We start from the raw sequence: 72,089 nt of genomic DNA, 5'->3' as shown, positions 1-72,089 counted from the left end.
GGCCTAAAATAAATTAAATTAAATTCAATTGGATTAAGATAAGAAGTACCTTAATCTTCACTTGTATACACCGATGTACAAGCATATACGAAACAATAAAACTAATTCCTGAGTTTGGTATCGACCTATGGACAGCTTTTAATTTGATATTATTCACACATAATAACAAACAATTTATTATAATTAATCAGGGCGTTATAATCCTTGCACAATTAGTCCATGAACGAAAATATGGATCTTTTTCTTTTAACAATACCTTGGAAGCGACGTCATTCCACCGTGATTAACAACAAAAAGTCTTCATAAACTGAGGTTAGCCTATGTTTTTGATTATCAATAATCACGAAAGTACAACGTAAACAATACCTTGGAAGCATTTAAACTGACGCCATTCCACCGTGAAGTTGCTGTTTCCGGTTTCAAGTAATTGAAGAATGAAATTGTGATTCAACCAAGCATAATCTATCGCTTGCCGCTTGCCACCTTCATACACATGATACAAATAGCACAAAGAAAATAAGTAAAAAGTTTCCACAGTTTACTCAAAGGTAATAGTACTGTATTAGCTGCAATCCTACCACAGCGATAACTCCGGTAAACCTTCTGCAGTGGGAGTGGAAAAATCACATTCCTGGGCATTTTCAGGGACGCCGGAAACGAAATCATGCCAAATTAGATGAATATCTCCCTGCCAACGTGACGTGAATATATCGAGAATAAAACGCTAAAAGATGCCTTTCTCTTCACCGGTCAAGAAGAAAGATTGCAGAGAGTTTGAACTTTGAACTGACCCACGCCTTTGAGTTTTCGGTGCGACTGATAACGAGTCCGGAACAAAAATGGACCAAAAAAAAAAACATTTGGAATCAAAATACCCCAACAAAAATAAAAGTTACAAAAATGTCTTTAGCGCATTAATTTACTGCGCTATAGTGCCTCCTCTTTTTTTTTTCGGCTCTTTTGGTTAACCCTTCTTCCATTAGTCTTTTTAACGTATTTTGACCATAAATTAATCATGCTTCGGGGTCCCGAAACTTCAATATTTTATATAGAATCCTACTTATTTTTGTGCGATTAATAAGGTAGGATCAACACATCAAGGATAAGAAAACCTTCGGATGGCCGTTTTAGTGGTTGAAAAGTGCTCGAACGCCATTTTCGTCTAAAGGTTTGGTGTCATCAGCTTTAAGTTCTTTACGAATATTTAAACTTGTTCATTAATAATTAATTTTTTTTAGTCAAAATGGCAGCATTCATAAAAAATATAAAAAAAATTGCATCATTAATTCATAACCTTGAGTGGATGAAAATACTTAACATACTAATTAATGAGAAAGCCAAACTTTTTAAAATACAAATTTAACTAAAAACTTAAAAGACATTCATCAATTAATGCCCTTGAGTTGATCTTCCGCCACCACCGCTAGATGTGCCACCACCACTAGAGGTACTTCCACCACGAAAGTTTCCTCCACCACGAGAGGTACTTCCACCACGAGATGTAGTTTGACCACCATGTCGTAAGGGACACTTGCGCTTATCATGACCAACATAATTGCAAAATGAGCGTTTTCGAGTGTATCTCCCCGGTGGAACATCCATTTCATTATGAATACGCGAGTATGCACTTTTTCTGAATTTACGGATAAATGCTTTATTTGCAACCATTGAAAATGGATCCGGTGGCCAATAACTCTCACTGCCAAGTGGGTAGAACCTTCCAGTATACGTTCTTGCATAATTTTCAACTGTATATTCCTCAGCCATGTACGAGGAGGCGTTCTTTTCCATTGTGATAAAACACTTGAAGGCATGAGAACATGGCATGTGATATGATTGCCACTTGCCGCATGTGCATGTTCTTGGAATCCCACAAATTGTGTGGACGTTACCTCCTTTACCTTGGTGCACACTTGTTGTGAGTTCAAATATGCGCTCTGCAGGGTTGTACTCCATCCGGTCATGTTTCTGAGCCTTATATTTGTGGTACTCGAACAGTTGTGACGGTTTTGGCATCCACCTTAGACCTTCTGCTGCATATGCTTTGGCCTCTTTTGATCTAGTGAAGAACCGCTCCACAACCTGTTTAAATGTCATTCTCACCATTGCGGTGACCGGTAGTCCGCGTGCAGATTTCAACAAGCCATTGAATGACTCAGAGCTATTTGTTGTCAGCATACCCCATCGCCTACCTTCATCCTGGTGTAATGTCCATTTGTTTTTATCAATTGCATTCAACCAGTGGAAGGCTTCCTCATTCGCTCGCCTAATAATGTCCATCTGCAGGTTAAACTTGTTCTCCTGATGCTCTGTTGCAGCCGCCCACATCCAATTGCAAAGTGTTGGATTCGATATGCCTTTTGGAAGTTTGCCTTCAAATGCCTTTTGAATTAAACAATAACGATGGTAGGCAAACGGTGGCTGCCACCCCTGCAAGTTGAACATATTGTGCAATATGCCAGCATTTCTGTCTGATATCACACAGATTCCCATGCGATCCTTAATAACGTGTTGCCTTAAGTAGTCCAAAAACATACCCCATGTACTAATACTCTCATTAGCAGCAATTGCAAAAGCTAGAGGGAATATAGCTCCATTTGCATCCATTCCAACTGCTATTAGCAGCTTTATGTCATACTTCCCGTACACATGTGTTCCATCAATTGATATTACAGGCCGACAATGAGCAAAACCATCAATGCATGGTTTGAATGCCCAAAACACAAAATCAAAAATATGACCGGGCACACCAGGTTTCGATTTGAGCTTCCATTCAACAACAGTACCATGATTGAAGTGTTGTAGAGCCGCCATGTATCTCGTCAACTTCTTGAAAGAGCCCTCCCAATTGCCGTAGACTATCTCATGTGCACGCCTACGCCCAAGATACGCCTTCCTCCTAGTAACAGTTTTGCTATATACTTTCAGGACGGCTGTAATACAATCTTTAATAGGGTACCTGAAAAAGTTGAAATATCAGCATATAGCCACGAGGAACATTATATTAACACCAAAAATAAAATGAACATAGGCGAAGGGGATACCTTGGGTTTTTTGCAATGTCGGCAACTAACACACGAGCAATCATATTGGTATCTAGATTGCAATGATCATCTGGGAGGTCACCCACATCACAAGTGTGCTTTGTGTAGAACTTTGAAATAGTCCACATCTTTTCAGCAGTTTCCTTACCACGGAGCATCCATTCGCAGCCTTGATATTTTCGCTTGCAGACCAATCGCCAAAGTTTTCGTGTGGAATCGTCAACTTTAAACTCCCTCATCCCCTGGATGCAATAAATCTTAACAGCCCTTTGCAATGATTTTTTCGAGCTGAAAATCATCCATTTTTCAATATGAGCTTTTTGTTTTAAAAGATCAACTGGCTCTTTCCACAATCTTACCCGAATATGATCATCATCCCTAGTAAAGACAAAGGCATCTGGGCGACCTTGAAGATAATCAATATAGGGGATCTCATCGGAATGCCATTGAATCGGCGTCGACTCTTGCTGTTGAAATTGGCTTTGCGGCTGAACCAGAGGCGACTCTTGTTGTTGAAATGGTTGGTGTGAATTCAGTTCCTCCGCGTGTGCCGGACTGTCCATCATGTCTTGCAACAGTTCTACTTGATGTTGAGGATTAGTTCCAACCTCAATCTCATCGTCACTTTGCTCATCGTCATTGTCATCCGCATTAGGTATTTCCTCACTATCGCTAGATGATGTCACTATATAATTCGGATAATCCGGACCATCCATAGCAGACCTTTGCCTATAATTTGGTGCAACCACCACATTATCCCTACATAAGAAATTAGGGTGTTTTAATTACTACACATCAAATAACACTATTGATGTTAAAAAAATAGACATACCGATAGTAATCAACTGCACCGAAATTTGAGGAAGGACCGTCGCTTTGAGTTGTTGGATAGGCTGAGGATGTTCCAACCTGAATCCTCCATCCCGATTGAGGAGACCGTCCGATATGATCCATATTAGGTGTATAACCCCTAAATAATATAATCGACATCATTAGTAGCATTCAAGAGCCATTATAATAATAATAATAATAATAATAATAATAATAATAATAATAATAATAATAATAAGTAGGTTCCGCTTGAGTGACTTCGGCCTGAATTATAGACGGGGCTTCCCGACGAGGTCTATTTCGGGCTTCCTGAGGAGCCCTAGCCATGAATTTAAGTCGATTAATGGGCACCTTCTCTATATACATTTCAAGGACGTTTAAAGTTATGCATTTCCTATAATCATAAAGCGTCTTCAAATAATCAGTCAAAGAATCATCGTCCTGAATGTACCACTGTCCATAACTAGTTACACCTTGCGGCGTAAATGACACTGGATATTTTCCAATTATATTGAGATCAAAATCACTTCTACTAACTTGTAGTCTATTATACAAGGCTTGAAGTAGTTTTGAGAATTTTAAGTCAAGTGGAAACTTAACATGGTATTTTGGGGGAGAATCGTATCGCAAATTATTTTCCTCGAATATAATGAAGAGAACAATCGGATGCAAATACGTTACTATAGGGTAGAACATGGTATACATGGTAGCACAAGATTTAGATCCAAGTGAGATTCGGACTGTGAAATGTCCGATGAAGATTAATATTTTTCTTACAATGAGGTAAGTAGGTAGGGTCATAAAGACCCTCCTCCCCCAGGGTACTTGGGGGTTTGCAACTATATAAGTAGCCCTTTCTTTTGTTATTAGACTACATCATATTCAATGTCGAGTAGTAGAAACTCACCTTGGTCTTTACTCCTTCTAAAAGAATCAAATAGCAGTGATGATGAGAGTTCAAATCATAGCAGTTTTTCGAGCGATACCAGTGATTTCAAACTAGATGAGCTAAATCCACACCTTCTTATAGAGCGTAATGATGATTTCTGCAGTGTGAAATATTCAGATCCGCGGGAATATTATTGCGGTTTACGCCGAGCATGGTCACATCGGCTTGCCGAGTCAGAACGTCTTGTTCGTGACTTGGAAAATCTCAACGCTCCAATCCCAACAAGGTATTCCTTAACCATGTCTCAAGTAGGTCCAGAAAGTTGCGAGCTTGCCGTGCAAAGGATTAAAGAAAACAACAGAATGCTTGCAAGACGATATAGATTTTACATGCTACAGTTGGCCGAAGAACAAGCATCATCAACCGGTAGAGAACTATCAGCTACTGAAAAAAGATGTGTCTTAAGAAACCGCCAATATTTTCTGAGGACGACATTGAGGACTTGTACTCTGATGATGATTAAGAATGTTGTGATTTTAGTTTTTTTAGTTAAATTTGTATTTTAAAAAGTTTGGCTTTCTCATTAATTAGCATGTTAAGTATTTTCATCCACTCAAGGTTATGAATGAATGATGCAATTTGATTAATTTTTTTTTTTTTATGAATGCTGCCATTTTGACTAAAAAAAATTAATTATTAATGAACAAGTTTAAATATTCATAAAGAACTTAAAGCTGATGACACCAAGCCTTCAGACGAAAATGGCGTTCGAGCACTTTTAAACCACTAAAACGGTCATCCGAAGGTTTTCTTATCCTTGATGTGTTGATCCTACCTTATTAATCGCACAAAAATAAGTAGGGTTCTATATAAAATATTGAAATTTCGGGGCCCCGAAGCATGATTAATCTATGGTCAAAATACGTTAAAAAGACTAATGGAAGAAGGGTTAACCAAAATGGCCGAAAAAAAAAGAAAAAAAAAAAAGGAGGCACTATAGTGCAGTAAATTATTACGCTAAAGACATTTTTGTAACTTTTATTTTTATTAGAATATTTTGGTTCAAAATATTTTTTTGGGGGTCATTTTGGTTCCGGACTCATTGATAACCAACCCAAATGGAGCGCTTTGGCATACACGCGGTTTGCAGTAAGAAAAAAGAAGAAAATATACGTGTTAAATAACCAGGCCCACAAAAAGTGAAGAGTTCAATAGCCAATCAAATAGATACACATTTGTAGTACAACTCAGATAAATTTGTGTACATACAATATGTTGATGCTGTGTTCGTACTGCACCTTGTTGGCTTCTAATATATTAATTATACTAGCAACACATGCCTGTGCGATCGGGTCGGACATATCTATTCGCTTTAATTAGTCAGTTTTAAGGTTTGTATTTTAAAAATAACTTTTAAAAATATTCTAATTGTTATTATATATACAAAATGTATTTTATGTACTACCACTTTAGTTGTAATTAAAAGTCTTTGAGATGGAAAGAGTCGGACCTTTTTATCATTATCATGATAATGAAAGTTGTTCATTGATGTAAAAGAAAATTAGTAAGAATATGAGGGTAAATATATATTTTGGTTCTAAATTTTTTCTTTTAAATTCTTCAATATTTTATATGTATACCGACAGGCTGATATCTATTTCAGTTAAGTAATTGTTCAGATCCAAACATAAGAACCATTTTGTTGTATATATTGGATTAAAATATTTTTATTAAATTAATTAAAAAATATATTATAATTTTTTATATCAATTGTTACAAAGAAATCCAAATTAGAAAGATATATGTTATATCATTAATCACCAAATTTTAATTCTGAAATGAAAATATAAAGTAATACATTTTATAAATGTAAAGAAACAATAATCAGAGACTGCAAGGAGAGTAACTAAGTAAAGTATTGACAATGAAGGAAAACGAGGATAAATGTCACTCCCTCCCTTTACTTTTACTTGTCGACGTTAACATATCAAGGAAAAAAATCAAGGAAAAAAAATCTTCTTCTTATTTTACCTCTCACGTTAATTATTTATTTTTAAATCATTTTCTCAGGCTATTGAGACTATATACCAATAAATATGAATATTATGATAAAATATATACTTTATTTATTAATTTTCAAAGAACGTGAAAAGTCAAAAATGAACAAGTTATGTGTAGGAGCATTAAAATAACTTTTTGTATAAATTTGTGTTCCTATTGTTCGTCCTCTCTTCACATTTAAAGTGTTGACAAAGAACAAAAATAAGGATAATAGAAATAGAAAAGAAGATAAATATAGAATAGAAAAATAGACATATATTTTTAGTAATGTGGCCAAGTAATATGGATGAAGGGAGTACTTCATTTTTATTAATTTTTAAAGAACGTGAAAAGTCAAGTGTAATAATGTGGCCAAGTAACATGGGACGGAAGAAGTATTTTATTTATTAATTCTTAAAGAACGTGAAAAGTCAAGCATAGTAATGTGGCTAAGTAATATGAAACGGAAGGAGTATTTCATTTATTAATTCTTAAATAACGTGAAAAGTCAAAATGAACAAGTAAAAGTGCACGGAGGAAATAAATATGTATCGGAGAATTAAAATAGAAGTGCGCACGTGTATACATGAGAAGAGAATAAATATTCAGCACTGTTGCATATATCCACGTGAGATTTATTTCTTCTCAAAGAATGTGAAAAGACAAAAGTGAACAAATTAAAATGCATGGAGGAAATAAATTTGTGTAGGAGGATTAAAATTGAACTGCATATGTCTATACACGAGAAGAGAATAAATATTCAGTTAGAACACGAAAAGTCAAAAGTGAATAAGTAAAAGTGCATGGAGGAAATAAATGTGTCGGAGAATTAAATTTAAAGTGCATATGTCTATACATGAGAAGGGAATAAATATTAAGTATTATGACACATGTCTACATGGGATATAAAAATAGTTGAATAAAGTGTACAAATTATATAGCTCATAAAAATGCATGGAGGAAATAAATTTGTGTAGGAGAATTAAAATTGAATTGCATATGTTTGTACATGAAAAGAGAGTAAATATTCAGTTAGAACATGAAAAGTTAAAAGTGAACAAGTAAAAGTACACAGAAGAAATAAATATGTTAAGAATGTAAAAAGCAAAAAGTGAACAAGTAAAAGTGCCTGGAGGAAATAAATTTGTGTAGGAGAATTAAAATTGAACTGCATATGTCTATACATGAGAAGAGAATAAATATTTAGCTAGAACATGAAAAGTTAAAGTGAATAAGTAAAAGTGCACGGAGGAAATAAATATGTCAGAAAATTAAATTTGAAGTGCATATGTCTATACATGAGAAGAGAAATAATATTAAGTACTATGACACGTGTCTATATGGAATATAAAAATAGTTGGATAAAGTGTATAAATTACATAGCTCATGGTACAAAAATTTAATGCGGGTATAATTTTTACAGCCCATGGTACAACCATGGGCTGCTGTGTTCGTCCCCTTACGGGGCTTATTAATATTAAATACTATGACACGTATCTACATGGAATATAAAAATAGTTGGATAAAGTGTATAAATTATATAGCTCATGGTACAAGAATTTAATGCGGGTATAATTTTTACAGCCCATGGTACCAGTGGCGGATTCAGGATTTTCATTCAGGGTGTTCGGAAAAAAGAAGAACCTAATATAATTTATTCAGGGTGTTCAAAAGTTAATATATAAACATAAATACAGAAAATTTACCCTATATATACACTGTAATTTTTTGCCGAGAACACCCTCGACAACATGTGGATCCGCCCCTGCATGGTACAACCATGGGCTGCTGTGTTCGTCCCCTTACGGGGCTTATTAATAATAAAAATGTGTAGGAGAATTAAAATTGAACTGCATATGTCTATACATGAAAAGAGAATAAATATTCAACTAGAACATGAAAAGTTAAAAGTGAATAAGTAAAAGTGCACGGAGGAAATAAATATGTCAGAGAATTAAATTTGAAGTGCATATGTCTATACATGAGAAGAGAAATAATATTACGTATTATGACACGTGTCTACATGGGATATAAAAATAATTGGATAAAGTGTACAAATTATATAGCTCATGGTACAAGAATTTAATGCGGGTATAATTTTTACAGCCCATGGTTGTTGTGTTCGTCCGTAAGGGCTTATTAATATTAAGTAATATGACACGTGTCTACATGGAATATAAAAATAGGTAGATAAAGTGTACAAATTATATAGCTCACGGTATAAGAATATAATGCGGCTATAATTTTTACAGCCCATGGTTGCTGTGTTCGTCCCCTTACGGGGCTTATTAATAATAGAAATTATTAGAAAAATATCAGAGTACTAAATCCTTAAAATGTCCTTAAGCTTCTAACAGTATTATTTGTCAAAACTTGAATGAAATAAGAACTATTCTTTTATTTTATAAATTTTCTTTTCATTGAAAATGAAACATAACTTGTATCATAAAACGCGACTCCACTTTGTAATTTTCACTTTTTACAAGTAAAACTCAATAAAAATGAAAACAAAATTATCAAAACTAAAGCACCCCAGCGTTAATATCAAAAACTAGACCTAACAAAAATATCTAGACACTAAAACGGTGCAAACTGGGATCAAATCTTTGACACTGCCTAATTATTTTTACGAGACCACTTGTTCTTTGATTGTTCACCTCCAAAACTTCGCACATCTATCCATCTACTAGAACTCCGTTCAGCGGGGCAGTGGCCTTGTTGTGGAGATGAGAAATCTTCACCAAAACTTCGCTCCGTTCTACCATGAGACCTTAAATCTGGAGATCTACTACGCCTTCTGGTGCTAAAGTTTCGCTCTCTCCGTGTATGCCACGGATGGGGAGAAGGCGTTCTGGATCTTGAATGAGATCTCCTCCTGGGCAGTGAAATATGAGTAGCTCTACCTGAAGTGGGAGTACTGGTTCTTCCTCTCCTGTGTAAATACTGAGGCACGCGTACAGAAGATAAATCACCATCACCAGGTATAGGCTCATACCCTTCATCCCTGATTCCTCTTACAACCCTCTGTGAGAAACTTCTACCACCATTGCGGCTCTGATAGCCTCCTCTCGCTGGTACCATCCTATTATGGACATCATAATAGTCATCCCTCTCAACAGATGATCTCCTCCTCACAAGTGGCCTGCGCACACCTTCTGAGGAAAATTTTATAGATTGCTGATGAACTCGAGAGTTTAACCCACCAAACTTTTCAGCAGAACCTGTAAAATTGTGGCGCCTTGAGTAGTTATGACTCTCAGAGCAATGATAAGTAGATGGGTGGCGGTTTCTTGAATTCCAGCTATTCCACTGGCCATCCGTTGCACCCCTATCTTGTGAATTATAACGAGATCGATATCTACCAACAAATTTATCTGGAGTAAATCCTCTTACAGGCCTATGGTAAGAACCAGTAAGGTTATACGGCCTACAAGAATTATCAAGAAAATTATAAGAAAGCAAGACTTTATGCAAGACTTGAAGGAAAGAACCATTATAAGAGGCACCATAGTCACAAAAACAAATACTTAAATTACTTGGTGCTAAAATTATCAGCTAATTTATAAGAAAGCAAGACTTTATGTAAGACTTAAAGGAAAGAACATCGTAAAGGACACTAGTCTCAAAAACAAATACCCACCTGTTTCGGTGCGGTCCTTCAATATGTGACTGTAGCTTCCCTCTATTTGTCTTTGAGCCAATTTCTTCAATGTATGACCCTCTGAATTCATATGTTGCCATGCAATCAGATGTATGTCCTTTTCTAAAATCACTCTCTTTCCCTCCAATCTTATCACTGAACCTTTGAGTCATAGATCTAGATCCTGTAACCAACCCATTCTTTCCACCACTATTGTCAGCCCTATTGAATTGCCTCCTCATAAAGTTTCTTGGAGATCTGCCCTTCACAAAATCTACTTCTGGATATCCGCTGGTTGACGAGATTCTCTTTTCTATACTTTGTGAACCCTCAGAGCCGGCTTCAACAATTTCAGAGGCAGGGAAATCACCGGCATCAGAATCCATGTCATCTCTAACATCTAATTCATAATCAACACATTCATTTTCACCATCCTCAATTTCATTGTCCTCCCAAGAGTACATAATTGATCCCCTTAATTCTCCATCCTCAAATGGAGAATCATAGCCAGCCTCAATTCTAGTCACATGGTCTCGATTAATCATTTGACTATCTTCCTGAGAGATATCAGACTTATGGCTATCTTCAAAAGCCGAAGCACTCTTTGTGAATTGACTAGGATCATCAATCTGCAATCCCTCATTACAGCTCCTTGAAGAGTCCTTCCCAGAAGTCGTGCATTTTTCCACTTGATCACAATTACTGCTGCCACTGGACTTAGAAATTACTCCATTCCCTTCCAACTGCATTCGAGAATCAATAGCTAAAATGTTGCCATGTTGCTCCACGGGTTCGACGGCAACAGACTGACCCTCAGCTATAGAGACCTTTGAGGCAGACAAATCTTCACACTTAGATGAATGATCGCAGAAATCTGTTTCTGTAGGATTACTATCAGAACTTTCAACATCCATGGCATTCAAAATACTAGTCTCAGATACTTCACTGGTCATTATAGGATCACTACGGTCAATGCATTTAGAGGCACTCTCACAGCCAGGCTTTGCTGGGAACGGGACTTCAGATAAAGCAGCTTTACTAAATCCTGCAGCCTTTACAGAAGAATCTGTAATCTCTGTCAAAATTAGGCCGTCAGCAGCAGTGGTAGTTAATCCATTTGAGACAAGCATGCATGAGGCATTATGTGATTTAACAATAGAAGAATCAGCTAATGCATCTCCAGTGACAAGTTCACCTAATGTTTCTCTTTGTGCAGATAAAGAGTCCAAGGCTTTGGTACAATGGCTAACAGGGTTTCCAGAGAACATCTCCTCACCAAAGATTCTTTCATTAACTGAGGCTGATTCGAGCTTACATACTTCTGCTTTTACACTGGCAAACTCAGAAATTGCTCCACTTTTACCAGGAGGTGCACATTCCCCAAGGCTATGTTTATAGTCTTCAAAATTCCTCTTTTTATCAGAAATTTCCATTTTGAGTTTCTCCTTTTGTGCGCCATCATTTAAGCCCTCGGCAAAAGCATTTTCCATAGAAGAATCCTTGGGAGGTTGCTCCCATGTATCCATTAAGGTGTTGAGATCCCAATGCATTCTGTCAACCTTTGGTGAAACTGGTCTATTTACAACTGAAGGTTCTTTGAATTCAGCAAAACCTTTAGGAGCAACCGCAGATTCATTAACAATGGAGGCCTCCGTGATGCTTGCATGCACCATATCTCCTCTACCAGGATCTCTCGATTCCTTCGAAACCAATATCTCCTTAGAATGAGGAGTAGACCCAGCAGACCCCACTGGTACTGCACATGCAATCATAGCATGTGCCTCCTTGGCTTCATCAAGGTCATCATCCATGTCATTAATGCAAGCAGCATCAGCTAGAAGTGCAATTCCCGAGAAGTCTTCCGAAGGCATAGGAGTTGCTAGAGATTGTGGTGATAGTGAATCTTCGCGGTCCATAGAGGGATTTTGAGAGTGTGCTGATGAAGTTTGAAGCAAATGCCTTCTTTTCTTAATTGGAACGTGTTCAACTTTATCAGAAGACCAACAGCCAGCTTCACCAATCTGCTAAATATTTTAACACATGCAACGATTAGACATACTTAAAATTGTATCTGATAAAATCATTACAAAAAAATTACAACGTACCTTGTCAGAATCTGAGCCTGAAAAATCTCCAACCCTCTTGGGACTCCGATTTACCACCTTCACACCCTCATTCAACCGTCTAGCAACTGCCTTCCTAGAGCGCCTTCCCTTTGTCACGGCCTTCCAACTCAACTCAGGATTTATAGATTTTGCAACTTCCAGACCAACAGTACTAAGCATGTTACTCCCTCCGCAGGTCTTGCATAATGACTCAGCTCGCTTATTTCTCTTATTGAACAACTCGGATGTTGATTTTAAACTATCATGGCAACTACACGAGCCAGTCTGCATAATTAAAACATTCCACTTAGCATCGTTGAGTTATTCAGACTTCGCAACTGCAGTACTTTCATGTGTAAACTATACACAAACAATAGGAATACTTTAGACTAGGTTTACCACAATCACATTGCTTCTCACAAACTCAGAATCAGAAGCGTATCTCATCACAACACATTAATTGGGCAATGCGACAAAAAAGAAAAAATAAATATCAATATTTGGGCAGAACCAAAGAAAGAAAGATTAGCACAAATATCGATACTTCTTTTTTGATAAATAAGGTTAAACACAAACATCAGAACTATCATTTAAAAGCATAAATTTGCTTCATATGAAAGTTCATCTCCACTTACGCATAACTCAAAGTACAACAACAACAACATACACAGTTGAATCCCACAAAATGGGGTCTGGGGAGGGTAGAGTACATCGGTAGGTAGAGAGAGGTTGTTTACGCGCAACCCAAAGTAAATTGTAAAAACTTATGAAGGGTACAAGCCATGTTGTCCTTTACATAATTTAACATTCAAATTTCATCAGGACAAATCATCCAGAATATACAAGGTAAAGGCACAAGAAATTTATAATCATTAAAAATGTTAAAACTCACCAGTGGCTTAACCCTTATCATTGGACCGACGTCGGTGAAGGATTCCAGCAAAACGTCTACCTGTAGAGGTAAATAAAATGAATAAGCAACTAAACCATATCTTTAAAGGGATATCTCAGGAAATCCAATATTTTATGCATTAGTGTCTAATTGTTCCTAATCTACTGCTTGTAAACATAAAAGAAGGAAACAGAAAAACAAAAATCTAGAATCACCATATGAACATAGACAGAAACAGAAACAGAGAGAGCCAGCAAAGAGATGGAAGCTTTGAAAATTACTGGATATAAAGGGGGGAGAGAGGTGGAAGCTCCACGTACGGTTTATAATAAAAACGGCTAGGGTTTTGGAGGAGTTGTCTGCAGCGAAGGGATTCTTAGACTGTGAGAAGTAAGGGAGTTCATCCATCGATCCGCTTCGGTGAAGGAGAAACCCTAAAGTCTTCTAAACTAGTATTTACATCATGAAATACTAGATCCGATGGTTGGCATGATAAGGTAACTTAATTGCATTATTTCATGTCTGTAGATTCCTAATTTTTGCATGAATCCTTCATCGAGAGCTTTCCGTGGATAGGTAGGTACATCATAAAATTTGGCCGCTCGGTTGACTTGTCAAGCACAAATCCTATGGCAGCAGAAACAGTAAATCTATGGATATAAAAAGATCCCAATCGCAACTTCAATTGCCTCGAAGAGTAAACAGAACAATGGCACTTCCGGCCTGATCTTGACAACTTCAAAAGCAAGGAAATAACCATAGATCTGGTAGTAGTCCCAAACATTGTAGATTCTCCAAAAACAATGAACAGATAATCGCACAAAAGCATTAGCTAGGGTTTTCAATACCTGTTTCCAACAAACAAGTGCAGATTCCGCGATGAACTACTCAAAACTTGACGATTCTCATCAGAAAAAGAAAGAGAGAAACAATGGCAGATCTCTTCTTGTTATATTGCTTCAATAAAACACTCAGCCGGAAAACTCGATCGGCCTAGGGTTGCGATAGTCGACCTTTAGTATGCTAATATTTCTTCACCTCTTTGTTGGCAAGATATGGCACAAGTCTAAAGAATCGTCAAACACCACCTATTTATGCTTATCTTTGTCACCAAATTGCCCTTCACTGCGTCCATAATTTACTTTGGATGCCCTAGACCTATTTTCGGCACTCTCGCACTTTTTTGCCCTATCTGCACAAATTTACCCTTTTTTTATTATTTATTTCGTATCGCGTATTTTTGAGGTTTCAATTAATTCGGATTCCCAAACTTCTCGTAATTAAGGATGGAGGGATTATATTCATCCACCGCAATTAATGTTAGGATGTACTTGAGTATACTTGGATAATTTTGGACGATTTGTCGTCAGCATTAATCGTCTAACTTAATGAGAGTCTAAATTTAATTGGCATATTCATTCACAATTAGGAGCAATTATTTTTTCTTGGGATCACTTCATGGGTGTGAATAACTATGAATGATTATTCATATTTATGCCAAACCAGGATTCTTGGCTAATATAGAAGATTTTCGGAGCAAAGGGGATTCTGGAAGAGACTTGGAGTTAATTACAATCATTTGGACATATTCTCCATCAAACATATGTACAACAGGCTCAAAGGAGACTTTGCCAAAGTTACATGGAAGAAGATGATATGTAATAATCAAGGGACATCTAAATGGCTATTCATCACAAACATAGCAATACAAAGTAAGCTGTACTCCAGAGACAGATTAGTCAAATGGGGGATCATCGATGATGCTGAATGTCCTATGTGTGGTTTGGAAACTAAATCAACTGAGCATTTATTTTTCAAATGCCTACTGTCTGCAGCAGTCTGGTGCAAGCTTTTCCAATGGCAGGGATGCTCAAGATCAATTCTGGCATGGAAAGATGAGCAAGAATGGCAAATATTGTATGCTAATGAAAAAAACTCTAAAGATGAGATGTACAGGACGACTTTGACAGGTTGCATCCATATGTTATGACAAGAAAGAAATTGCAAAATCTTCTAGCAGAAAATGACGACAACATATGGGATAACAAAGTTGATAATCCAATAAGTTATATGTCGAGAAACCATGAAGCCTAAGTTAGCTAGTAGAATTAGCCAATTGAATCATTACATGTAATGTGCTAGATTTGTTTTGCATATACGTTACTGATATTGTCAGGCTTTTTGTCCAGGAATCAGACTGAGACAATTCATTTGGTAAATAATAATACAGTTAGTTACCAAAAAAATAATATATGAATGATTAGTATGTACAATAAAATGTTAATATTATTAAAGATGTTACATTTAAAATTTAACGCAAATATCACATTTCACTATTATGAGTCACTATTTACAATCATGACCACCAACCATCATTACTACAATATGCACCAATTACTACCCACAATTATCATTAATCAACCAACACTATATATCGTCAATCACACAATCATTTGCCATCACCACAGTATCAGCTATAACTATTCTTCCACCATAATTATCTATACTAATTATCACTATCATCTCATTGTTAACCACTACTACAGGTCATCATCACCATTACGCGCTAGCTATTACCCCATAAAAATCACCATCAACCATCACCTAGAAGTAGAGTTAGGATTTTTGAATTTATAGGTTTTGAATCTAGAGAAGACAGCTCATTAGATTCTGAATAAATTATTTAAACACATTAAGTGGACCTTTTAATCCAAAGTTATTGAGTATTCGTAAGCGAATACTCTTACCTAACCACCCCCAATAGACACCCACAACCACCACCATTAGCTATCTGCAACAACTTGTACCCTTAAAGTAGCTACGTTCATGATTCAAGACTTAAAAACCAAGACGGAAGGTGTTGAGATGAAATTTTACCTCAGACGATAAAAGGACGCCTTATGTTAAATTGCTCAAGATCATATTATAATACAATCACGAATCATGTCTACAATCATGTTTATATAACTCTGGGCTACTAAGCCAATCATATCCATGTCCATGTTTTGGGAGTTGCACAGATTACCGAGGAGGCTCAGATAACCAGAAACTACGTATGTCATCGTAGGATAAGGATCACTCCGCCCAGTTAGGACGATACCTTCATGTTTACCCATTGCGGGTTATTGGATCCATTCATGTTCATGTTCATGTGTTGTACCCCAGCAAGGTACAGGATGACTTAGCTGGACAGGCAGAGATTGGACGCCACGTACATACGTGGTGGTTACATGTACATTTGAATTGTACTGGTATGTAAAGCAACTGAATGAAATAAGCATGGCACATGAAATAATAGAACTGAAACTGAGACTGTATCTATAAGCTGAACATAAACATAAGCATATATATATATATATATATATATATATATATATATATTATTATATTTCAGACTATTTCTGCATCATGATATAAAAAGTATTTTCAGTATTGTTATGATGTCACATGTTTTATTCAGACTATCCATGTTTTAAAGTGTATTCCGCATTAGTACATGCCCCATGTTGATTCAGCAAGCCATTTGATTCGCTCGGTCACATGCAGCAAGCAGGGGCGGATTTACCTTATGCCGAGGGATGTCACGTAACACTGCTTCATCGAATTTTTTTACTAAATAGGTATATGTACAAACCAAAATGCAGAACAAAAATAAGGTAAATAGAATAAATGACATTGCGAGAACCAAATTGCTACGCAGCCCACTTGGTCAGGCGCATGAGCTTTCAGCTAAAGGGCGCGAGTTCGAAACTCTGTGGCCTCATTTTGCAGTTTTGGACAAAAATGAGCTGTACTATTTTTTTTCCTTTCACCTATTATGAATTAGTATTTAGTGATCGTTTAATGCACTATGGTTATTTTTAATACATTTAAAAAAAAATCATCGAGAAAAGTTGTAGTAATACACGTGAAATGTTTTATTTAGATTTCTTTTTAATATGATGTTTTAGTGTTATATTAATTTATTCTCGCTACCAAATGTGACACGCTTACGAAAAATCCTGCGTACGCCACTGGCAGCAAGGCACCGAGTGCAGTGTTACGCCCAGGCCATGATTCGGGCCGTGACACTATCGCCACTACAAACTACCATCTATTCTTTTCAAAAAATATATTGTGGATATAGTAATAGATTACTTAGTATTTTAATTTAAAATGTTATATTTATTAATTTCTAATAAAGACAAGTTCTACATATTCTGATATTAAGAATACAAATAATTTTAATTTATTTAGTGTTTTGGTCTTAATACAACATTTAATATTCAGATATATATTCAGATTCTGATGCTTAATCTTAATACACATCTTAGTATTCAAACGTATATTTAGATCAAGACGTGTTAATCTTTGTGTACGGAGAGAACTTTGTTCTCTCCGATTCAGCTAAGGTTCGTTATAATAAGTCCGTAAAATCAAACCGAGGGTGACCGAGCTAGCGAGTCCATGAGATAGAACCCAAAGAATGCCTGAAGGGATAAACCCAAATCAACGGAAAGTTATCTTCACCTAATTTATCGCCGGAGATCGCGCCACCAACGGACGTGTCCGACTATATCGCAGTTGTTTTTATCCACGAGAGGGTTCGTGCCTCCTAATTTGAGTAGGACTCTTGTAGTATTTAAACGCATGTATCAGCCCCATTGGAGGGCATCACAATCTATACAATACATTCTAGTTGCTAATAGAAGTTCTCCTTCGTTAAAAACCTTTGCCCAAGTATTTCATCATTTTGTTCCATTCCAAGTATTAATTATCTGCATAACAGTCCGAGGAAGGAATTTCCCTAATCGTACCTAGGGAGCATAGTCTGAACAAGGATCTTCTCCCGCCGGATTTATCATCTCGAACTCAGGCTCTTTATTTTGTTTGCTTTTTGCTTCGTTAATTCTTTACTCGCACTCGTTAACTCTCTACATTTGTTATTAAGCTTAAGTCACGTATCCTTAAACCGCGTACAAATTCAATTGTTGCTCTTTTAGGGGTAAACAGTTTGGCGCCCACCGTAGGGCTAAGGATAATAGTGACAGGCTTGTATAAACGACGTTCACTTGCTTTCTTCGTTTTTGTGATTTCAGGTTACATAATGCCGAACCGAGCCGATCTGTTCATCTTAACGAAGATGAATCTAGTGGACACGATGCCAACCTCAATGGGGTGCCACTCAATAACGCACCCGCCATCAATCCGATCAACAATCAGCCCGTTCAAAACCCGCGTGTTGATACAGACAGGCATGGAGCCCCTAGAGGAGAAACGGAGGAAATTAACTTACGTTTGATTTATAATTTGGTGCAGGAACATAATGTTACCATACAGTAACAACAGGAGGCCATCGTTTGACTCCTAAGGGACCTCAGCGATGCGCTGGCACCGGATCCGGATATAGTTTCTGACCAGGTTCGAAGGGAAGTCGAGGTCGGTGAAAGCCAGGACAGGCCGATCGATGAGCAGTCTGATGTAGTAAGAATGCTTGAAGCCTTGACTAAACGAATGGACTCTAACGAGAAAAAAGTGGATGACTACAATTCTCGGGTGGATCAAATTCCGGGAGCACCTCCGATCCTCACTGGACAAGAAACAAAATACATAGTGAGGAGGTCTTTCCCTCCCAGTATGGCACCGAAGAGGTTCAAAATGTCAGATATACCGAAGTACGACGGAACCACCGACCCTCAAGAGTATATCACCGCATATATGTGTGTCATTGCAGGCAATGATCTCGAGGACGATGAGATCGAATCAGTGAGTTGCAGGCGGTAAATCTGTGCCGGTCATGGTGGGACTAACCGGGAGTGTAAGTGGAGCAGGTTGGTGCCTTCGGACGGCGATCATGAAGTCCTCTTCCGATGATGAGAAAAACATGAGAAAAACAAGGGGAAAGGACCAAACAAAACTTACCCCCGTGACTTTTTGTCACCCATCTGCCCTTCGACAGTTCGGCCCAACATCGCAACAGATGGGGGTACTGGGCCATGAGGTTCTCAAGTCAGGCCACGAGGTCATTAATGACCCGAGGGATCCACTTCCTGGCTGCAGGGCAAAACGAACGCATAAAAAAAAATTACAAATAAAAAATAGAACAACGGGGTAAAACATTCAAATGGCTTACATCGTTTATTCCACTTTTCGGGGAAGGGGCGATGGCTCGGAGGAATAATTTCTTCAGTCAGTCTTCACATGGACGTAGCGCACTAACCATCCCGATCCTTATCATCCACACTAGAAAGTATGGGGTACTTGGCACGTTTCAGCAGTTTCATAATTCCCCCGCGAAAGAAACGGGGAGAGTAGAGCCGGATCAAATGGTCGAGCGTAAATGGAGCATTGACCTCGTTAGCTAAGAACCGAATGCATGTAATGACACGCCAAACATTCGGCCCAATTTGTCCAAGGCACAGTTGATATGTTCGGCACATATCTAAAATGACCTTGTCAATCGGCGGATCAATATTGTATGTGAAGGGAAAGGTGTATACACTCGAATACCCCTCTTTGTATGTGGTCACATCTTCATCAGGGCCCGGGATCACGATCTCCGTAGGGCCGTACCGCCATTCGCCTGCAGCTGGAGTAGACGGATTTACGTTCCAACCACAGTCAGCCCGAACTTGTGGTATAAGATCCTCAGTGATAGCCGAAGGATAACACCGGACATCGTATCCTTGGTCCGCGTTGTCTCCCTTTGGTGGATTTTCTGGAGCAAATTCGGAATCGAAATTAAAAGCCCCGGCATTGCATCTTGTCCCCGAGGTTCATAGGAGACTACTTCGGACTCGGCATCGGCAGCAGTATCGGAGGTATGAGGGGAATCGAATGAAGTATTCTCTCGTGATGATTGCCTAGAACTTGACGCTATGTTTTGTTTCTTAAGCCAAACGGATGAACGAACAAACAGGAAGAGGGTGAAGATCAAATGGCTACTTTAGAAGTTTTTTCAAGAAAAGGCAAAGAAAGAGAGCTTGTTCTTGGGCGTTTGAAAAAAATATGGAGTGGAATCGTTGGAGGGATTTTGTTAGTGAGCAAGAAAAAAAGAAGAGGCAGAAATGAAGAGGAGGAGGAAGAGGAAGACATATATATAAGGGAGAAGCAAAACGCTTCCCATTCGGCGTCTTTTGCCCGACCGGTCGCGAGTTGACACGTGCTAAAATGTGACCAATCGGGAACCGTCGCATCCTTCGTGTCAGTGAAATGACGTGATGCGACGTTTGGTTTTCCCGCGCATTCCCGATGAATCAAATTCAAGTCTAGCCTCTCCGGGAGAAATTAAGTTCGGTAATATAAATCGAGTTCAAGTTCGGAAATGGAAATCGAGCTTTACCATTCATGAAAACGGGTCCATTAAACATCCGAATATAAAATTTTACATCGGTCTGAAGCCAGAAAGGAAAATTAAGCAAACCTACTCCGGTCTAAACGACTGTACATAACTATAGCTATCAATCGAAAGGATTGAACAAAACAAAATCTAAAAATCCCGAGCTCTATGCTTCATCGATCTTGGGTTCACTACTCCCCGATAAGGCTGCTTTCAGTCGGTCATTCTCTGCTCGAAGACGGGCGATCTCTTCGAGAAAATTCTCAGGTGTTCGAGTTAGGGGAATGTCAGCCGGGGGCACAGCCTCCTCCTCGTCGTCATCAATCTCCACTATTGGTGTCGAACCTTCCCCGAGGACCCACTTCGAAAGATCCGGCGAGATCTTACCCTGGCACCACCCGAACTTCCAGCTAATGCCTCTGTTATGGACCTTCTCTTCGGTACCTTCGCTGAACTGGTTGTGCTTCCCTCGGCTACATCTTCGGTCTTTGTTTGAGAAGCCCTTGCCTATGAAGCTTTCTTCACAGGAAGCCCTGACATGAGAAACATGATCATTGAGAACGTATGTACAAAGTAGAATACATATTAAGGATCGAAATTTACCATGATTCTTGCCCCTCTACCTGATCGGGCCTAAGTCTCTCCAGGACCGGCCTACGTGCTCGGCAGTGCCCAACACGGAGGTCAACCACTCGAATATCCCGGGCAGGAGCTCGAGTTCAACAACAATTGGTTCGGAATTCCATTCTTCCGGTAAAGGAACGGAGTTAGCATGTTACAGTTGGGCCGTTCTCATAATGATGAATCGATGCAACCATCCCCGGTCATAGTCATTCTCGGGGTCAATCAGGCCCCGAGGGCCCCATGGGATCAGGTATATAATGCCCCCACGAATGACCCAGGGTATGTAAATGTAACATCCCGTAAATCCAAATTAGGTATAAATGTATGAATCCAGTATAAAGGTGATATTTTAGCTATACGAATCTATTTGGGATGAACTCGGGTGATAAACAGTTGTTTTGAAGTCAAACCAAAAAGTGAAGTTCTTAAGGCCTTTTAAATTCGTCTAAGTCTAGGACAGTCTGTACTTATGGCCTATTTTCGAGTACTTGCATTAGGAATTTGTGAAAATTTTCTTCTTGAAAGTACAGCCCTTTGAAATACCTTTCCAACGGTATATTATAGGGGTCAAAGAGACATCTGTACAAAAGGTTATGGCCATTTTACTGAAGGAGTACAGAGCAGTCCGTTCACTGGTCATGTTATACGAACGACTTATACGGCCCGTATAATTTTATACGGGCCGTATAAGTCGTCCGTACTGCATGAGATTTCAAATCGACGTTCTGGTTTCAGCCATGATAAAATATGGTCATATTATACGGTCCGTATAACTTTATACGGACCGTATAATATGTCCAAATAACTTCCGCCTCACTTTTATATAAATTCAAGCCTTCAGTTCTTTTATTTCATTATTCACAATTCCAAGCCCTAGCAACAATCCAAAACATCAAGGTAAATCAATCCAAACCCTTCCAAGTCAATTCTAACATATACTCTAATAATCTAAGCAAGAAATCATTGTTCCTAAACTAGGGTTTTCAAAAAAACCCATCTCAAGGTTCAAGAATTCAAGATTTTGGAAATCTTCTTCAAAGTTAAAATCTTTAATTCAAGTTTGGAGCATTACCAGGTATGTAGAGTTACTATCTACGTGTTGGAACATCATTGTTCTTCCCCACACCTCATAATCCATAAATTATGATTCTCTACTAAAACTAGGGTTTCTATACCATGCTCATGATAACCCTAGTGTTACACCCCGTACCTCGGAGAAGCACTGGTTAAATTTGAATGTAAGTATGTCGAGTTACGACTAGGTAAAACAACTTTGGAGTATGAGGAACGAGACATTATTAAGTATATTGTTTAACTAAAGGATGATTATGATCTCGTAAGTCGTAATCGGGAAAGACTATTTTGAAACACAAGAACATGGCCATTATCATGTATAAAAATGACAAATATCATGTATGGAGAGTTTCGGAAGATTTCAAGATCAAGCAAATTGAAGAAATAAGTTTGACGAAAATTTGAGAAATGTTGGGCAGATTTTTAGTCAACTTTGGAGGGGCATATCTCCTAGTATATTAGAAGTTTTAAGGTGTTTCAAAAGCCTAAAATGAATTTCGCCGAGTCTAGTTTCAACGCAACAAACCGCTCGTTGATAGGACATCGGAGTAGAGAATTATGAGCGTTACAAACTGAGCTGTCAACGCAGAAATAGTACTGCTACAGTACCGCCACAGTACTGCTACAGTACCGCCGACCCTACCACTTATAAAAGGGTTAAAAATCCCTCTTTTTGGTCATAAAATCTTCTAAAAATTTCCAGAAAATTCAGCAAGCAAAGGGCTCTTAGATCACACAAAAGATGAGGATTTTGAGTGAAATTCAAGCTACGGAATATCAATCGAGGTCCGGACAATGTGTAGACGCAATTATAATTTCATTTTTGTGTTGGAGTAGCTTGGGAACAAGTAAATATTGAATATCTTGCCAATTTAGTAAATATAAGGTATGAATCATTGAATCTTTCTCTTTATCAACCTTGATTAAGGAATATTTGCAAGAAATAAAAGTTGTAGTTGTTGTGTTGTCGTTGTTGCCTTATGGATTGAGGTTTGAGGAGAATTTTGGATGAAAATATATATATAATTATCTTGTAGAATGTTGAGGGTATTGTTATTGTTATTATTGGTATTAATTTCGGCTTCTTTACAGAAATAAAGTTATTAAATAGTCGTATCACAAGTTGGTTAGTTGAGAAATTTAGAAAACATCGTGTGGATGTTTTAGGAGATATATTGGCATGGATAATGGTATTGATGATGTTGGTATTGTTGTTGTTGATTGGTTGTTGATATTATGATTTCGGGCTAGGCATATAAACAGGGGAGATGCTGCCCGAATTTCGACAGAATCTAAAAGGATTTTAATTAAAGTCTTGAGACAAGCATGATGACGAGCCTAACAATGATATGAATGGTTGTATATGTAGATTACGAGGCTACGAATAATCTTAAGTGAATTTCTAGACAGGAAGTAAGCTGGGAGTCAAGAAATTATCTTCCATGTATGTTAAGGCTCGTCCCTTTCTTTCAAAAGCATGATTCCGAGGTTATGGCTTCATAAATGTTTCCATATCTTCCTTGTTTTTAAAAGTTAGATGTTTATGACTCCAAGGCATAATCCCTTTCCTAATAATTCATAAATGTTTTCCAAAATGTTCGTATTTTCTAAATAAGAGATTTATGGCTCCGTGAGCTCTTGTGATAACAACGATGAACTTGTTTTCATAATGATAATGATGATGTCAAATATGAGAATGTTTTTCCTACGATGATTATGATGATGATGATTCCGTGTTTAGAGGTTCCAAGTTATGATTTCAATGACGATATAAGAATGTTGAGCTATTTCTTGAGAAAATTTCTCAATTTTATTCATGGATGATGACTACTTTTTTTTTAAGATTCCAAAAGTACATGAATTGACACCTTATGAGATTTATGATCTTATTCTATGTTTTCTCTTAATGCTATTCTTCATTGATAGTCTCACCTTATAATAATTGTTCATTCAAGGTGAGACAAAGCCATGATAATTATTCCATAATATAATCGGAGGCCAATGACCTTACGTCACTCCGATACAGTTGTGGCTTTTGATTGGGCTCTTATGCATGCTTTATATATATGTATGTATTTTCTCACACCGCGCCACGCTATAGTCGGTCGGGCATGGCACGTAGATGTGCATACCATTGCAGTGGACATGTTATGATATTGCCCCAGACGCGGGCTAATGATGATAACATCCCTTAATGGCCGGGCATGATACTATATATATGACACCGAGCCTTAATGGCCGGGCATGGTACTATGTATATGTATAGAAATATTTTTTTTAAAAGGCTAAGCATGCATGACATCCGCCCTACGAGGCATTCAGATGTACAGGTTATCTCTCCTATTCCTTGTTACTTTTCATATCTGTGTTATGTTGTTATTCATGCCTTACATACTCAGTACATTATTCGTACTGACGTCCCTTCTTGTGGACGCTGCGTTTCATGCCACGCAGGTGTATACAGATGAGTAGAAGATATTGCTAGAAGATGTTCCAGCTGGATTGGCGAGCTCCATTTCTTTCCGGAGTGTTGCCGAGTCAGAGCATCTATGTTATGGTATATTGATTTATGTTAGAGACTTTGCAGACAGAGTCACGAATATAGCATGTCATTCTTGCAAGCGGCTCTGCAAGCCGATGTATCATTATGCATTATATTACAAATTTCATATGATTACAGATTTTACTTGATTTGAGAAAGACGAAAAGAATATTTTTGAAAAGCTTTCATTATGCATTTCATTTCGTGAATTAAGAGTCCAGTGAGATTATGAATATAAGGAGAACCAGCGGGTTCGCTCGGCTCTAAGCAAAGGGTCGGGTGCCCATCATGCCCTATCAGGACTGGGGTGTGACACCTAGGTCCATGTCCATGATTATATTATTTATGAATTGTTATAAGTCCATCATTGAGTTCTTAATATTTCTTTATGATTATTGAGAATCCGTCTGTAATCCATGAAAACCCATATCTTGTATTCCATGGGTTCTTGCATGCATGTTTTAAATAAAAATGCTTATTTCATGAATATCCTACATGTCTACAAGTTTCCATACAATTGTATTATATAACTATCTTCATGCCATGACTCAAGATACATACATGCTAAATACAAGTTATTTCATGAAACCATGTTTACAAGTTATTTCGTGAAATCATGATTACAAGACAAGTACAATTAATTTACGAAAATCATGGGCTGCTTAGCCAATTATATGATGTTCATGTTTTTGGGAGTTGCACGAATTACCGAGAAGGCTCAGATAGCCTGAAACTACGTAGCCACCGTAGGACAAGGATCGCTCCGCCTAGTTAGGACGATTCCTTAATTTCACACTGAATGGATCCATCAGGCACGTTACCACCTTATACCCTGGCAAGGTATGAGGGCTCTGCTGGTCCGGCGAGGTACCAGACTCCACGTACCCACGTGGTGATATTATATTGTCGGTTTATGAAAGGCTCTCCCTACTTATCATGTTTTGCTTATGTTATATATATATATATATATATATATATACCCATGCTCATGCTCATGCTCATGCTCATGTTCATGTCCAGGTTTTCAGTTTTCAGTTCTTATCATGTTATTCCATGTCCCATGTTATTTCTTTCAGTTGCTTTACATACCAGTACATTCAATGTGTTGACGTCCCCTTTTATTGCCCGGGGGCCTGCATTTCACGATGCAGGTACTAATTTACAGGATGACGCATCTGCTCAATAGGACAGCATTTGTATCAGCTTATTGGTAAGCCCCATCTCATTCGGGGTTTAGTCAACTCTTTATTTTATGATTAGCTATACATCTAAGGTATGCTGGGGGCCTTGTCCCAGCAAGTATGTTTTCTATGTTCAGACTTATGTTAGAGGTTTCATAGACTAGACAAGTCAGTTATGTCATGTCACACTTTCGGAGTCGCATAGCCATTTTGGCTCATTCATGTTATTTCCGCACTCATGTTTAAACAAGTATTTTGATTAAGTATTATGACTTATTGCATTTTATAAAGGCTCATCATGCATTCACGTTAAATTTCGCTCATGTTATGCCTCATGATGATTTAGCAAGCCATGTGGTTCGCTCGATCACATGCAGTAAGGCACCGAGTGTCGTGTTTCGCCCAGGCCATGGTTCGGGGCGTGACAGTAAATATGGATTAGATGGTCCAGAGTAAATGGGACTCCGGCCATATCAGCCAGAAACTGAATGCAATAAACGAGTCGCCACACTTGAGGAGCAATTTGCCCTACACAAATTCGATAACGTCGGCACATGTCCTCGATCACTTGAGAAATTGGGAGCGTAAATCCAATGGAAAATGGGTAAGTATACACGAGGAAAGAACCTCGGATATGGTGATCAATCCGCACTCCCTGCCCGACAGGCAAAATCTCCACATCGCTGCTTAAGTCACATTCTCGTCGAACCCTAGGAACTGTATCTTTGGTAACCAAGGATGCAAACTTCCTCACATGGTCGTAGTGATGACCAACCTTACAATCATCCTCAAAATTAAACCGAGCCGGAGAGATTTCGGCCGCTTGAAGTTCGAGGTCAGTCATGACCGAAGGTTCGGGAGTTGGTTCGGTAGGGGATGTGGGAGAGATCGGGGAGTGAACATCGTCGGATAACAACAATGAAGGAGAAGACATCTTAAAGCAAAGCCAGGCCAAAGTTTATAGAAAGTGTGAAGAAGTGGTGCTATGCATGGCTTTATATAGGGACGAAGTTGAAGTTGAAGAGACTTCTAGCATCTTCTAGAAACTTCTAGTAACTGTCGAATATGGAAGACCAAAGGAGTTGTGGAATGCACGTTACTAAAGCATGAAACGGCATAGCATTTACTATGCTCGGGCTCGTGACCGGTGGTTATCCGATCGCGGGTGGTTACCCAATTGTATACGGTTACTCGATCGTAATAGGGTTTCAATACGAGAATAACAAGGTCTCTTCGATCCATTTCTCGGTTCCACTTCTTGACTTCGGAAAATAGAGGGACTATCTGTATACGGTGAGAACTTTGTTCTCTCCGGTTCAGCGAAGGTCCGTTATAATAAGTCCGTGAAATCAAACTGAGGGTGACCGAGCTAGTGAGTCTGTGAGATAGAACCTGAAGAATGCTCGAAGGGATAAACCCAAATCAACGGAAAGTTATCTTCACCTGATTTATCGCCGGAGATCGCGCCACCAACGGACGTGTCCAACTATGTCGCAACTGTTTTTATCCACGAGAGGGTCCGTGCCTCCTAATTCGAGTAGGACTCTTGTACTATTTAAACGCATGTATCAGCCCCATTAGAGGGCATCACAATCTATACAATACATTCTAGTGGCTAATAGAAGTTCTCCTTTGTTAAAAACCTTTGCCCCAGTATTTCATCATTTTGTTCCGTTCCAAGTATAAATTATCCGCATAACAGTCCGAGGAAGGAATTTCCCCAATCGGACCTAGGGAGCATAGTCCGAACAAGGATCTTCTCCCACCGGATTTATCATCTCGAACTCAGGCTCTTTATTTTGTTTGCTTTTTGCTTCGTTAATTCTTTACTTGCACTCGTTAACTCTCTACATTTGTTATTCAGCTTAAGTCACGTATCCTTTAAACCGCGTACAAATTCAATTGTTGCTCTTTTAGGGGTAAACAATCTTAATAAAAATAATGAATGCTATCTTACTTAATCTTCATGAAACTTTGTGTAACTGATGAGAAGCAATTACACTTATCAATTCTTAAGTGAGGTGAGAGTTGTTGATAATTACTTTGTATAGAATGTAACATTTCAAATTCTCTATGTATATTATATGTTTTACACTCTTCCTCTTCCATCCAAATATACGAGGAACACTTGTTAATATAGTTATTTGTATGCTAATTCATATCTGTCATTTTGTTATTTAAAGTAATTCAACAAAAGCTGAATTTTGTATTATACTTTCAGATGATTTGGAGATACAGATTACTCTTAATGAAATTAGTTATCTGTTTGTAATTTAAGAATGTGTATTTTATTAAATACCTATTAATAAGTACCCTAATATATAATGTTTTTTTTATATACACGTATATTTGTGGAAGAAATATGTGTTGAACTTAAGAAGATAACTCATCTATATGGTTGTTGTACATGGGAAATTTGTTTCATTAGCTTTAGGTTTCCTTGAATCCATTAATTTTCTATTGATCGGTAGAACTGCTATCTATACATAACCATTGTTATAGTACACTTTTGGCATATTGCTTAAAGAAAACAATAATGTCAATGGCTAAAATTTCAGAGGTGAAAATATATCTTCTATGAAGATAATATCTATGTGATTCTTGATTTTTGGACTCAGACTTCTTGTTATGAGAATTTTGTTTTGCGTATGAAATGGTTGTGGCAACCAAGTGAGTTGCGAGGAAGAAAATAGAGATTGGACATGTGTGGCTGTGAATTAATGGATGATGTTGTTAGCTTCGTGAGCTTGACCGAGACTATTTCCACGCTCGTACCTCGTCGTCGAAATTTATATGATATAATTTGAATTGACACATAATTTAAAAAAAAATTAGATTTTCAAAATTTGTGGTCTTATGTATGCTTACACATTTGCTTGGCGATAAGGTACTCTTGAAATTTGTGGCCTTAAACATGCCCATAACATTTGTATGATTATAAGAGTCTCGTTAAGGGAGTGTTTGGTATATAAATTTCGTGTTTCATTGCTCAAAATGTTTTGAAAAATATCTTCTCTAGAGAAAATTAAATAATTTGTTTAAAAATAATAAGAAATAACTTTTTAATAAATGTAGAAAAAACAAATTCCATAAGTGACATTCAATGCTGATTGTGTCCCCCTAATCCGAATACTCCAACCCCCACCCCCAAACCACTTGCTCACTCTCCCATTCTTCATGCCCTCTACTCCCACTCCACCTTCATCCTCACAATAATTGTCTACATTACGTATAAATGCTCATTATTTACTTATCAAACTCAAAAATAAGTAAGTAAACCATTTTTTTTTCTAGAAGTAAATTTTTTTTCCAATGAATATTTTTTCATTCGTACCAAATAAATTTATACCTTGTACCAAACATGATACAAAAATTAGTGTTGGGATATCCCAGCTTATACCTTCTTATCCCACTTATACTTTAGATGATATAAAATAATCCCAATAGATGGGATAAATTAGTCCCGGGATTATAATCCCGGGATAATTTCGACTATCTACCAAACGACCCCTAAGAGTAAAACGGTTAAAGCTTAAAATTAATTGTTTTCAGGATAATGGCAATTCAGTCCCTTAGTCTGGAACCTAATTCAGATGTCTTCAGCCCCTTTCAAGGAGATTATGACAAGATTGACTTTAAAGTAGTCATTCGAAGTAAAAGGAAAACTATAACTATCGCTAATCGCTTATACATGTCTGTCCTGATAGTGATCTCCTTGACTAACATTTTCTATGCCCTTCTACCACTCATAAAAGGAAAGGAGAACAATTGAGAAAGTATGCTATGGGTAGACTGACGTGTTTCTTGTTTTTTTTTTTTTTTTTTTTGAGAATTTTTTTAGTGAAGTTCGAAGGGTGCTGCCAATCAATTGAAACTCTTCTTAAAACTTGATATATACTTTAAAAGTGTCATTATTTTTAATGCGTTAAAATATTGTCATATAAATCATAATCAATGGAATATTTTTCTTCTCGGTATATGCCATCGGTTTTTGAGTTTGGGATCTATACCAAGCACATCTATGATTACAAGGGATATTTTGGTTTGAAACTAAGTTATACAAAGATTAATGATAATACAAGGATTGATAATACCATAGTTGTAATTCACACATTAAAAATGCAAGGATTATAGAATAGAGATTGTAATGTAAAAATTAGTTATCAACTAAAACAAAAAGCATATTAAAAAGAAGTTTCAAGGATATAATCTATTTTCAGTATAAGTTTTATTCTCTATTTTGTTTTACAACAAACAAACCTCAAAATACAACTCCATATATTTTGCAATAATATTAAATATTTGCTTCAATTCAATACCAATTAGTAGACGTACACCCTCACATCATAAAGGTGGAAATTTTTTTCGGCAAAGGGCCAAATATACCCTTGAACTATCGGAAAAGGGTCAAATATACCCCTCATTATACTTTGGGTCTAAATATACCCCTGCTGTTATACTTTGGATCTAAACGTACTCTTGCCCTTATACTTTGGTTTGAATGTACCCCTCATTTTAACGGAGGTACACGTGTCATTATCCTATTGGTCTATTCTAAATTATCCCCAATTAATTAAAATTCAAACTAATTATCCAATTAAAAGACTCATACCCATGGAAGATAGTTGTATCTGATGGAATCATGGAGTGACGATGACCACTGCGATGGCATCACCCTCCCACCGGCTGTTTATCGACTCTCGACATAGTACCGTCAGCACTATCCCCAAGAATGTGGCAACTTATCCAGCAACATCAGTTACAAATCAGGGGTTATTGAAGCACTGTATCTTCTCACAAGAATCCTAAAAGTTATTACTGTTTGGCTTACTACTGGTTAAAATTGAAATTGAATTATGATTTCAGTTGCCATTTCAGTTCTCTATTGAAATTGAATTATTATTTCAGTTAGCATTTCTTTGCTCAATATGAAAACGTGAGAGAACTTTTATGGCTGATTTACCAACTGAGCAATTACTTCCTTGAAAACTAGCCTCTGAATTTCAACCACTCCATCTTCTTATCGAGACAGACAAGTTACCCATACCTATTGCCATGGTCATCGTCGGCCATTGAAGAAGCTTGTATGGCCATGAGTCTTTTTAATTGGATAATTAATTATGGGTAGAATTTTAATTAATTAGTGATAGTTTAAAGTAGACCAATAGGATAATGACACGTGTATCTCCGTTAAAATGAGGGGTATATTCAGACCAAAGTATAAGGGCAAGGGTATATTAAGACTCAAAGTATAACGACAGGGGTATATTTAGACCCAAAATATAATGAAGGGTATATTTGACCCTTTTCCGATAGTTCAAGGGTATATTTTGCCCTTTGCCGAATTTTGTTTGATTGAAACCATTTTCTCTCACTTCCCTCCATATGCTTTCCTCCTTCGCCCACAGGGTCCGAAAAAGGATCAAATTATACAGTGTTACTTTACTTTTTTTTTTTTTTGTTTTCACGACTTGAATTAATGACATTTTGATCACCCAATGACGATTTTTATTATTGTCAATCTGTCGAACAAATTTATAAAAATAATTAATGAATGTTATGATAGTCAGACATAGTTAGAACAATAGCCTTGATCGTATTAAAATATGTATTTTTGAGTTACCTCTTTACGATAGATATTTTCTTTTTTCATTTTTCAACAACAAATCCAATGGGCTTGATCCTTCTGTTTGAGTTAGTACATAAAAATTAAGAGAAAGTTACCCGTTTTGCCTTTTCTAAAAAATAATTACAACCTCTAGTCATATATACAAAAAATATGCACAAATCATGTATAAAATCTCTCTATATATATATATATAATTGGTGAACGGTTATATAGTGCAAAAACCCCAAAATTAATGAAAGTGTTGCGTTTTAGAGTTGGATTCTATGCCAATTCTAAAGGTGCTTGTTGTACTAACTCAAACATAAAAGGTTTAAAAAAAAAAAAGAAAAAAAAAAACCCAAACATAGAAGGAGAAATATAAAGAATGAAACAGAAAAAAGAAAAAAAGAATGTACTAGTATTATAGTAAAAGCATAGGGTGCATATTAAGCTAAGGTGAGGAATAGAAAAAGCTTTTTGGTATCTGACATATCACATTGGATGCTGCCCTCTTTTTCTTGGTTTAGTTACACGGTGAGAATGGTCCCAATCATCACCCACCCCACCCCACCACGTGCATTCATGGGTCCCACGTTTTGGGCATCAAAAGCCAAGAGATGCCATCCGTATTTGTTCCGTTTGGATCTTATTCTTCATCTTCAAAATAGAACTATTTTTTATTTTACTTTATTCTTCCTTTTTTTTTTTTCTTTTTTTTTTTCTGTCTACTCTTCCTACTACAGATTTTGGGTGCTAAAGTTTTGACTATAGTAGAGACGTCTTCATCACCACTAGGTGATGGACCCATTTTTGGGCTGGTTTCTTCGCGGTCCAGACTTTCAAATGGGTTACTAGTAGAAATTAATTTCATAAATAGTTATAGTTTAGAGCGAATTTATGAAACGTAATTACAGTTTTGTTTTAGAATATAGCGATACGGTGTATCTGCACACGCGAAAGAGCTGTATCAGCCCATATAGTTGTGTTGGGCGAAAGAATTGTATCAGCGCACATAGTTGTGCTGAAATCGCGGGTATCAACTATGTCACTTCATACTGTATCAATTGAAATCGCACGAGAGAGATGTATTAGCGAATACAATTACGCGCGTGTATAGTGTATTTGCTACAAAATCCAAAATATAACTACATTTCGCAATTTTTTTGAAACTATAACTATTTAGCATAAATACAGTTTAAATATTTGCCACGATGCGTAATTTTTCCTATTTTCAGTTCAGCAACATTAGCTTTTGGGGATTTTTCAAGAAAATTCACGATCTGATTACTCATAATTATATATATATACATATATAATTTTATCTGAAAAAGTGAATAAAATTAATTTTACACTTGCTCGTTTAGAATACATGATTGAATTTAGATTTCACCGAAGTATAAGAAACACCGTCATCATCAAACCAAAAGGAAAAAATGGAACTTTAATATTTAAACTACAATACTGTTAATTCACACTTGTAGAAATTTGCCTGTGGCTGTTTTCAGACCTCAAGCATGAAGTTTGCTCCATTTGGTACAATGGCTACATTTTAAATACATTGTAAACATTGGTTAACTTTAAACAATAACCCTAAAGTGGTATTTGTGCACTTCTCGCGGGGTTCCACCCCAAATCATGCCGAGTTAATTGCGTCGTGTGGCCTTCTGACTAGCTCATGAGATATTTAGTTCAAATTTTGTTCTTTAAACTAAAATGGACCATATTTGCACAACTACCTTATCAGAAAAACTACTAACCTGCATAATTGTCTTTAAACTTAGAGTTAGAGTTTACCTTGGAATACACAATGAATATTTGTTCTAAAACCAAACCTAAATAAATAAGAGCACAAAACATAAAGAGCCGCATAAAAAAGGCCATTTGTTCAATTCACCTGATTCTTATTGTGACGTCCAATAGCGTATCCTTTTTTTTTTTTATGTGCGTACACACTCACAAGGTAAGAGGTTTTTATAATATCTTCACGGTACCAAATGGTGCAATTACAACCGTGCAAGTTATTATTCTCAAGCACACCCTGTAGACATCTTATTAATATAGAATTTAGGCATAAACTCAGAGTTTAGTCGAGATTAAATCTCAGCTAGCACGGTTGCACCTCCACATTGACTTGGTAACAACTAGACCAGGGTTCCATTGCTCATAGTTTTTTGACTAATATAATCCATATGTTGTTGGAGTGATTCTTTTTAGGGATCTTTACACAAATAGTCAGTGAGATTCATTGATTATTTTTCTTAGTTGATAGATATAAATTATATATGGTAATACATATATTTTACAAGAATTATACCTATATCATACATTCATCGGTTATTTTCAATTTAAGTGGTTGGGCAGGTGATTTTTATGTTAATTCTTATTCTATTTTAACGTGATCAATAACTCAATTCGATTAGACCGTGATCACTTTGTATGCAATTACAAATTGGAAGTCAAGAAAAGAGAGTAATAATGTGTATGTACGATTTGAACACTCCACCTAAATAGAGTATAGGATAAAATTGTGAACTACTAATTCCAATTTCTAGCCACATTAATCCCGCAAGGGGAGCATAACTCTTTATAATTTAATCAATAAAAACACAACCCTGCCTTATATTTTGTATTCATTTTCAGATTTTTTATGTGATAAATAAGAAAAACTTATAAGAAAGTCATAAATTTAAAAATAAAATTATAAAGAGTTATAAAACCAATTGTCCAATTAAGATTTGCTAGTTGTTAGAATGAAGATGTAGATCTTATCCAAAGTTGAGTCAGCTTTAATTTTAAGTAAATCCAGTCAAAATAAATCAACCATTCCAACTGCCACATAAGTAGCGACATTAGGGGACCCAATTGCACACCCACCACCCACCACTCAACATAACAATCCGGAACCTAAATGACCCAAAAGTAGTGCAAGTGGACCAAAATACTTCAAGAAAAAAAAAAATGATATCAAAGTACCCTTAACACAGTAAATTACTGCGTTATTGTACTTAACTGTAACGGCTCAGTTAAGTCCAATAACGCAGTAATTTACTGCGTTATTCTGGGTTTTTTTATTTATTTTTTAACTACTCTCTTTCGTTTAAATTTTCACGCTTTTTTCGTACTTTGGCCCTAGATTAATCATGCTTCGAGACTCCGGAACTTCAATATTTTATATAGAATCTGATTTTTTTTGTGCGATTAATAATGTAGGCTCAATATATCAAGGATACGCAAAACTTCGGGTCGTCGTTTTAGTAGTTGAAAAGTGTTTGAAGTAAGTTTTAGTTTGAAAACTTGTTATCAATAGCTTTAAGTTTTTTTTTTTAATTTTTACGGTTTAGATTTAAGCGTGTTATTTTTTAGTTAATGCGTAACTTTATTTCGAATATGTTGCGATTTTTTTATAATTAGTTTAGAATGTCACATGAGTTAGTTATAAACGATAACAAAGAGTAAAATAAGATTTATCATTAAAAAAAAGATATGCAAAAAATATACTTAATATTTACTTAAACCATGCATCACACACCCAACCAAGGCTTGCCTAGATTTGATCCCTGGTGGTTTGGATAAAAAAGAAGTCAAAAGGAGAAGGCTAAACCATCAAGTCAAGTTTGTGAGAGTGAAAATGCAAACACTTTTTATTAGTTATAATGTTCACTAATGCTATCTAATTTGTTTTCATAAATTGAATTTCGAACCTTGAAATTGACATTCAAACATCATTACCACTGGATTACCATCTTGAAATATATTTTTTATCACTAGATTTTTACTAAAGATGAATGGAAATTGTACACTAATTTGGAGGAAAACAAAAAATTAATGGGATAAAGGACGTTTTTCTAAAAATTGGCCTGGCCAAATTTGCGAAGCTAGATCTCGAAAAAATACCCAAAACAAAAAAAAAATCGCGTAAATAGGACGTCCAAGTGCAAAAGTTATGACTGTTTAAATTTTCACTAATTTATAACTACTTTTTCTCCCTATACTCCTTATTTTATAATTTTATCTTATCAAATTGGATTTGTATAACTACTTAAGTGCCACATTGTTTAACTCAAACATTCATAAATCTTGCTACTCAAAGACAAATGTACCATCAAACATCACTGATAATTGAGCACTTTTCAATCATTAAAACGATGATCTGAAGTTTTGCGTATCCTTGATATATTGAGCCTACATTATTAATCGCACACAAACAAATCGAGTTCTATATACACTATTGAAGTTCTGAAGTCTCGAAGCATGATTAATCTATGGGTCAAAGTACGGAAGAAGTGTGAAAATTTAAACGAAAGAGTGTAATTAAAAAAAAAAAACGCAGTAATTTACTGCGTTATTGGACTTAACTAAGCCGTTACAGTTACTTAATGCAGTAATTTACTGCGTTAAGGGTACTTTGATATCACTTTTTTTTCTTGGGATATTTTGGTTCATTTCCACCTTTTTTGGGTCATTTGGGTTCCGGACTCCTCAACATTACAATTAAAAAAGACAAAACAAACTGGAAGCCCACCAACCACATTCAATCCTATATCAATTTTTTGCGCGGATTGTCCTTCAGTCCTTAATTTTTGCCCCTCAAATTGTTCGTCTTTAATTTTTGTCATACGCCTAAAAATTCATGGGTTCCGAATTCGAACCCCTACTCAGTCAAAAATTATAAAAAAATAATCTCATGACAGAGTTTTAGATTCGCAAGGCAGAATTTGCTCTATGCTTGTAGGCAAACTCTTCCTTAAGGTACCAAACTCTGCCTTAAGGTAGAGTTTGCTACCTTAAGGCAAACTCTGCTTTGCGATTTTTTTTTTAAATTTTAACTGAGCGTGGGTTCGAACCCAGAACTCATAAATTTTTAGGCGAGGGGCAAAAATTAAAGACCAACAATTTGAGGGGCAAAAATTAAAGACCACCCCCGAATAAAAGCAATCGTGCAAATTGTATAGCAAGAACACAAAGTTTGACGTGGGAGCTTCTAAATTTCATGGACCAATTCAGAATCAAAGTGACATAAAAAACTACGTATTTATGAACACGTCCTGGTAAAGGTCGTAGCATTAGAGAAATCATTACTGCAAGGCACAGAAGGAGAGGTCATAAGTGACTATGCCGTAAAATCTATCTTCGGAAAAGACATACATGATAGAATCGTAACCACATGATACTGACCCTAACCGATATAACCATATCTCAAACAAAATCTAGCATCCTTACAAACCAATTGTTAAGATTCAACTGATATGGCAACTTCATCTGCTGGAACTTTTCAGCACTCCCAAGAGAGGAGCATCTCATTTTCTTTCACATTTAGTTCCTTCATAGGTAGACACCATTACAAATCATTATGTGCAAGATAGATATAAAAAAGAACAAGTGCAGCTACTAAAATGAAAGGAATATGTTTACACTGCTAGCAAAGCCTTCCAGTTCTGTTGTTGCTTGTGCATACGTAGGGCCATCCAACTGCCGTCACAGCACGCTAAGAGGCTTTTGTTTTTGGAACAGACGCCTAACACACATCTTTTGGCTTCATTATGGTAGCCTAAGAGCAAGTCAAAACTACAAGAAGGACATGAGCAACTTTGCTAAGGCAGAGAGTGATCTTCAAATCAAACTTGAAATTGGTATAGGGGCAACTGTTCACTATATTGATGATCAACACTGAAAAGATCTGAAACACCCAAAATTACATGGATGCAGTGATGAACAACAAATATTATTATGTCATGCAACCACCAGGAAGGATCACAAAAACCATCACGATAAGACTTCACATGGAACAAATAAGAAACAGTTAATTAAGCAAACTCGCATGACAAGCATAAGTCAGACACTCTATGGGTGTGGAAACTTGAATTGTTGTTGTGAGGCTAATCCAATGTAAAACCATTAATTTTGTCACAGTTTTATAGTTAATGTCAATAACTACGTATGTGTACTTCAGAAGGTTTCCGCATTGACCAATGATAGCAACAATTCAAGATTGATGTTACAGAATAAAGAATATCGTAGGCTTGCAGACGCAGATCTTTCCTCTTGAGCAAAAGCAAGCAGAAAATCAATTGATCAGCAGATGCTAACTTTTGAGATCTTTGAACCTTTTGATACAGGCAAACAAACCATATGAGACGAAGTTTATGGTTTCTGTTGCAGAAAAATACTAATCAAATCATTCAATTTTCAGAAAAATACAAACCAAAACCTGAACAGCACATTTCCATCAAGTCAAAAGTTTCTTAAACAAGTAAGGCGACCAAACATTGATCTGAAGCTTCCATAAAACATGAGAAAATCATATGAAGAAAAGAATAAAATTAAAAGGAACATGAGAAAGTGATCCCTCAACAAAGTGTTGTACTTCAGCTTTCATTCAACATGCTTAATGAATCAATTGAAAGTAAGGCTCTGGGTCCACACCAGCAACTACTTTAAAAAGTCAGACAAAATTTAGGTAGCTGATATGTTATAAAAATTGTCTTACTGCATACAGAAATAAAAAGATGGCTGGATCAATCTAGCAAGTGTAGATTTCGTCTGAGGATTGAAGGAATGTCCAGATGCTATTACGGCAAGAATTAACAACTTTGGAGTGCTGAAATTAGAGAAGCAAACACTCTTAAAGCCATTTGTGTTTGAGCACCCATGGTATCAAATGAAATATGCTTGTACGAATCCATGCCCATACTTGTTGTAAAAATCCATCTCCATCAGCTAAGACACATTTTACATTTGGATTGAGAATTAACCACTTACTGGTAGACATAATTAATTACAACGACCACTCAGGAAAAAGGGAAACATAATGCTCTTTTTCCTAAGACTTGTTAACCCACCCCCCACCCTTTCCCCCGGATAATTTTTATATTCCTATATTAATAAAGGATTCCTTATCATTCTAATCTTGATATAGTTCCAACAAGCCCATTCTTTGACTCCCTTGTAGTGGCTGATGGATGTGTACTGCACTCCTCCATAATATCTTCCTTTACCCTTTAGAATGGCTGGACCTATTTTTCTGGCATCTTCCCTATAGACTGTTTACAACCAGTTTGGTACAAAGTATTCTTCCATAACTGGGATTTGGGAGAAATTATAGTATATTTATCCTGAGAGAGATTTTTGCTGAGATTGGAGAAGCAAAACACTCTAAGAAAGACGATTGTGTTGAAGTACCATCAAGGGGCTCTTAGAACTTTGAAGGGTTAGTAGAGTAAATTCTAATTTAGCTTCTCTGGATAGTTGTACTTGGCACTTGTACATAATGGTCTTTTTCCCGAGACTCGTGTTACACTCCTCCCTTCCCCTGGATAATTTGTATAGAGTAGTTAATTCTGTTGGAGTAGTTCAAGTTTAACCATTTGAACTCTGATAGAATGTCTCATAAACTGGACATGTTACTCGTTTCATCACCCCCAACCCCTGCAGCAGTTTCTTGGTCCAATCTTCCTATACACAACCTTATAGATAATGAGCATAGTAGTATAATAAACAATAAAGAAAAAAGCAGAAGAACAAGAGAAGGTGTAGAATGACTACTCCAGCAATTCATCTAAAATCATCCGAAACAGGAAATTGACTTTTTACAATAGGAGGAACAGAATCCAAAACACATCAGTTAATATGACGAAAATGTAAATCATCTGAGACAACAAAGGAGCTAGTCTGCCCTCTTTCCACAAGACCAGAAAGAACTAACTAGTTCAACAGTCATTTAGCCGACTGACTGACGACTACGAAGAAATAGGGTGCTTGTGATCAATGCTTTGGTAGGTTGGGTGTTCCAGTCAAGGCGAAACATGGAGCGCTTACATCTTTCCAGTTCATATATGAAGATAGCTTTGGTGATATAGGAGATCCCAGAGAAGGTGAACAATCTCCACAAGTTCCCCTTTTTTCACACTGATCATACATCAGCAGTTCTGGCATCTCTTCCACCTCAAAGTGCTTCTTCACAGGGGTCTCTAGCTCGTACATCGAAGACTGATTCACAAATCAAAAACACAAGAGGTTCAGAAACAACTCTAATCACACAGAATCAAAAGACTACATGAGTTATAGATAACTTCAAATCCTACTCACCATTGATTTCATTGGCAGTTTAGGCGCATGTGGAGATGCTACTAGCTGCACAGGGATATCTGTCATATGAAAAAGATTATCAACTAAGACATGGAAGATATATGTCTTCATAAAACAATAAGACACGGTTGCTCAAATTCAATTTTTTTACCATTGTCTAGTCCAACTTCCTTCAGAAAAAAATCCATGTCCATCACCTTTCTCTGTGCTTTGATGCACTTCTGATGATCATGCAGGAATTGTTCTTCAGCTATACAAGTTGGAGTATTCGCTGCTGCAGCAGCACTCAATTTCTTATCAAGTCCCTTCTTGGACCCCTGCTGCGTTGATGGCTTGCTCGAGTTTGTAAGATCACCGAGCGCTTTCCTGCCACCCTTAGCAAAGTTTTTAGTGGCATTAAGATCTTTCCCGATGGAAATTACACCAGTGGAGTAGTTTTTCTTTGATGCCTGCAGAGAAGAAGGCTTTGCTGAGTTTGAGATGTCATTAAGTGCTTTTCTTCCACCAAGTCCTCCTCCTTTCTTCAGGGCCTTGGAAGTATCATTCTTTCCAAACAAAGAAGCCCCTGTGGAAGATAAAATTTAGTTAACCAACAGTAGTAAATCATAGCATTATGTCAATGGTTATATAATGAGGTTATGAAGTGAGGTTTCTACCATCAAAATGTATACTGATATTCTGATCCTGAAGCGTAGCCATGTATTCGTGTCCTAATAAAATTTGAAGAAAATCCTGCACCCTGTAAATGAGGTTAACATGAAATGAAAGTCAACATGATTGATCACATACAGAAAGTAAAAGAAAAAACAACAAAGAAATGAGTGTTATAAGAAACAAAGAAGTTTCACTAACGTTTTAACTCCACGAATTTCAAAAGTGTACTAGGATGTCACATTTCGATTCAGCGTTTATAGCTTTATATTCTCTCTTCAACCATTTAGAATAACATTTGCAGTGGAAGCAAGGAACAGAATTAGCAAAAAAAAAGAAAAAAACTGCTAATCGCTTTTCAATATAAGCAGTTCAAATTCTGCCCAATAAAGGGCATGTGTATGTTGGAAAGAAATAATTCTCTATAATGTACATCTGCAATCCCATCTTCAAGAGGGCAATTAAAAAATAGACGGTTTAATACACTGTTGATGACATAGTTTTTTTTCTCATAAGTTGTTTTCAAATGAAGAAATGAGTGTTATTTGCAAGAATCAAGTTAAATACTGATACTATTTGATAGAACTGCTCAATGTGTATAGAGCTTTATATTCACTCTAACCATGTAAGATGACCTTTTGCAGTAATAGCAAGAAACAGAACTAACAAATGCTCCTATCAATCAGGGACAAGGGGGTACGAAAAAGATATGCCAAAACTAGCACCAAACTCAACAGAATGATTACCAGATATAATCTATCATTCTATTTTTGCTAACAACAAATGTCTCTTTTTTTGACATTCTTGTTTGTAAAGGGTAAAGGTTACTTGTAGAGTTGTTGGAGTAGGGTTATTATCTTACTAAAGTAGCTAGATTTTCTATCAAGATCACATCACTAAACCCAAATCTTTTTTTTGGTAGAGTTTTTAACCTTCTAAAGTTAAAGTTCTCCTGTATGGAGAAAATTCCTCGAGGAGTGTTGGGTAGGAGTCCCTTTCAATTTTTCAAGAATACTTTCTTAATCAAACAACCCAAAACCCTAGAATCATACATCTTTAGTTCAGTAAAATGAACCAGAACTTTAATCAAATGGAAAAGTGGGTCAACAAGATTAGAGCCTAAGTAGACAGCAAGAATTTGAGTATAAAATCTGTCTCCAACTTGAACCCTGGATAATGATACAAGAAAATTTAAGACAAGAAAGCAGAAAGAATAAAAAATTGAAGAACCCCCAATTAGGAAATGTACAAGAATCAAGGTTTTAACATAGAGCCGTATAGCAGTTAAAAGAAAGAAACTAGAATCATCATTCTTGAAGTAAACATGTAATTTTCTCACCGATTAAAATCAGGATGATAGTTAGAAGAACACAAAAATACTCACAGAATAGAGAAATTTGCAGCCTTCTTGGGAGAATTCACACACAATGTTATCAAGATTTCTTCTAAGTTCGTAAGGTATGTGTTGATGATTTCTCAAAATTCTTTTGTGTTTTTTTTCGCAGTAGTTTTGATGTTGCATAACTGGCAAAAGTAAATATAAAGAGACGTTATTAGAGGAGCCCCTGCCAACGGTCATATTTTGCCCCTTTTCCTTAATTGCCCTGGTTTTTGGTTCTAATTACAAAAATGATAATTACTACTGGTGAGTGGTGATATTCCGTATTCCTGGCTTTCTTTTTCATTTGCAGTTTATGTGTTAATGGCCTAATAAGTATTTTAGACAACCAAATAATTTGTAAGATAACTATAGAGAAATTTACCAACAAGTAAAAAATCTCACAAGTGGGTCTAGGGGATAGAGTGTACGCAGATCTTACCCATATTTTGGGAGGTAAAAAAATTGTTTCTGATAGACTCTCGATATAAGGACAAGCAAATTCAAAGCAGTACAAAAGAAATAACGAAATCGAATAAGCTAAGGCAAAACGCAATAAAATCATGATAGAGCAGTCTGAAAAAGATAAGCGGTAAGATAATTATAGAGAAACTTAATGACAAACACTAATTAATAACTTGATAAAAGTAATAACGTACTTGTTATAATGATTTTTACTACAGTAATTGCGTACATATAGTTTATATTAGTAGTTTAAGAACTAGTAACTTTCTTGTTAATAATCGGTTAAACAATAGTAAGTATATTAAAAATTTACACGATCAATATATATAACTTAAATCGCCAATTTGGAAGATATTTGGTTTGAATTTTTTCTTCTTCTTCTTCTTCCAACTCTTCTCTTTCTATGACAAGTAATTAAGAATTTTTTTTTGGGGAATTTGTGATAGAGTATAACTACATCTTTTTTTGTATTTCTATGTACCCACAAGATTTTCTCCAATTCCTTTTTCCCCCCAATTTGAATTGCACACAGATAGTAAATATATGAAATACAAAAAGAAGAAGGAGAAGAATTTCTCTTAAAAAAATTAATCTAAATAGCTGCACACCCAACCTTTTAAAATTAAATATAACCGGCAAATAAGTATGTAATAATTTATATATATCAATTAAGGAAAGTAAACACCGAAACTGGTCAACTATTTGTGTAAGGATCCCTTTCTTCTAATGAGTCTACAACTACTTGGATTAATTTAGTTTAGACCATCTACAGCTTTGTTCAATTTAAATTGAGTCCATTTCGTAAACAAAATGAAATGGAGAAACACTTTCACATCGAGTCAGGATGGCCGAGCGGTCTAAGGCGCCAGACTCAAGTTCTGGTCTTCGTAAGAGGGCGTGGGTTCAAATCCCACTTCTGACAGTTATTTTTTATATATATATATATATATAATTCCTTTTTTCCTTTTATTTAATGACCAATGTCAAACATATAATTCCTTTTTTCCTTATATTTAATGACCAATGTCAAACAATTCAAATGTCTATATCATGTTTATATACGGAACCAAAAAATGAGTTTGTAAGAGTTTTGGATAGTGACCCGAATCTGGTTTTGACTTTCAAAAATTGTTATTTTTTAATATAATTCCTTTTGCCCTTTTATTTAAAGAACAATGTCAAACAATTCAAAGGGGCAACATATCGTAATTTATATGATTGGTCAAAAGCAAGTTTATATACGGAACCAAAAAAAATGAGTTTGTAAGAGTTTTGGATATTGAGCTGAATGTGGTTTTTGACTTTCAAAAATTGTTTGCTTGGACAATTATTGTTAGGAAATTGATAGATGTATCAAAATTAACAAGGAAAAGGGTCAAATTCACCACTCTACTATGCAAACAGGATCAAGGTTACTCTTCGTTATATTGTTGGTGCAAAAATACTGTAATGTTTTATCAAAGTGGTTCAAATATAACCCTCATATGTTAGGGTTGTCCTAGGTGGAAGACAAATCCTAAGCGATACTAACATCATGACGAGGGTGAAAGCGGCCTGGCATATGTCACCTTTTCTCCTAACTGCTGCAACACAATCAATAGCACGCTGATCACCAACATTTATGTTGGTGTTCAGGAAAGTGGGTTATTCTCAAATTGAATTGAGCTCTACCTTAAAAAAAAATGATACTAGTGCTAAGCTCAGTTGGTACGTGGTGACTGTGAACACTTAGTTTATACAATGTTATACTAGTAATATAGTCCTTTCCATTCGAATAGGTATGATGTAATTTTATGAACTTAGGTGTTCTTAAAATCGAGCTTAAATAGCATCAGAAGAGAGGAATTAACAAGGAAAAGGGTCAAATTCACCACTCTACTATGCAAACAGGATCAAGTTTACTCTTCGTTATATTGTTGGTGCAAAAATACTGTAATGTTTTATCAAAGTGGTTCAAATATAACCCTCGTATGTTAGGGTTGTCCTAGGTGGAAGACAAATCCTAAATGATACTAACATTGTGACGAGGGTGAAAGCGGCCTGGCATGTGATCTTTTCTCCTAACTGCTGCAACACAATCAATAGCACGCTGTTGGTGTTTAGGAAAGTGGGTTATTCTCAAATTGGATTGCGCTTTACCTTAAAAGATTAATACTAGTGCTAAGCTCAATTGGTACGTGGTGACTGTGAGCACTTAGTTTATATAATGTTATACGAGTAATATAGTCCTTTCCATCAAGCAGGCATGATGTAATTTTATGAACTTAGGAGTTCTTAAAATCGAGCTTAAATAGCGTCAGAAGAGAGGAATTAAGCTAGAACTAGATAAAGTAAATCCGAGTCCGGCTAGTCCGTTTGAGAGCAAAAAAGTAAGATTTATGAATATGCATAGTTTCCAGTTCTCTTTGTGTTGTAGTTTGAGTTCGATACATAATTAAGGCAACTTAAAATTCCTCCACTTCTCCCTCACTTTTGTTTCATAATTCATTAGAATATCTATTTTCATAATCCATGCAAGATTTCTTGAATTTTGACCCCATAACTGCTCAAGTTAGAGGATCACAAGCTTATTCTTGATATTATTTACAGATTATCAATCTTAAAGAAGTACAAATCAAACTTTGTTGAACACCAATGAAAATGGTGGTTGTCCTTGTCACGACCCAATCAGAGGGCCATGACGGGTACCTGAACCTAACCTATCGTGCATCTCTTGACATACAACTCATAACAATATCTAGGTGGACCACAAAGATAACTTATAAATATCATAATCTGTAAGGGCATGAATCCAAGAGATAATGCACATCTATTCATTCGCTATCAAACTATGCCCATATAAATATATACACAAGCCGACAAAGCTGTCAAAATGATATATAAAATATGAACCGATAGGGTTATAGAACATTTAACTATATACATCTATCTACGAGCCTCTACATGGAGTGCATAACATCAAAAGAACGGGACAGGACCCCGCCATGCCCATATATACACAAAAGAATAGTACCAGCTAAATTGCAGCTTCGGAACTAGAGGAGCGCTCTTGCACAATCGTTGATGAAGCAGCCTAGGGGTCTGGTCCGTCTACCTGCGGGCATGAACGCAACTTCCACAACAAAAGGACGTCATGTCACGACCCAACCCCGTGGGCCGTGACTAGCGCCCGATCTGGGCACCCAAACACATCTATTAAATGCTATCTCAAATTTTATTAAACGCACCCAAGTATATAGCAGAAGCCGACAAGGCTATATTTCAAATTTAGATAATTTCCAGAAAAATTTCGGCAGAGTTTCCTTTGTTTTACGGACTATCCAATATAACCCTGTGCACAGAAAATACCAACAAAGGCCACACAGGGCCAACAAAGCAACATATAACCATATGCGGACCGGCCGCGGCGGCGAATGGGATCGCCCAAACACAACATATACACGCATCCATACAGAATGACCCCAACCCACAAATATGTCCACAGACCTCTAAACAGACCGACAGAATCATATGACGGGACAGGGCCTCGTCGTACCCCTGAATGACGTACATATATACAATAGCAGGAGACTGTACCAAATATAGGCTCCGGATAAGAGGGCGCCTCAGAATAGCAGAGTAAGACCCTAAGCGGGCGGACCAGCAAACCTGTCGTCCGTACCTGCGAGGCATGAAAACGCAGCCCCCGAAGAAAGGGGGTCAGTACGAAATATGTACTGAATATGTAAAGCCTGAAGTACAGAAACCAAGACCATAACCGGAAACAGAACGAACAGAAAGGAATGCAAAAATACAGAATATCAAATGCATATTTCAAAACATAAGGAATGTGTACAAAAACATATGCCATATCCTGTCCGACCTCCCGCCAAGGGACTCGGTAGACAGACCGTGGTCACCCTCCCGACACTGGTGCCACAACGCATAAGGATCAGAATAGGGACAACCCCATAACATAGCATGTCATAACAATTGGCCATATCGGATCATATCATATCATATCAAAATAGTGTACATGGCACAGCATACTCCACAACCCATGTACACGTATACCTGCCCCCTCACCAACGAGGCACAGCGAACAATGCAGAGGAACACGCTTGACAACATATCCTGGCCCGGGCTCAGTGGGGGAAACATTGAGGCATCCACGAACGGAGTAGTGAGAAACTAAATGCAATAAAAATACCGTATATATTACCAGAGACTCAATGAGATCGGACGGAATCATAGTAAGTGATTTCAGATGTCATAATGGATTACGGAGGCATAATCTTTCTAAGATCGTTTTCAAGATCCCAAAACAATATATAAGACTTAACGGAATGTTTAAAACAATTCTTAGGTAATAGTTAGAGGAGTAGTTAGAATATCTCTAAAGGAAATACTCGAAGACAAGTCATAACCACAAAAGGGTAAAATCGGAAATAGTGGGCCCACCTCGGAACAAATGAAGCGGTGGGCTCAAATTACGTATATTAAGCTTATGGGATCACCTACAGAGATCCTAGGGCATTCCATAGCTTCCTAAGCAATTTTGGGGAAATTTGCATAATCTTTCAAGAAAGCATACTTAAGGGATTCAATTCTATTGAATGAAAATGCAACAATTTCCAAAGCGAATTCCGATGGACAGAATATTCCCCGAGGCGTAATTCCCAAGCCTAGTACATCTAGGATATGCCAAAAGAAGGAATGGGTAGCCTTACATACCTTATATGCGTCTTGCACTCGTCCAAAACTCAAATCCCGTTTCGCTCAGAATCTACAAATGGTCAAAGTTACCAATTAGGAATTTGCAAACTTTAAGAATTCACTTAACTTCATATTTGTCTACCGAAATTTCGGCAGCACTTCCCTAATACATATAACATCCTCGAGGCTTAGCTCGGCTCAATATACATCAACCACAACAGCCCACAATACCACAAACATCATAAATCATAACAAAATAAATCTAACGTCAATATTCTTCCTTTCTACCTAAAGCGACAACTTTCATCCGAACTTCACAACATCAAACTAACATCAACATTATCGTATTCATTTTCTCATTCAAGGTTATTCAAACACCTTCCAATAATTTTCCAAGCGATATACATGAATTCGAGTAGTCCGCCACTTTCCATATTCTATCCAAAACTTCTACGAATGCAACAAAACTTTCCAAATCACATTGTTTTCCTTCCAAACTCATTAACAATCATAATTTACATTTAGAATCTTGCTTCCACACTTATACAAAAATCATATAAAATTCACATAATTTCTCATAATTACATACAAGCAATTTCAATGCCATTTCAATTCATTAAACCTTCATTTACATTATAAGGATCACAACAACACAACTAACATATTAAACAAAATTAATTCATTGCCATTCTTATCTCCATACCACACGGCCAAATGCACCCATATATACCCACTTCGTAAACTTCCATATTTTCATAATTTCTACTTATTCCTACATGCTACAACACATATATATATATATTCCAAAGTAAAAGGAGCAAGATCTTACCTTTGTTCTTCCAAGCTTCTTCACTAAACCCACTTGTTAATTTGAAGAAACAAGCTCCCTACCTCCCAAATTAGCTATACCAAGTTGTAGAGGGACTTTAAATTAGTATGAAAACCACAAGATATAAATTTTTGAAGCAAGATTTTTTTTTTTGGAGGTGATTTTCTATGGCCAAACCCGAAACCCTCTTTTTTTTTTTGCTCTTGCTTTGCTTCTTATCTTAAGTCTTCTAAGAGAAGAGATAAAGATGAGGATACATAATAATATAGTCCCTTAGTTAAATTCATCACATGGGAATTTAATGAAGGCATGGGCTTGGGCCACACCATGGCCGGTCACCCTTGTGCCTTGGGCCTTAATTTCCATTCCTTTATTTTGGCCCAATGACTTATAGTCCACGTTTTGTAATTCCCGAAACTAATTTCTAAAATTCCAAATTTACCCTTAGCCTTATCCCACACTTCCACAAAAATATTCTTTCATAAACAACTCATGTGTTACATAAAATTAATTATGACCTTATTTTTCACAAGTCAAGATTATTTCCATTTTTTTTCCAAATACGCAAAACACGGGATATAACACGTCAGTACGATCAATGTACCGAGTATGTAAGACATGATAACAAAATAAGGAAAGTATGAAGACAACATAAGAAAAAGAGATCAATCTGCACCTCTGAATGCCTCTTAAGGTGGATGTCATGCATGCTTAGCTTTAAAAAAAAACATTATCATACATATCTATATATATAATATCCTGCCCGGCCATTTAGGCTCGGTGTTATCATCACATCATCATCATCTCGCGTCCGGGGCATCCCGCGTCCGCGGTAACATCATAATCTACTTGTTGTAGTGGTGTGCACATCTACATGCCTGCCCGACCGACTATAGCGCGGCGCGGTGTGAGAAAATACATACATATATATATAAAGCATGCATGAAAGCCCAAATAAAACGTTACAACTCTATCGGAGTGATGTAAGGTCGGTAAACCTCCGATTGCCATTATGGAATCATCATTATCGCTATATCTCACCTTGAAGAAACAATTACCATAAGATGAGATCAACAACAAAGAACAAGATCAATAATCATGAAACAAAGCTCAATAATATCATAAGAGAATCAAGAACATAAGCTTCTAGCATTTCCAAGAATGGGGTCAATATGGGTATCATTCGTATGGGTTGCATCAACAAGATCATGCCATAAGAAAGAAAAGGGTCAACCTTAACATACCTTGTCTCCTTAGTTATACGGATCCCACGAATCCTCGTACGCTCTACGAATGATTATCTACAGTAAATGAATTATCCGTATCAACGATGGGTTCATAACTTATAAGAGAACTCATTTAGATATTTCGTCGAACGTCTTATGTGCATAAGATTCATGTAGCTTGTTTTACTCAATTCTATGCATGTTTCGGTACCACCAATCCTTCACTAGCTCTTTTCCATCTTCATAACTCACTTAAAAATCCAACAACTTCATACTACAAATTTATTTGCACAAACCAGCCCAACAACATCACAACCATATCAAATCTAGAACAATTCATAACTCAAACATAGCTAAGAACAAGTTCTAGCACAACTTAAACTTTACTTTCACATTTTCTCCTTCCCATAAGTTGTGTAAAGGCCAAATAATACTATAAACATGAAGATGGAGTGATATCTTACCTTCAATCACAATGATAACTGTAGATTCGAAATTACTTTACTTCCAAGAAGTCTCCAAATTCAGCACCACAAGGGGAAGAACAATCTAATGATGATCATGGAATTCTTTATGTTAAAATCACTTAGATTGCCCTTGATTTTGGTCTTAGGTAATAAGAAGACTTATTGAGAGTTTTGGAAGTGTTTAGGTCCAAAAATGGTGAAATAATGATTGAGGGTCGAATTGTGTCTTTTTATAGTAGTCTAGAAAATTCTGGACCGACATCATCTGCGGCGTCGCAGACACTGTCTGAGAGCCGCATGTTATGTCGCAGACCTTGCTTGATCAACAAAATTCTCTGTCACCATCTGCTGCACCATCTGTGTCTCTCAGACATGGTCTGCGGCTCGCACGTTGTGCTCTGAGAGCCACATATTGCGCCATAATGTGACACCTTATCAAACTTTCGCTGAAACTTAACTCCGATGATCCGACAAGTCTTAGACCTTCCCGAAGCTTACTAAACATGGTTTTACTATCTTATATACCCAAGATGGACATGTCTATCCTCATAACCTCAAAAAATTAGTCCCGCTTCCCAAGACTAAGACAACTAGTACTCGACGAAACTCAACGTACAAAAATACGAGGTGTAACAGTCCTCGTGCTATTGATTGTGGCAGTGGTGGTGGAGGGAGAGAAGGTACTAGTGATGGAAGAAGAAGAAGTGTAGGGGAGGGGATAAAATGAGTAGGTGCGGTGAGATGACATATCACGTGGCATTCACTTCACCACAATGTCAGTGCCATGTACGTAAGATTGGCTTCCACTTAGAACAACCCTAACAGAGTAGGGGTATATTTGAATCATTTTGCTTACGTCGGCATCATAGTAAGGTTAAATATGAATCTTTTCCCAAATTAATATTTAGACATAATTAATGCAACAACCCCAATCAGCCTTCAGAAAGGACTTAAAAGAAAATTTTGATTAGACCAATTTAGGAGGATACCGGAGAAAAATTAGATATGTTATGAGGCCCGCTTTAACGGACCTATAGATTACAAGTCAAGTGGCTTATTACTTCTTTTTTACAATTTGTTTTTTACTATATTAGTGTTTGAACAAGCAATTTCCTCTTTTTTTTCGACTACAATTTTAAGTAGTTTTGTGAATATATACAATTTATTAACTAAGAATTTAGTAAGAAATAATTGTCGAGTGCTTACCAAAAATTGAAGTATCGATTCTTGTACTTCGAATAATAATTCAATTCTGGATTGTTCGGTTATTACAGAGCCTATAGCAAATGATTCAAGATATTTGGTTGAACATTGACTTGTGCTAAGACCAAGAGCGTCTTTAAGGACTTTCATGTTTTGAAGGCTCGAGGATAGTTATAAACAAGCTGAGAAGTACAATGTTAATTGAAGCAAATTAAAAAAAAATATATGTTAAAGAATACGAGTCAGTGCGCCGCACCTGAGTACATAAGGCATATCGCATAAGGTCTCTGATTGATCTAAGTCAGCATGCCACACTAAATCGATGACGAGGAGTTTTGTCTTTTTCAACTTATGCCATATCTATATATACTTCATAAACACGTTTAGGGTAGTGTTGTATAATTTGGGATTAGAAAAGTTTCTTGAAAGAATGAGACCTCTTGGTTTGTGTTCAATTTTAGATCACTTATTTTCAAGAATTGAAATTTCTTGAGGTAATCTTCTACTTTAATCCTTATATTTTGGGTTCTAATTTATCGTTCTTGTGATTAAATGCATATATTATTTGTAGCTTGTGACGTACATTTAAGGTTCTAAATTTTTCTTGTTAACTCTTTCGGACTGTTTTCGGCTACGTCTAATCGAAATTTATCTTAAATATTTTTTTAATTGTTATTAGCTTATATTCTGTAATAATTTATATATCAGGTTGTACCGAATAGTGTTTGTTTTTTGGTGAAAACGGATAATCAATTAGAGATTTGTATTTCAAGAGTTTGAAGAAAAGTGGGTCGTATCCAATCCCGGAAACTCTCCTTTTAGATAGGCTTTCGTGATTATAAGAGTTAGATTGAAAAAATTGAGCATGAGAAATAAGAAAATCAAGAAAGGTAAATTTGGTCTTCAGAATAATCACTGTGCCCGGATATATTGTTCTTGAGAGAAAAAGTAAGGGATATGTTACAAGAGACGAGATGGGAGTGCCTTGGCTTACATGATAAGCTATCTATATGTAAACCAAAATGAGACTTTTCTACCCCTAAAGTACGGGTGAGGTGACGTGAGGATTCCCCTGGTCCCCCCGAGCATCCGGTCTTATATGCGATCTCGATCACATATAGTCCCCCACTTTCCGGGTTTACCCTAATCGTGAACCCAGAAAGTGGAAGAGCACATCACTTCTAACCTTCACATGAGAGATCTTCGAATCGTCGCGGCTTACCTCGTGAGCAGACAACTTGTCAGGATTTTGAATTTAATGCGCCTTTTCGCTCATTCAGTGGCATCATTTCCCTTCGTACGTGTTCTTTTCCTATCGTACACTATCTACCACGTGTTCCATTATCAACCTAGCCTTTTTACGGGAGATCGGGCCTTCGAAATGATGACGGAACCCTTTCTTCGAGGTATGACTTAGGGCGCCCCAAAAAATACCCTCCCCCCACTAGGGTCACGCCGCTTACTCTTTCAACTCTATAAATACTCCCAGCTCTTCTCCAAGGAATCACTTCCTTCTCGAGCTTACCTTCTTCAAAGAAATCTCTTGCGACTTTTCTTCTAGGCTATCATCTTTCTTGCAAATATTAACCACCTTCTTTCTCGACTTTTGCTATGTCTTCTGATTCATCCATAGCTGGTGGCACCACCTCCGAGCCCGGGCGGCTGGAAACAGCGATTTCGAGGTCTCCATTCAATAAGTCCCGATAGACCGTCCCCTATCACATAAGGCGTCAAAGAGAAAATATCGGCCTTAAGCACCGCCCCTTAACAGGCAAACATGTTTATTCCTAGAAAGTGGTCGACCGATAAAGATCTGGTTGCGCGCGACACTTCTACTGCTCTGGATCGTGAGAGAGATTGGCCGGCGTGTGTATACCATTCATCCATTCACAAGGATAACCTTAGCCAGGTTAAGAAGAACTCTGGTTGGAAAGATATTGAGGTGTTCCTCCCGACCAAAGAGGAAAACATTACTTCCCACCGACCCGGCTACTCTTTCGTCTATACCTATCTGTTCTCCTTAAGGATCAGTGACCACATCGATCCCGTGATTTTGGAGTTTTTCCAGAAATACCAAGTATGCTTAGCCCAGGTCGGGCCGGCGATCTGGAGGACTGTGGCGTGCCTTAGGTACCTCTATACACAGGTCCAAGAGGAATTTACTCTCTCCCATTTGATCCATCTCTACTCTCCGAAGATCTTCAAGGCCGGGGTTCTCCTATTATCCCGGTGTGGCCAAAACACAATAATTACGAGCATTGATGACAATTTTGACCGGGGATGGACAGAGACATATGGAATCATCGCCACCGAGGACTTAGTCAAACCCCCCGACGCTTTCATACCCGAACACTGGAACCTTAAACATAAGCGTATTTACCCCCTTGCCCTCTTAAGTTGTGTTTTTACTTTTGATCGTTGATTTTCTTTTCCTCAATTCTTCAAGTCGCCCCGTGGACGCTGAATCTAATATTAGATCTATCGAGGTGGGTCCAAAAATCCTTGATTTCTCTTCCCCTAACATCAGGGTGTGGAAAGAAATTTCGATCAGGAACAACTGGAGGGGAAAGAACCACGGGCTACACAAAGGGTCTACCGTATGTCCTTTGTTTGATGTATCTGAGGATCCGGCCGTGGCCGTCCAACAAGTGCTACAAGTTGCTTCCTTCTCCCTCTAGGGGAGAGAAAATATGCCCCTGACTCGAGCGAAGAGGGCGTCTTCAAGTCCTGCTCATTCGACAAAAAGGAACTAGCAAGCCGTAGGGATGGTCGGAGTCCAACTTTGGGGACCCAAGACACCCCTCAAGTGGAAATAGACCTGGAAGCCGATACCAGCGATAGTCCATAGACGAAAAGTTGCTCAAGAAGCTACTACCGAGGCTCTTTTCGGGGAGATAGAACTAGCCCCGCAGATAGGCTCTGTCTGCCGGCCCCTCTTTGGTCCTTCCAATGCACGAAGCGGGGCTTTGGGCTCGACCCTTGTCTTTTCTTTTCTTTCATCTTCCCGGGGGCCTCCAACATCGGTTATTTGCAAGAAGAATATTCAATCCCGAGGCTCCGCCCATAAGAGGAGCTGGGCGATGCCCGAGGAGCCCCGGGAGGAGGTTTGGTAAACACCTTCCCGGCCCCAGTGCGTAACCCCTCAACCTTTCTCCGGGTCTCTGTGTTAGTTCCCCAAGATTGTAACTTGCTTTCCCTACCTGTGGGAGTTGTGAATTATATGAGGCTTTGGCCACAGAGAAAGATAGGAGGAAGATGAATGTCGTGTTAGTGAACTGCCTACTGAATGCTGGTGCCCACGCAGCCGCATAGGTATATAGTGATTTCTGTCTTCCCTTTTTTAGACTCCATTCAACTTCCAACGTCACCCCATGACTTCGGGTGTGCCATTTTCCTTTCATGCTAGCCTTTTGATAATAGAGGGCCTCCAGCGCAAACTTGTAGATGAAAAGGGAAGGTTGGAGGAGATCCAGAGGCTGCAGGAGCGTATTCCCGACCTGGAGGTCAGGTTAGTGTCGGTCGAGGAGTTAGAAACAAAGCTAGCTCAGTCGGAGCAGGAGAGAAAAATCCATAGCGATGAGGCTGGTAAGTTTCACTCTGATATAGCCGACCTGCAGAAGAAATAAGCGGATCACCAGGATCATTTCACAAATCTTGTTCAGAGGGAATCCGAACTGATGGAGAAAGCCCGGACCCTGGAGGCGGAGTTGGAGAAAATGGCCCAAGAGAAAGCCATAGCTGAAAGGACCATAGCCGATCTAAAAGAGAGCCTAGAGGCCTAGAGGCCTAGAAGCCTAGAAGGCCCGAAACAAGACATAGTTGAAGGACAACAAAGGCCTCTCTCAAACCAATGCCAGTCTGCGTGGTACCATTGACAAACAACCGCTGAGCATTGCTGAGAAAGACGGACAGATGCAAGATCTAAAGAAGCAATTTGTCCTGGAAAAAGATTATGCTACGTACCGAGCTCGCAGACTTGCTCTTGAAGAGGTTCGGGATAGGGGTGGGCGTTCGGTTTTATCAAACTTCGGTTTGGCTATTTCAGGTTCGATTTTTTGAAGGTGGACACCGAACACCGAACCAAACTAGTTCGGTTCGGTTCTTTCGGTTTCGGTTTTTTAAAGTTCGGTTCGGTTCGGTTTCGGTTTCGGTTTTTTCAATTCATTTTTTTTGATATAATATTAGAAGCGATTCCATTGACACTAATTCATATTCTCAAAAGTATTAAAACATAAAACTGATAAATTGAAATCAAAATAAAACTAACAGGATACACAAGAACAGAAAACTATAATCATGATATAGGATTACTAGGTGTTATATACATACCGTAAGAATAATTAAGAAAACGGATAAAGGACATAAATTAATCCTAAAGACACATCCTAGTTACCTTTGTTTGTTAAGGATATTTGATTTTCTCAATTGAAGTGAAAAATTAGGGATACAAATGCAAAAGAGGACTTATTACAATTGGGACGACGTTTTTTTCTTTCGTCTTATCATTTGTTGAGCTAGAGGGATTTGTGGGACCTAAGGAGCGTCGTGGATGTGGGCTATCTATTATGAACGAAGTTTTTGCACGGATTTCCCTTCAAACGCACTGGTCTTTAATTTTGCCCCTCATATATGTGGTCTTTAATTTTTGCCTCTACTGCTCATCTATCTATATTATTTTAAAAATATGAATATAAATGTTGGCTGACCAAAATAGTGTTTAAATATTGAACAACTTTTGTACCCTTTTAGTTTAATTCTACTATATTTCTATTGACCAAAAATCTAAATCCTATTACTTTATGAACAGTATTCTTAAAGCCAAAAAAATTAGAAATCCTTAATAAAGCATTAATACGTGAATTCAAATTGTTGCACTCTCCTATTTGACATAGCCAGAGTACTTAAGCATACATTAGAAATAATAAGTTGTTGATGTTTTATAGTCACACCATAATCCAGGCTTAAATTTAATACGGTTAATTTTCTCAAGCATACATTATAGCCATATCTTTATCCAGTTCATTTGAAACAAATATGATATTATTAACAAATTACTTAACTAACAGGTGAATGGGGTATCAGAGTAACAATTAAACAATATAATTTTTAAGCCAAGTGGATTGAACTTTGCTTTATAATATATACATATGATTTTGGACATAAGATATTTAATATTTATCTTAAGTAACTAAAGATAAATAGAATTTTTATTTAACGTAACTAATACATATGCGAATTTTCAAATTTGATTAGGATTGATCGTAGAACTATGACCTTATTGAGTGATCTAGCTGGAAAAAATAGTGAAATACTACAAGGATTGATAAATGAGAAATTATTCATAGTATTTTGTGATGATAAAGGGTAAACTTGTCAATATAGTATTATATCAAAAATCTTTTATATTCGCAATTAACTTTTTATCAGTTGAACTTTACGCTAAGCTTTACATATCTTTTCTAAATGTGAGAGTTTGTAATAGACCCTTTTCGTTTAAAGACTTATTCACTTTTAATGGAAGAGAGTACCAAACACTTAAGTAAGTTGAAGAGAAAGAGGGTTACAACAATCAGATACTAACATTTCTAAATGCTTATGCGAGGCTATTTTCTTCAAAATGTCATCAGCTCTCTGAAATTTATTTGCAACTATTTCATCAGCATAGTTGGATTACAATGATATAATTCACCTAACATAAGAAAGTCGTGGGATACATATTATGAAGATATGTCAAACGACTTTAGAAGGTTACATGAAAGTTCAGCTAATACTCAACTGCAGTGCACACTGATGGGCATTAATTATTTCCTACATTGCATGGATAAAAAACATAATCTAGCTAAACTTGATCAGGGTCAAGATGATAATATTACCTTAGAATGAAGAGAATGGAAGAATAGGCAGAACAAGTTTTACTACACAATCTAAACCCTAAACAAGAGCTTTCTTTTAATACTATATTACAAAGAGTTGATTCTGGTAGAGCACGATTTTTCGTTATAGATTGCCTAGAGGAACCGGAAAAACCTCATATATCGCGCATTACTTGCAAATGTCATATCAAGAGGCAGGACAGTATTAGCAATAGTAACAAGCGGTGTAGAAACAATAATTTTACTAGGGGATATAATGGATGTCGATGTGTCGTTTGGTGAAAAAATAATCAACAACCGACGATAGCAGAGACCATAAATGCTAGCTTGGTAAATCATACTTATGTCTTCAAATGAAAATGTATCAGCTATCAAGAAATATGAGAGCAAGAACAGCTCCAGTATTCAATTATTCTTGCTTCCTGTTGCAATGAAGAAGAGCACACAACAAAAGTTGATTTGGTCCTCCTCTTAGAACAATTGATTATCAAGACTAATGGTGATCTTAGGGGTGAAAATCGCTAAATAAGGGAAATATTTCATCATTAAAGGAAAATGAAAGTGGTGCAAAGTTACATGACATAAAGAGCTATCGTACGTAGCTAACAAAAATAAATATGTTGATCAACTGAGTGAGATATTGATTGCCAAGCTTCATGGTGAAAACTAATTATATTTTAGTTTCGACACAACAAAAGATGATACTACTAATTACTACCGGAAAGAATATTTAGATACATTAATAACAAATGACCTCGCCGTAGCACATATTTGGTTGTCAAGTTCATTACTTCTTATGTATGTTAGTGTCATGTAAAAACGTAAGAGACAACGTAATAAGTGGATATGATCAAATTTTTGTATCTCATAAAATAAATAATATATAATTTCAAATAACATTATTTAATGTTTGTTATGATTGACAGGGGATAACGTGTGAGACACGTTCATAGAGACTAGTACTATATTAAAAGCACGAAGGATCTTAAAAATGTTGATTGAGCTTTTGTCCTTCATTAAAAGACTCTACAATAGACAAAATAGTCATTTACTATTTTCCTAAAAATATTATTTAATTATGTCATATATGTCCTAATACAAAGTGCAAACACTTTTTGACGGCAATTATATACCTCATAGGTATTAGTGTTTTATTGAATATTGTTCTTTCCTTATTGTGGGAGTCCTAATTGCACGTAGGTTGTCTTTTTATTTATTAAATTTTTATTTTTTTCCTAATATTCATTAATTTTCCTTATATTCATTAATAGGTTTAAGTTTGATACATACAATGAAATTAAAGGAAAACGTGATGGTCTCCAATTCCTACTCATTATTTGACGAAATTCACCGGGAACACAATAAATGTCCGGCAATAGAAAGTCTTCCACATCAAGAAATCAATAGACTCTTAAATTGTATTTTTACCCGGCTGCAAAATCAATCGCAAGCAGGTAAAGAAAAAAGTGAAGATAATTGAATTGAATCAAAACTCAGGAGCTCATGGTTACTGCCGAATTGGTAGAATTTCAAAGTTTTATAAAGCCTTGGTTTAGCTTTAAAAATTGTAAGTTTAGTATCATGTTTAATTTTAATATGTTCCTAATTGAGAAGTTTTTGCTTGATCTATGGTAAGCTTTCTCCTAACCTGGAGTGGATGTTATTTTATTATCCTGACAACATTTTGGTGCTGTGATCGATATAACCATATATTTTGTCAATCTACTGCAGAGCTAGAAGGAAATTTTCGGAGGTTAATGATGAGTAGAAACGATGAGTCCGTAAGTCCATTACGTGACTCCTGTGTCAGAGGTATGTCGAAGTATAGATTACATATATACATCTTTATAACTTCTATTATTAGTTGTACATGCAACATTTATATCATATAGGAGTCCTTTTGTTCAACTACAATTATTCATCTTCTTGGATTCTCTTTACGTCTTTTGCACCACTTCTGAACCTATATAAGGAACCTTTCCAGAATATGAAGGCGTCAACCAAGGTATATGCAATTCAAGAATTATATAATCCTTTGTCTTTTTTTTTTTAGGTAGATGAAAGCTTCAACGGACATGGAGGTGGATCATAGGAAAATCATAGTGCTTGAACTTTTAGCCGGAGCAATTTTTGCAGTAGCTAGCTCAAGTTCATCTCATATTAACATGTTCAAGAACTGCAATCTAAAATGTAGTAAGCTACAAAATTTCCTTACTACCTTTGTATGTCTCAATACCTTTTTTGGTAAGGTTTTAAGTTTGTATAATTTATTAGAAGTAAGTTGTAATTTTTAAGGTAAGTCATTGCTATCATGATTGTTTTATCATTCTAGGAGCCTTTTTTGCGTCTAAAATCTGCACTTTTGCGAGCTTTAAATTTTATTTATAAGTTAATTAAATGTTCTTAAGTTATTCCTATCTTAAAAGATCATTACTTTAAAATATAAATTTTGCAATAGTAGCTAGGCTACACGTGCAAGGCACGTATTCTAAATTCCTAAATATTATTAGTTTCTACATATTTTAGAGGAGGAAAGATTTAATTATCAAAATTTTAATTGATTTCAAATTCCTAAATATTAGATAATAATTAAATTACTATTTTGTCTAATATAAATTGCAATTATGAAAGGTAAAAAAGGCTAGGGCTGGGCATAAATACCGAAAACCGAAAAACCGAACCGAACCGAAACTTCAACAAACCGAACCGAACCGAACTAGTTTGGTTCGGTGTTTGGTGTCCACCGTAAAAAAACCGAAGCCGAAATAGCCGAACCGAAGTTTGATAAAACCGAACCGAAAAACCGAACGCGCACCGAAATTTAATACATTACCCAAAAAAAAAATAGTTCAGGCCCATTAAGTTTAAAGCAAAAAAAACCCAATTGTAATAAGTCCTCTTTTGCATTTGTATCCCTAATTTTCCACTTCAATTGAGAAAATCAAATATCCTTAACAAAGAAAGGTAACTAGGATGTGTAAAAAGGGCAGCCCGGTGCACTAAGCTCCTGCTATGCGCGGGGTCCGGGGAAGGGCCGGACCACAAGGGTCTATTGTACGCAGCCTTACCTTGCATTTCTGCAAGAGGCTGTTTCCACAGCTCGAACCCGTGACCTCATGGTGTGTCTAGGATGTGTCTTTAGGATTAATGTATGTCCTTTATGTGTTTTCTTAATTATTCTTATGGTATGTATATAACACCTAGTAATCCTATATCATGATTATAGTTTTCTGTTCTTGTGTATCTTGTTTGTTTGATTTCGATTTCAATTTATCAGTTTTATGTTTTATTCCTTTTGAGAATATGAATTAGTGTCAATGGAATCGCTTCTAATATTATATCAAAAAAACCGAATTGAAAAAACCGAAACCGAAAGAACCGAACCGAACTAGTTTGGTTCGGTGTTCGGTGTCCACCTTCAAAAAACCGAACCCGAAATAGCCAAACCGAAGTTTGATAAAACCGAACTGAAAAACCGAACGCCCACCCCTAAAAAAGGCGAAAGCACGAAGCACCTCAGCGAAATGTCATTCGCCTTTTTAACCCTGTAAAAATAGTTTCATATTGGTTAAAATTGTAATTTAATTATTTTCCTACTATTTATGACTTTGAAATCTACTAAAATTTTGATTATTAAGTCTTTCCTTATTCGAACTATGTAGGAAATAGTAAAATTTTGGACAAAATCAAATAAGATTTTACCTGATGAAAAGAATTTACTTATTTATATTGTGTAGCATAGTTATAATTACTTCCATGTTACTTTTCCTTATATAATAGTCTCATATTTAGGACTACCCAATATGTACGATTTTGGAGTCCAACTGATAATAATAGAAGTATTTAAGCTGCAATTTAATTTTACTTTCACTACGACTCATGCTACCGCTATTGTTTTAATTTACATAATTGAATGATTCTTCCATCATCAACTAGACAGATAACTTCTTTTCAAAAGTTTAAACCTTAAAGAAAAAAAACTACCATACATTATTTCAATCTTTAAGGTCTACCACATTAATGACCTTATTAAAAGGGAATTAATATGAGGCTCACGGTTGATGGTTGATAGGAGACGAAGTTATACATTTCAGTAAAATGTTGTTATTTTGTTCATGGTTGATAGCAGACTTCACAAAGACAATATTTTCCTCTTGAGTTCATCCAAAGGTTTGTTATCTTAAGGTGATACAGTCATCTAATTTTTTTTTAATTATTCATGTTTTAGATACTTAAGGACTCTGTAATACTTATACTTCTATAGTGTCTTATTTGCCTTCATTGGTGAATTGTATGTTATGCGCTACATCTTATGAAATTTTAATAACTTTTGTAGTATTTGTCGATCTTTTCAAATTATCTCGTATTTTTTCGTTTTGATAGGTCTTCGCAAACCTTTCAGTTAGCCGATACTCGAAAATAGCATTATGGTAATTTTTTATTCTTGAATAATAAATTATATTATTTTAATATATGTTACATTTAGTCCTTGATCACATTTAGTACTTTGAATTTGTTGTAAGTATATGATGACTCCGTTAAAAGATTTTACTTTCAAATATAATAGGATTTGGGTTTCTAACAGAAGTTATATTTGAGCCGATTAAAAAAATGATTCGCGTTAAAGTAATCAAAAGTCAAGTCGCATAATTTTTGAAGTCTACAACTTCGACTTTTTGCAAAGTTTTTGCCCTATTTCAGCATTTTTTTCCTCCTTCTTATAAATATATACGTGATACACACGTGGGACGCACATACGCTAAAACTATTTTAATGAAAATATCCGGGATTGCTTCAAATTGGTGGTCTTTAATTTTTGCCCTTCTCCTAATATCCCGAGGTTCTGGGTTCGAACCCCTGGCTCAGTAAAAAAAAAAAAGAATTTTCGCAAAATTCTGGCCATGAAGGCAGATTTTTTAGGTAAAACTCTGCCTTGCAAATCTAAACTCTACCTTGCGAACTTTTTTTAAATCTTTGACTGAGCGAGAATTCGAACCCGAAACCAGAAGACTTTTAGCGAAGGCTAAAAATTAAAAACCACCCCAGCAAAGAATAATCCTGCAAATTGCCCCCGAGGAGTTAAGAGCACTAATACATCTCTGGATCTATTCTCCGGCGTCTTGTGGGATATCCACATCAAAAGCCCAATTAGAGTGTAGAATTTTTCTGATGGGCTGAAAGTAAAACTTCAATAAACTAAAAACATTTTTTGGCGCGGATTGTCCTTCAAGCACGCTGGTCTTTAATTTTTGTCCCTCAAATTGCTGGTCTTTAATTTTTGGCCTTCGCTTAAAAAATTGACCAAAAATATCTTGAGGTTCTGGGTTCGAACCTTGACTCGGTGAAAAGGAAAAAATTTACAAGGCAAGGTTTCGCGAAAGTTAGGCCTTATAAGGCATAACTTCTATATATAAACTATGCCTTAAACATAACTTGCCTTATAAATTATTATTTTTTACTTTGCTGAAATTCTACAAAAGTTAGGCCTTAAACCTGAATAGGCCTAATTTTCTACGAAATTTTGTCTTATGGATTTTTTTTATACTCTGCTGGGGTCGAACCCAGAATCTCAAGGGTATTTTCGGCCACTTAAAGTGCCGAAGGCCAAAAATTAAAGACTAGCAATTTGAGGGACAAAAATTAAAGACCACCCCTGAATAAGGACGTTTGTGCGAATGACCCATTAAAAAGTTGGGCGGATTGTCCTTCATATGGACTAGTCTTTAATTTTTGTCTCTCAAATCGGTGGTCTTTGATTTTTGTCCCTACTTCTCATTTAATGAAAATTTGTGAGTCAAATTATCCTTATTCGCTAGTCTATGAAACTAGAGATTTGGGTTCGAACCTCAGAAGAGGCCAAAAAATAAATAGCAAGACAAGATTTCATGGCAAACTATGCCTATTCGGGCAAATTTTATGTCTTAAGGGATAGTTTCTACGTAGTTCTTTTTCCGGCATAGTTTTGTAGTATAACTTAATTTCTACAAAACTACATAGAAATTATGCCTTGTGGCATAGTTATAACTTAATTTTTACAGAACTAACAGACAAGGCATAAGGCATAATTTTGTAAGATACTACAAATCCTATAGAACTATGCCTTAAGGCATAACTTTTGCCCGAATAGGCATAGTTTGCTATGAAATCTTGCCTTGTGATTTTTTTTTACTCTGCTGAAGTTTGAACACAGAATCTCAGAGATATTTTCGATCACTTTTTTATTACTTAAAATGGCGAAAGGTAAAAATTAAAGACATTTGAGTGGCCAAGATTAAAGACCAACCCAAAATGGGGCAATCGTGCGAATTGTCCCTCAGTAAATTCTAAAGCTGGTTATACTCACTTCTTAGAGTTCCACACCTATTACGATGAAGCAGGAAAGAGATTAAAAGGATAAGTATAACTGAAAAAATCTAGAAAATATTTTACTAAAATATAGTTTGTGCATGTATTAAAAAGCTCAAATCTCATTATCACTTGGAATTGTGGTGGGATTAATAGAATTCTCCACCTTTAATTAGAAGTCTTGAATTGAGTCTTGAAAATTTTAGTAGGACGCGCTTTCCCTTTTAGTACACCTTACAAAGTGAATATAGATTAGTTAGTGAGCCAAAATAGTTATTGGACACAGATTTTTTTTTTCTTTTTTTTAAAAAAAGAAGGAAAAACTCAAATCTCATTGATTGAATGTACTTGCATTGAGGATGAGGCGACAGAATGATTTTTGAGTCAGTAAACAAGAAGTAGCAAGACGTGCATTCAAATTTAATTTAACATCCCAAATTGAGTGAGAGACAAATTATTTACGATCACCTAGTTTGCTTTTACTGTCTTATAAGTGTCAAAGTTCTCAACTATGCAAATATATGTCTTATTGCCATCCTATTTCCTCTGAGCAAAAACAGGTGTCAATAAATATAGGAAAAATGTGGTGCATTCATATCGGGGTTTCTTTGATGTAAATTCCACTATTCCAGTACGGGTTTATACGAACTCGTCATTAAACTTCATAAAGAGAACATTTATTTTCCTTTTCTTTCCCTTCCCAACAAATGTTAAGACATTATAAATAGTGGGCTGTCAATTCATGTCATGAAATAATTCACACTAAATAGAAAATCTTATGGGATTCTTAATAAATATCTAAAATACTTTACCGCTGACGTTTGGTAGTTGTTAGGAGTAAGTTATTCACCTGCATAAGTAATGCTGTGTTTGGTAGCTAGTTATGAGGTGAGTTATTCATGTATAAAATTAGTACGATGTTTAATTTGCAATTTAGAAACCCACATAACTAATACATGTATAAGTTTTGAGAGAATCTATATATTATTTTATGCAGGGCAAAAGGTGGAATAACTAATACATGAATAACTAAAGCCTCCATAACTAATACCTGCATAAAATAATACATAGATTCTCTCATAACTAATTCATGTATTACTAATATTTGCATAGTTCTAACTAGCTACCAAACGACCCCTAAAGGTTGTGGTGAGATGGTAACTAACCGCCCATCATTACTCATTAACCAGAAGTTTTGGGTTCGAACGTTAGGACTGAAGCCTGTCTTTGATAGAGAACGCTTTACCTCCCGAAATGGGATTTCCTTGAACAAATTCAGATTATCCGAGCCCCAAAGCGGGTAATGTACATCAAGTAAGAAACCAAATAATAATTAAAAAAAAAAAAGACATATAATGTCTTGCAGTGATATATCTTGCCCAATATTTTGGATGAGAATTAAAATTATATAAAAAAATAGAAACTGATTTTTTCTTTCTAATTTAAACATTCAGTATCTGAAAGTTATTGATCCAACTAATCTGAAATCTCATTGGGTAAGCCACTAAATGAGATATAGCTTTCCATATTCGATGAAAAGTTCTTTCTTTGGATGATGTAGCCATGGTGGGCTTAAAGCCCAATTGGTCTATCTCAGCATGGGCCCAGATAGAAGTTTCAACTTTTAAAAGGCAAGGATTTCAACGTAAACTGTTCGTCCTATTGTTTCGATATCCTTTTTTTTGTTTTTGATATTGAGTGGAAGGTAGGTTTCAATTTCAAAAGCTGTTTACTAAGACAAGTTAATGTTAGGACGTCTATTTGATCAGCTACAGAACATAGGTTAATCATAAATACCTCAGGGACAATCGAGGTATAAGATCTATTCACCCTTAATTAGAGTTCCGGTTCAAGTCTCGTTCAAGGACAATCGAGGGTTATGATGGGATCAATAAGATCTATTCACCCTTAATTAGAGTTCCGGTTTGAACCACATGAATGCAAAAAAATCTTGTTAGGGAATGTTTCCTCTTTGATTGATCCTACACGACGCGAATTTAAATTATAAAGCAGAAAAGGTATAATTACGACGGAAAAAAGGATCTGAAATTAATCTCATTTGCAAGTTTGCGTCAAACAACTTATCTATGCAGTGTGTTTAACATACTCCCTCTGTCTCAAAATATTTGTTGCATTTTTCATTTGCACGCCCCTTAAGAAAGCATTTATAGGGGTAGCATTTGTACTATTTTACCCTCTTAACATATCTCTCTTCAATAAGTTTCTACTCCATTAATGGTGAGAACCTCTTAAATGTTGCTAATTAATACAAGGTAAATTGGGAAAAAGTTACTTAATTTTGTCTTGGTTAAATAAAACGATAAATATTTTGAGACAACTATTTTTAATAAGGACGACAAATAATTTGAGACGGAGGGAGTACTTAATTTAGTCAAAGTTTGAAACAATTTTAAGGTACGTAATTTACTTTGCCAATTATATTGAGAATTGATTACACAAATGATCAGTACTCAGTTCTCGGTTTATTGCAATTAAAGTTACCAAACTGTTTTTATAACAAAAAATTACTCAACTTTTACGAAATATACCAAATTATTTTTTATAACTAAAACGTAACTCAACTTTGTCTAAGTACCATAGAAAATCATTAGCAGAAAATAAAGAAATATTTTATATGATACTTAAGTAATTAAAGCTAAATAACTTTTTCATTACAAAAAAAAAAAAAATTGTTTAGTGACTCGTTCTAATTCTCAGGCAAAGTTGGATGAATTTTTGTACATAAAATAATTTTGCGACTTTATATGACATTTGAGCAAAGCTACCTCATTTTAATATTACAAAAAATTACTGAATAATTTTAATACAATAAAACAAAAAGTAAGCCACCATCTATAAAATCATCCATTATATTCCTAAGGTGAGTATCAACCATGCAAAAAATAATCTCTTTCCTCCTGGCAAAAACTGATTTTCTATAAAAGAGAATTGGGTCATTGAATTTCATCTTAAAAGCCATTTATGTTTCATATTCTTTCCCTTTCTAACAGACATTATTACAGTAACCGTGTATTCTTCCATAATGCTCTAGTCTGCTGAGTTGTCTGATCATTACTTATCATTGTAATTGCTAATCGTATGATGTTTCAATTCTCAAATTGTTTTTAGAACCATAGCGATAGGTGCATTCTCAGCAGGCTTAATGTGAGAGTTTATGACATCTGAAAGGGAATTATACATCTTTATTAGTTGCGTAAAATGCAGAAACAGGGACGTATGCTGCCATATTCGCTAGTTTCAATGCCAAACAAGTATAATTTCAATTAAATATATATTTTAAAATCAATTAAATATATATTTTAAAATTATAATTTCAAAAGTATAATGTATCCAATACTTAAAAAAAACCAAGGGGTTGTTTAGTAGGATGTATTAGAAAATAATAATACATATATTAGCTTTGGTATGTTGATCCCTTGTTTGATAGTATTTTTCAACCTACGTTAACAAATAAATGTATTAGTTATACACCATATTCAGTATTATTCTTATACATAACAAACCACAGTATTAGGAGGGTTATGAATACATGAATAACCATGGTTAAAGACAGATCTGCCCTTAATACACCAAACCAAACAACAAATAAGAAATAATCCAACATAATTGATCTCAGCATTACTAATACACCATATTCAGTACTATTTTTATACACTCTATCAAACGACCCCTTAAAACCCAGTGTCAGAGCCACATGTAAATGGGAGGCGGGGGGGGGGGGGGGGGGGGGGGGTTCCTTCATCAAAAAATTAACTATGTGAATATGATGAAAACAAATGTCATATGCGTATATGTAAATTCTTAAATTCCTTGATATAAGAGAAGTTTGTTAATGCAGTGACAAAAATAATTTAAAAATTGTTTTTGGTGTCACAAATTTGAAACTCCCTACTTTTTTTTGTTCTTTTAATAGTTCTATTATTAGAATTTTTGATTTCATATTAGTTGAAGTTGTTTTAATTTTAAATTCTGAATCTAATACAAGGGAAATAAAGATTGTAGTTTCAGATATCTTGAATTATGCTGATCAAGTCTATTCCTCAATGAGGTCATATTGGTCCCTTCATTGCTTTATCTTAGACCTTTCCCTCGAGCTGGTCGATAAGGCCCGATTTACCCATATACCTCTAAGCTGATGAAAAAACTAATCTCATGCTAGGTACATAAATACTATTTCCTCCGCTTCATTTTATGTATTTTAGTTTGATTGAATACAAAATTTTAAAAGTAAGTTTTATTTTAAATCTTATATTTTAAATTAAAAATGTATATAATGTATCACAATATTTCTTAAATTTTGTTGCGTTAAACATGTAGCTTCCTCGGGTCCACAATAAGTGATTTTGAAGGATTTTGACGAACCCATTAAGAAAATTACTGAATAATATAATTAAGAGGTTATTTACTTAAATTACCCTTTATCTCTTCTCAACATTGATTAAGAAGTATTGAAAGACTTTTTAGAAATTTAAAATATATATTTATTTTGTACCAAAATTGAAAGGCTAACAATCACTTAGTAGGATTGGAGAAAGTATACGCAGTGGCGGAGCCAGCCCTTCGGGTGTGGGTTCGGACGAACCCAGTAACTTTTGTCCGAATCATATATTTGTATTAAATTTTTTGTCAAATATGTACAAATTATTAATTAAGAACCCAGTAACTTTAAAGAATAAGAACCCCGAACCCAAAAGTTTCGAATCCTGGCTCCACCTCTGAGTATATGAAATATTAGAAACAAAAAATTACCATATATACACAGTATTTTTTTTTTAAAAAAAGGGACTAAATATTTTATTCCAAAATAAGGTAAAGGAATTAGGATTTGGCAGTGTTGGTTGGAAGTTTTCAATTATTTGTAAGTAGGAAACCATTTTGACAGAGCAATGCCGTGAATATATTTTGTTTAATACAAAACCTAATGGGGTCTGGTCCCACTCATAGTGTGTTATGTCTATCTGAGCTTAACCTTAACTCTTCTCTGTGGTGTCCTTAATTTCCCTCCTTCAATTGATATTTTCACCACAATTTTTTTTTGCTTTGCGTCGTGGATTCCATTAGTCCATGCTTTTCTTTTCTTGCAGATCAACTTGCCTTCACCCTTCGGTGGCAACTGGCCAATCTGATAAACAATACTTACACGTGAACCTCCTTAGATGCTCAATTAGTTAAAAGTAACACCAACAACACGTAAGGAAAAAAAATTAAAAAGAAGAAGAATAAAGAAATGCAAGGTGCACCATTGAACCAAATTCATTAATACACGTACTTCACCCAACTAACCATATGACTCTAGAAAAATAATTTAACTGGTGGACCCAAAGTTTTCAACATCTAAAGCCATTCGTTTACACAAACACAAATGTCTGCATTCTGCCAAACACAGAAAAAATAAAAATGCTTCCACAGCGATACATGCACTAACACAATATTTACAAAAAGGAATCTAAATATTAATATTCATGCCTTTTTTCGAATGTGGGACATCATCCATTACTTCTGAATTTCCATGAATTGATAATAACAATAACCAAAATTTAAAAACCCCTTAATACAGCAAATCACATTGAAGAATAATATTAATAAGCTAATTATACTAATTAGAGAAGGTAAACGCTTAAAATGTGAATAACGACAAAGTTAACGCCAAGCAGATGCGACGGTGAGTGTTCGTCCCATCCAACCAAAACAGATACCACCACTTTGTTCATTCACAGTGAAGCCTGGGTTGCCACGTGTCCCCGAGTTAAGCTTGGAACGCGGTGAGTTTGCAACGAGTTCACCAACGGGCCTCGGCCCGAACCCAGCCATGCTCATTCGGGCCCGCCACTTGCCAAACACTTCGCATCTTTCAACGCGGTCCCTCCCTTCGCACGCTACCGAGTTAGCCATTTTGCGACTCAGTCCTTCCTCTATCCTGACTCGTTCAGTATTATCCCTTGACACAGTCGCGTCTAGCGAGTCGAATAACGCGCCGTAATGCCCACACGCTTCATTCACACGCGCCAGAAACGGGGCTGTGTTACCGTTCATTTCTTGCTCTACCACCGTCACAACGTTTGGAGATAAACCCTTCACGCGCCTGAGAAGCTCGCTTCTTAGATTATCCGTTGTTACGCTCTCGTCGGGTAATCTGTATAATTTGAATGCGAAATTCACTGCTAATGCCTCGTTTGGCTCAACCCCAAGTTTTTCCCTGGTTAACTCAGTAACCTTACATGCCATTACGGTGAAATATAAGCAAACACCAACTGTGTTCGCTGTAGATTTCAGCCCTAATCCGATAGAATTGATTCTCTCGTCAACTCCGCTTATTTGTTCAGTGAAAGCTGTGATCTTTAGGATTGTTGGTTTATCTGATTTCTTTGCAGCAAGTGCATGCAGTAAATGCACGTATTGTCCACCTTGGCCTATGTCAAAATCAATGACGTGAAGCTTGTTGTGGTCTGCTACAACTTCAAGAATTGCTAGATTTGCTGCCATGAAACCTAGCTTAAAACATGGAGATACCTCGTACAGATTCTGTGTTATTGTATCCGTGTGTTCTCTGCTGTGCAACTCCATCACTGGCGGTGGGTAATCCGTGGGGTTCACGCGCGACCGTAAAGCTGAAACCATGTACGCTGTTAGCCTTTGGTCGGATGAGCCTCTACAGTGGCGGAGCCAGGAATTAAGCGAAGGGTGTGCAAATTTTCTTTTCGCTTGTGTTAAGGGTGTGCAAAATTAAATATATACTCATAATAGCGAACATTTAACCTATGTATACCGTGTAATTTTCTGACGAAAGGTGTGCACCTGACCACCCTTCGCCTAAGGTGGCTCCGCCCATGAGCCTCTAACGTTACCAACCTGTGACAGGCGCGTGAGGATCTCCACTGCAACATCGTTTTTTCCTTCGGATATTGCTGTAGCAGCTTCTATTATGGACTGTTTGGGACAAGTTATTAGTGGAGATTCTGTTGAAGAAGCACATGAAGAAGTTGATGAGGATGGTGATAGTGAAGCATGTTGAAATACATGTTGATGATGATGAGAAGCTAAAGCCATTAAAGGAGAAGCAGTTTTCAATTGCTGCTTCAATTAGTTCAAGGAAGAAGATGAAGTCGATAGAGAGAAGGATAGAAAATCAGACAAAAAATACAAGTTCAGTCCAAGTTGACTCAACTTTACCAAATACAAAACCCATTAGTGGAGGACACGTGGCAATGATCCAAGCATCAATTCCATCTCATGATGGATGGAATCCTGACCGTGGATTTGTACATAGAGGGAACACGTGACAGGCACATGGTCAGCCATAGAAAGGAATCAAATATTGTTACATAGACATAGTACAATAAATTAGATAAAGACAAGTGTACAGCCAGGATTTTTACATTTTGCATTCTAGGTTTTATTTTTGTACAGACACACATGTATAAATATGATCATGAATGATCAAGGGAATACAATAGAAAATTTTCCTATTCTCAATCTTTAAATTACAACATGGTATCAGAGCAGTGACTGCTCAATCCATTTTCTATCAGAAATCAATCTCATTAACCACATCAAATTTTTCAAATCAACACATTGACAAAATGCCTGAGGGATCCATCACTGCTGGTGTTGCTGATGCACAAAGCAATCCAAAATATGATCCAAGTCACCCCTATCACCTCACTTCTTCAGATTCTCCTGGAACAAACCTTGTTAACACAGTCTTTGATGGTAGAGGGTTTCCAGGATGGAGAAGGTCAATTCTGATAGCTCTTTCTACAAAGAAGAAGCTGGATTTTATCAATGGAACTTGCAAAAGTCCAGATCCAGAGTCACCAGATTTCTTGCAGTGATCTTCTTGCAATGACATGGTGACTGCTTGGCTGTTGAACTCTTTGACAAAGGAAATTGTTGATAGTGTGATGTATTCAACATCAACAAAGGAAATCTGGGACAGTCTCCAACAGAGGTTTGGAAAATCATATGGAACAAAGCTATATCACCTACAAAAGGAACTGAGTGTGTCAGTTCAAGGTAACCCTAGCATTTCAACATACTTCACTAAACTAAAAAGGATATGGGATGAGTTAGATTGTTTGAACTCTGATATTGTGTGCAGATGCACTTGCACATGTGAGGGAAATGAGAAGTTGTCTAAATCTGTTCAGGATCAGAGGTTGATTCATTTTCTAATGGGGTTAAATGATGTGTATACTCAAGCTAGAGGGAATATTTTAATGATAAACCCTCTCCCTAGCATGAACATTGTTTATTCCTTGCAACTTCAAGATAAAAGTCAAAGAGAAGTTCATATGAGTGCACAAGTCTTTTCAAATTCTTCTTCTTTCATGGTTGCAAATCAAGGAAAGCCTAACTTTAAAGGACCAGGACAATCTTCTAGAAATCAAACCTATTCAAAACTTGCAAACTACCCATAAAAATTCCAAAACAACCAAGTTTACCCCCAGAAATTTTCAAACACCCAAGCATATCCTCTTAGTTCTACAACAAACCAATTCAGAACCAAATGAAAAAGGGGAAAATATGACCCCCAATGCTACTTGTACCAACTGTCTCAAACAGGACACTGGGTAGATGATTGCTATAGAATTATGGGATTTCCAGATGATTTCCAGTTCAACAAAGGGAAGAATGTTCCAAATACAACAAAATCAAATGCAGGGATGATAAGTAAGGAGAGCCAAGAGACAAATGACTTGTTTTCTGGGCAAAATGACTTGGTGCTTCTGAGCACATGTGTTTCAACTCAAACTCTTTCATTTCTCTGTTTCCTCTCCCTGTTCCACTCAATATAAGTTTCCCTAACTCTTTCAAGCTACTTATGACTCATACAGGGAGTGTCCCAATCCTGCCTAACCTTACTCTTAAAAATGTTCTGTATATGCCTTCTTTTAAATATAATTTACTATCAGTAAACAAATTATGTCTTCAAATTATATGTCATCTCTTATTTACAATCAATGGGTGTATTTTGCAAGACCCTTTACTGAGAAGGGTAGAAGCTTTTGGTGAAGTCAAGGAGGGACTGTACTTACTGCAGCCTTCTTATCCTAAGTCTAGTTC

General features: G+C 36.4%; 4 protein-coding genes and 1 non-coding gene across 8 annotated transcripts; 2 read left to right on the top strand and 3 right to left on the bottom strand.

Annotated features, from left to right (window-relative positions):
- Window positions 1–9,182: 9,182 nt before the first annotated feature.
- LOC132631959 (uncharacterized) lies at window positions 9,183–14,503 on the bottom strand. 3 transcript variants are annotated; one of them, XM_060347723.1, is made up of 5 exons: window positions 13,762–14,503; window positions 13,442–13,501; window positions 12,550–12,834; window positions 10,445–12,468; window positions 9,183–10,231 (listed from the first exon to the last, which is right to left on the bottom strand). In XM_060347723.1, exons 2-5 carry the CDS (start codon window positions 13,460–13,462, stop codon window positions 9,421–9,423), a joined length of 3,141 nt encoding a protein of 1,046 aa, XP_060203706.1. In that variant the 5' UTR covers window positions 13,463–13,501; window positions 13,762–14,503; the 3' UTR covers window positions 9,183–9,420. The 3 variants fall into 3 exon arrangements, with proteins under 3 accessions (XP_060203706.1, XP_060203705.1, XP_060203707.1); XM_060347722.1 differs by having other exon boundaries at window positions 14,290–14,503; XM_060347724.1 differs by having other exon boundaries at window positions 10,445–12,465; window positions 14,290–14,503.
- A 24,813-nt stretch (window positions 14,504–39,316) lies between these two features.
- LOC132631958 (uncharacterized) lies at window positions 39,317–42,056 on the bottom strand. 2 transcript variants are annotated; one of them, XM_060347720.1, is made up of 5 exons: window positions 41,909–42,056; window positions 40,530–40,612; window positions 40,025–40,438; window positions 39,874–39,932; window positions 39,317–39,774 (listed from the first exon to the last, which is right to left on the bottom strand). In XM_060347720.1, the coding sequence occupies exons 2-5, from the start codon at window positions 40,570–40,572 to the stop codon at window positions 39,550–39,552; spliced, it is 741 nt and encodes a 246-aa protein (XP_060203703.1). In that variant the 5' UTR covers window positions 40,573–40,612; window positions 41,909–42,056; the 3' UTR covers window positions 39,317–39,549. The 2 variants fall into 2 exon arrangements, with proteins under 2 accessions (XP_060203703.1, XP_060203704.1); XM_060347721.1 differs by having other exon boundaries at window positions 41,864–42,046.
- A 1,149-nt stretch (window positions 42,057–43,205) lies between these two features.
- TRNAL-CAA (transfer RNA leucine (anticodon CAA)) lies at window positions 43,206–43,289 on the top strand. The gene has a single exon. It is a non-coding gene; the product is annotated as a tRNA-Leu (tRNA).
- Window positions 43,290–68,457: 25,168 nt separating this feature from the next.
- On the bottom strand, window positions 68,458–70,344 carry LOC132631957 (scarecrow-like protein 8). Its single transcript, XM_060347719.1, has 2 exons — window positions 69,860–70,344; window positions 68,458–69,673 (listed from the first exon to the last, which is right to left on the bottom strand). The coding sequence occupies exons 1-2, from the start codon at window positions 70,071–70,073 to the stop codon at window positions 68,667–68,669; spliced, it is 1,221 nt and encodes a 406-aa protein (XP_060203702.1). The 5' UTR covers window positions 70,074–70,344; the 3' UTR covers window positions 68,458–68,666.
- Window positions 70,345–70,873: 529 nt separating this feature from the next.
- Window positions 70,874–71,443, top strand: LOC132631174 (uncharacterized). The gene has a single exon (XM_060346769.1). The coding sequence runs from the start codon at window positions 70,874–70,876 to the stop codon at window positions 71,441–71,443; it is 570 nt and encodes a 189-aa protein (XP_060202752.1).
- The last annotated feature ends 646 nt before the right edge of the window (window positions 71,444–72,089 follow it).

The sequence above is a fragment of the Lycium barbarum genome, chromosome 3 (genome assembly GCF_019175385.1).
Source record: "Lycium barbarum isolate Lr01 chromosome 3, ASM1917538v2, whole genome shotgun sequence".
Lineage (NCBI taxonomy): Eukaryota > Viridiplantae > Streptophyta > Magnoliopsida > Solanales > Solanaceae > Lycium > Lycium barbarum.
The sequence above is the reverse complement of the archived record's forward strand: the minus strand, read 5'-3'. Positions and strand labels throughout refer to the sequence as shown.

Bases quoted from the DNA above. Each gene is read 5' to 3' on its own strand.
- LOC132631959 (XM_060347723.1), bottom strand. From the start codon at position 13,462: ATGATAAGGGTTAAGCCACTG. The intron at 12,835-13,441 runs GTGAGTTTTAAC...TTAATTATGCAG, and splicing joins TGATAAGGGTTAAGCCACTG to ACTGGCTCGTGTAGTTGCCA. The intron at 10,232-10,444 runs GTGGGTATTTGT...TAATTCTTGTAG, and splicing joins GAAGGACCGCACCGAAACAG to GCCGTATAACCTTACTGGTT.
- LOC132631958 (XM_060347720.1), bottom strand. From the start codon at position 40,572: ATGGCTACGCTTCAGGATCAGAATATCAGTATACATTTTGATG. The intron at 40,439-40,529 runs GTAGAAACCTCA...TATCTTCCACAG, and splicing joins TATCAGTATACATTTTGATG to GGGCTTCTTTGTTTGGAAAG. The intron at 39,775-39,873 runs GTGAGTAGGATT...TTTGTGAATCAG, and splicing joins AACTGCCAATGAAATCAATG to TCTTCGATGTACGAGCTAGA.
- LOC132631957 (XM_060347719.1), bottom strand. From the start codon at position 70,073: ATGGCTTTAGCTTCTCATCATCATCAACATGTATTTCAACATGCTTCA. The intron at 69,674-69,859 runs GCTCATGGGCGG...GCCACTGTAGAG, and splicing joins ACAGGTTGGTAACGTTAGAG to GCTCATCCGACCAAAGGCTA.
- LOC132631174 (XM_060346769.1), top strand. From the start codon at position 70,874: ATGGTGACTGCTTGGCTGTTGAACTCTTTGACAAAGGAAATTGTTGAT.